This window comes from Lathamus discolor, chromosome 3 (genome assembly GCF_037157495.1).
Source record: "Lathamus discolor isolate bLatDis1 chromosome 3, bLatDis1.hap1, whole genome shotgun sequence".
Lineage (NCBI taxonomy): Eukaryota > Metazoa > Chordata > Aves > Psittaciformes > Psittacidae > Lathamus > Lathamus discolor.
This window is the reverse complement of record NC_088886.1, coordinates 90,797,932-90,863,957: the sequence shown is the minus strand read 5'-3', so window position 1 is coordinate 90,863,957 and position 66,026 is coordinate 90,797,932. Positions and strand designations below refer to the sequence as shown.

Genomic DNA, 66,026 nt, shown 5'->3' with positions numbered 1-66,026 from the left:
ATTGCTTCTCCAGTAAAACAAAGCATTACTTCTACAAAGAAGAAAACATACTGATTCACCAATGCAGAACACAGACACCCTGGATGAACTCCAACCAAGGGCAATATCCTTTGTGATTCTTAGAGGTGCAAATGTACCTGATGTTTCAAGGTTCAAACGTGTGTTTTCAAGGTTTACCTTCTTCCTACCATTCAGGATAAGAAGTCTAATTTTTCAAAGGTCAGAGACATTTAAGTCCCCATTTCTCTTTAAATTAGTGCACAAAAGCAAGTAAAAGACAGGACTTAATAGGGATCACTTAGATGGGGAGTAATGAGGAAGGGGAATTGTCTTAAACTATTTTTAAACATATAAGGAAACTTCTTTTTTTGCCCTTTCTTTTTCCTAATAAATCTTATTATAATGGACAACATTACCTTGCTTTATACATGATGCAATGCTATCTTGCACACTCTTATTAAGACTTTTAGTCCTAATGCTGCTTACAGCAACTTTTTTATATGTAGTTTATGATGGAGACTTTAATCATAAGCCTGTTCACCTGCATGAGGCAGACAGCTGGAAACTGCTGTGCTATCTTCTGAGAGAATTTGTACTAGGATTTCCATCTGTGCTATATATGTGCCTGGAAGGGTACCAATAAAAATTACTGATCATCGCAGAGATCATCCCTAACTGATGGCTCTTTCAGTGTCATTTTTGAACACATTCCAGTTTTCTCTAAGTTCAGAGAGAGATCTGAACCATAGTGCTGAGGGAGAAAAAAAAGGCAGGAGGCAGATTTCAGAGGAACAGCTTTGTCATATATTGAAGTTCTATCTTTACACATGTCCATTTTCCTAGTTTTCACTGAGTCTCTCTCTTAACTCCAAATTAAATCATGAGATATATTCTGAGAGTTACTTCAGTGAAAGAATCCTAGACATCTGGGGCCTATGATAAGTAAAGAAAGCCCTTCGCAATCTTCAGCAAAATAGAACATGGGGGAGATAGTGAGGGCAGTGTTCAGAATTCATTATCACAGTCACGGTGAAGAGAATCTTCTCTTAGGTACTGCAGCAATTATCTTAGGTACTGCAGCAATTATGTGTAGCTAACTGTTCAAACAGGAACCTAAGTTGTATACAGTCCCTTAAAAAAAGACTGAAATCTGAAAGCTTGTCTTATGACTGAGCAAGTCAAATAACATCCAGGTAAAAACAAACGTAGGGCACAGAAAGGGTATCTGAGGTCATTATGATATGACAGAGAACACCAGCAATCTGAAATGTGCTTAAGTCACAGCAACTTTAACCTGATGCTGGAAGAAAAAAGTGAAATGATACTTCTCAAGTCCTTCTATGCCACAGCTTACTCTTTGTGTTTATCCAGCAAACCTGCTTTTCCAGAGATCTCTCCAAGTTGCACCAGATAGCAGCAAGTATCACACATTGCAAAATGCCATAGTAGACGGCAATCTGATTAGAACTGTAGCATTTCTTTTGCAAACAGTCTACTTCAGTTACAGATTATCAGAAGGGATTTAATTTATTGAAGGAGAAAATTAGTAGCTGATAAAACCGAAAGCATGATGGAAATTACAGGAAAACTTCAGGACCTGATTTTAGTAAATGTTTTACCTTTTGCACTTTTAGGCGAGAAGTCTTGTCAAGACCAAATAAACTTTCCAGAGATTATTAAAGGTTTCACGTTGTCCAGTGAAAAACCACAGTGATTTTACTGATTTGTAAAAGTCAGCTCAACATCCCTGAAGTCAGGCCTCAAATTAACATAGTAAGCATGACAAAAACCCCAACCTTGTTGGAATAGTGGAATTATAAACTCATCTATTAAACTTTTCATAACTGCCACCATGGAACATGGAGGTAAAGGAATGGGGTGGTAATGCCTTTTCCCACTTCTGCTAGAAATCTCACTTATCTGCTTCAGGATCTATGTGACCAGCACATCCTGCTTGAATAGTATCGCGTTTAATCTGCAGTACAGGAAACAAAAAAGAGGAATAATAAAATGGGTAGAATTCCCTGCCAAACTTATAACAAACAGCAAGTTCAAACAACTCCTCCTGTCCTCCCTTTCACTACCCAGAGGCATATGAAAGTCAGGTAACTTGCAATTTAATCTCTTTAGCAATATCTGACCCATCAGACTTAAGAGTATTTTTTTGTATTCCCTTACCTAGATAAATTCACTATGCATCATAAATCTAATTTACTAGAATGTTATAGAACCCATTGTAAGGATGGGGGGATTCTATAGAAAGAGATCTCTGTGTCAGCCAGCAAGAAAAGCCTTCTTGAATCTCTTTCACCTGGCAATCAGTGTAACCCTAGTCACTTTGCAAATTGTTAAGGCTCATAAACTATTTTACTGGAAGTGTGAACAAGCAGAAAGGCTTCTGTATTAAAAATATGATTGACAGCAGCAAGTCTTAGCACACCATCTGCAGTGATTGCACTCAAGTATTTATTATGTAAGTTCCACTACGGAATAGTCAATAAGCTTTGTCAGAGGGCTGATGAAAGTTCAGAGGAGAACGCTGTGTGTCAAGCAGCTTGTGACAGTATAAAGAGACTACAGAAATATATGCATCCAAGGGGAGAGCTGTCAGGTACTTAGAAGTTGGAATATAGCATTGAGTCACTCTCGGTTTCATGAATAAGCACTGGATTATTACATGAAAGGAAACTGCAGTTCTAGCGATACTGTGGACTGCAATACAGGTGCATGTGCTGTCAAGGATGACCTTCCTGACAAGCACCTTATCCTCATCTCAATGCTCTGGATTCTCAGTGACACACTTCACGGTCACTTTGACATAATGAATACAGACTTCCTCAGAATATTGTCTTAAAACATTGAATGCCCCGAAGTAGAATGACTAGTCTCAAAAAGAGGCAGAAACTCCTCTTGTTCCTCGCTTCTTCTGTTTCTTAAAGCTCTCTTCTGAACTGTTAAAGACTGCTAACTTTCTAACAGACATCATTCTCTCTTCCTGAGGCATCTAAAGACCAGCAACTATCTCATGAATAGGATCTGGACTGTTCTGTGCTTCAGGTTGTCTCTTGTGCAGACTAATACTGCCCTGCCAGTGTTTGTTCAGCAGTTGCCATTGTCTGATACAATAGGCCTGGGTTACCATTTATCAGACCTGTTCTTCCAGCTAGTCTACATTCTGTGCCCTGGCCACTTCCAGGATAGGGAGGTTCTTTACGAAGATACTTCCTGAGCCTCCCAAAGGGGCATGCTCCCTTTTCAAGAAAACAACAATAATCATGTTCGTAATGAATTTAAAACTGAAACAAATGCTCTGAAAAGTATTTTGGTTAATAGCCCTGATATAATGCTTTTTTTCCTCTTAGGCTTCTTGGTTCCAAGAAAATAAAATACCATCTCTCTACACTTTAGCTGGATTTCATTATCTTTTCCAAAATTTTCATATTTGTAACTTTAGCTGCTTTCTGCAAGTTCAGTGCAAGCTCTGCGGAGTAGCTTTATTGAAAAGGAGTTAAAAAAATTATCACTATGCACAAGTTAAAAGTTCATTAAAATGGAAAGGGTTAGAAATTAATAAAAAACTTCATAATTAACATGAAAATGTTCTGCAAACAAAATGGTGGTTTTGCTTAGAAAATACCTGACCATCTCTTACAACTCTTCTCACAGAATCATAGAATTGCTCCCGGCATATTTTTTTGCTCTCTCATATATACCCAGCTATAGGTTCTCAGATTCTTTGCAGAAGGCAGGTATGCTCAGTAAACCAAGTACCACAAAGCTCCTGATACAAGTACCCTTAACTGAGATGACCATAAAATAATCCCTTGAATTCACTGTGGAGAGAAATGATCTACTGAATAGTACGAATGCCCTCTGCAGGTAGAAGAAGAAACCACTGTAATTCTGGGATTGATTTCAGTTTGTCTATTTATGAAGCAGGTTCTAAATAAACAAGTCTATATTAGTCCTCATTAGCCTCTTCTGACATTATCTGAAGATTGTAAAGGGTACAGTGGTATCTCCTGATACAATTGGTATAAATCTACCACAGACTTTTCACCATAAAAACAGGCTGTGTCTTTACTGCTGAATTATATAGAAACATAGAGAAAGATTGAACTCTGCACCCTTGTTCATCAATGCTGCTTAACTGTTACAACACTCCTAGCATGTTGTGACTGTACTAGCTAGTATTCTTTCCTATACCCTCTGTATGATGCTATCTGTGAGTGTTTCACCAGACCCAATAGCTGCTGCACATCCTTCATGTCATTCTAAATATTTTGAGCTGAAAAAAAATCTCACACACAGGCATGCATGCACACACAAATTATACCTAGAGCCAGAGCAGTACTCTATTATGTCCAGGGGACATCCAGGGCCAGCTGATACATATTTGTATTGTAGATATAACCAGTTCTTTGCCATTTGGCCTCTGATCAGCAGACCAGTTCCCTCTCTCTAAAGCCTCTAAAACCTGCTGCAAGAGCCAGGTTTTGAGGTAATCAATACTGCATTTCCAAGAAGGGTCAGTTTAGTGTGGGGGACACCATATGTTAGGTAGCCCACAAGCATCAGGTGAAAATAGCTTCCTGTTGAAGCTGTTATCAAAACACACGCTAAACCACCAGGCCTATATAGGCCTGCTCTGATCCTACTGCAGTCTGTCCGCTACATGTTGCCAGAGATTTCAGAGCCTCTGTCACAGCAATCCCCTATTCTTCACAGGAAAATAGCAGTCAGCAACTATTGTATGCCTGAACTCTGTGACATTCAGCCCCATGACCTCCATCTCAGCACATCCATGCTGGTTTTCTGATTGGCCAAGTTTACTGTGGATGAGAGCAACAAATATATAAATAACACACACTCAATTTAAGAGAAGAATGATCTCATCCCCTAGCCAGAGATGAATGTGAATAAAACTGTTTGAAGACTATTATGAATTCAGAGCAGGAAACAAGGCCTTTAAACACAGTTGTTACTGGAATAAGGGGACTGATGGACACCATGTGGAGTGTAGTAAATGTCATCTGCAACAAGACTAACAAAGCAGCAAAAGTACTAGAAATCAAAACCAAAAAAGGATGGTCGTGTGACAAAGAAAAGTCTATAGCCATACTTTATTTTAATAGTTGCCATCATCCTTGTTATTCCCAAAGGAGCTCCTGAGAGCTTCCATGAGAACATGCCCAAGACATCTTCCTTCAGGGTAGATTCACTCAAGCAAATGGCCTTGATTTCAAGCTGCACATCAGCTGTAGCTCTAAATTCCTATGCAGTACAGAGTAAGAGCTGCATTCAAAGACTCTAGCTGCATGGACTTGCTTGAATTTGTCCCTAACTCTGCCATGGAAGTTCAGGTAAAGCACAGAGTCTACAAAAACAATATATACCACTACAGTGCTTGTCTTTTCACTAAAAACATGAACAAATTACTTCATTCCTGTATTTCAGAAAGCAATCCTAAAACAACCATCTTAATTAACTTGCCAATACATTTTATCAAAAACAAACTATACACCTGGGGTGGGTTTTGGCAAAGCTCCCAAGCTAGGCTCCTTTTCACACCCTATTGCATAAACTGAAGTGAATATTTATCAAGGTGTCTGCAAGTGAAATATCCAAGAAAGCAAGGACTATAGAGCTGTCAGGTTTCAAAGTACCTGGGCACATCATTCAGAGCATCTAGAATGTCACATGTCAACAGGCTGTCACAGCCACAGACTGAGACTTAACAGGAAGGCAGAGCATGGTAAGTTTTCTGCATTTTTAACATAGGCCAATGCTTACTTTGTGAATTTAAATTAGCATTGAATTTTCTGATTTGCAGGAGGCTTTATGGTTAATACAATGTATAGAATTCTCAAGGCTCTTAAGATTACAAGTGTATCTTTGCAGCTTAATTTCAAGCTGGTATTTTTTTTATTAATACTTATTAGTTAATAACTATCATCTGCAGCTCCCATCACTCCTCCAGATATCATTACAATTATTCTTAAATCTACAAGGCAAATCATCTCAGTCTGATTAGGAGGAAGACTAGAGTTTTAACTTATAACCATTAACATTTGAACTGAAAGTAAGTAATGTAAGATAAATGATGAAATTAAACCCAACAATGATTACTGCTGGAAGAAAACTAGTAAGGATTCAGAAATTGATTTCCAAGAACTGTTGGGTATTCTGTTCCTCCATACTTATTCACATTTCCGTGTAATTAAGAAATGTGTTCCATAACCATTCTATAAAGAACAAAAAAGAAAAATAAATGAATTGACAATGCACCATCACAACCCAGATACGCTGCAATTAATTTTTGAGCACCATCTGCTGGTTTACTTCTAAAACAACAACTACATTTCTCAACTGCTGGTAACACTTGGATACTTACCAGGTCTGTATTGACCTATCACTTATTTTGTTACGTATTTACTAAAAGTTCCCACAAATCACGCATTATCATCATTCTAGTGGCAATAACAGAACTCATGTAATAATGGACAGCTATAGAGAAGATGTGTTGCAAAAGTTAAAATAGCTGCTCTGTTGTTAACATGGGTTGAGATAAGCCTGTCACAGTGATGTTTTTAAGGTTTCTAAAGTACACTGAAAATGAAAGCAACTTGGCCACTGTTTTTGCCTTAACATACCATATGTCACCCCTACCACAACTCTTTTCAGCAAGAAAGAATCTTGCGGATTCTTAGACACTAACAGAAAGAGTTATAGAGAAATCTAGAGAGAACCTCACCTTCAAATATATTATGATTACTTCTTGCTCACCTCTTGCTCCTAGCAATACAGTGCCATCTGGTTTTTCTTTTGTCTTTCTCCTTACTCCTTTTCAGTAAGAGAAAGATCTAACATCTCCTTTAGGACAAGTTGACAAGGTCCTGTGTTAGGAGCCTGGATTTTGATGAGGTTAACTATTAGCAAATTTGGAGTCTTATTCTTTTTTTCTTCTCCCTAAACACTAAATAAATATTTGCTTAGGTTGCATTTATGGAAATGCTTTGTAATAGAAGAAATCTGTACTTGCTTTCTGTTAAAGATAATTTGTTTCCAGTTTGAATTGACTTGTAATGTCCAGTTTTGAAGATAGAGTTTGAATCTTGCCACTTTCTTCCTATGCTTCTGATAAACATACTTAAGTATTTTTAAAATACTTAATAATAAATAAATTAAAAAAAATTAGTTTCAGTATCAAACTGAAGGTATAATCTGCAAGGCCTAGATATAAAATGCTAGTCTGTTGATATGCTGAACAGTTATTTACTCAATTTTAATACTGAATTATTGAATAGTCACTAACAATTTTCAATTGAAATATTAATTTATTTATATTCCACAATTGCTTTGTCTACTGCCCAGAATATTGTAGTCAGTCTGGGTATATTCTGCATAATGGTCAATATTTCACTGTAGACATTTGTCAAGAGTAAAATCATGATTTTTACAATATGCCAACAAATGCTTAACCCTTTTTTCTTTTTTTGTGTTAAGCAAATAGGACAGCTTCTGCATTTTTAGTTAACCATATATGTTCAGGACTGAGACTTTGGATCCCTGTGGAAGCTCACAGCAGTTTAAATCCAAGTAAAATAGCATGCAGACTGCTACTGTTCATGAGTGGAGTCTTTTCAGAATTAAAATATGCTTTGTATTTCAAGGAACACTAACACTTCACACAGGAGAACCCCCCCCCCCCCCCCAAGTCAGTCTGTATCAAAATGGTTCTAAAAAGAGAAAATGCAGTGAATTCTTAATACCCATTAGTAATTTGCAGGAATCCCAAGGGCATCGATAGAGCTTCATTTACAAGAATACTAAGAGTAGAGTTAGTCCAAAAGTGAAGATCCTGGAATAAACACAAATAGAAATGTTTCTGCAATTCCTTTATATTCCGATTAAGACATTATTTTTGCATTTGCAAAACAGCAGTTTAAAGTTTTGCTTTGTGCTCTCTTGTTTTTTCTAAAAGGGGTAGGTCTAGTATGATGAAATTATATAAACCGCTTTTTATTTATCATAGTTCTATAGAGAAGGAAAATTAACAATTTTAACACAACAGTGTATCTAGTTGCCTGGTTGTATCTAGTTTGCTTCACCTTTTCCCACTAACAACTTTTTTCCCTTGGGTCACAGTGATATTCTTTCTAAAGCTGTATTAGTCCCATGATACTCTGTCTAGCACCTAGGGACATTCTGATGCATGGGATCTGTTTTATAATTCAACACTGGCACCATTCCATTTGTAGGAAATAGCTAGAAGCTGTTGCACAAGTTACTAACTGTCAATCACCATAAACAATTATTACTTGTAAGACATTCTCAACAGTTTAAAAATACAGCCCAATGAAATGCAATTTACATTGTTAAAATACTGATGTTACAAATGAGTTCCAAGTGAATTCCCAGCTTATAGCTAACTATAGAACAACAAGCACAATGTTGGGGTTTTGTTTGGCTCTAGTTTTGGAAGCATTAACCATCAGTTGGAATGTCTGCAAATTTTCAACAAAGTTCCTTCCTCAGTTCTAGGAGGCTCCTCTTTTGATGCCCCACTAAAGTTTCAGGATGTTTTTTTCTGTTGCATCCTGCTTTAGGTCCAAGATAAAAGCTGTCTTGGAAGCCCCCTACAAGTTTCACATTCTTCCAAGGAAAAAAATTACAATAGAATGTCCATCTAAGGAAGAACTGCATCCTAATAAAAGAAGGTGGGAACAGACTGCCAGCAATTAATAATACAAAGTAGCATGCAACAGAACTTGGAAGAATCTGTTAGAGCTAATTTTACTCCAAGAAGTGCACAGCTCTTTATTGTTACAGATTGACTTAATGTGTGCAGTAGAGTATTCCTGTCTATTAAGGAAGACTTGCATTTTAAATGTTTATATTGATTTCCTGGTTCAGCTGTTGTTTAGTAACAGCAGATGCTGCCAAAATGAAAGACTAGTTTCTAGTTTCCTTGTGTATTTCTGTATTGCCCTGACTTTTTCAGTCAATAGTTACAGTAGACTTCAGAATAGATGTAGATGACTAAATCAATTCCCAAGAGCTTTAATTTTTTTACAGCAAGTAGAATTGTTAGCATCTTTACCATTGGTGTTAGGTGATACAAGACTGGATATTTGCAGAAAGCAGATAAAAGTATCAGTTCTTAATTTGAGATAACAAGCTTCCTGTGCCATCTCATCCGTGTTTTACATGTGCAAGAAATGAAACAGGGTCTCTCATCTCATAGTTACTCAATTCCATAATGAGTAACTTGAAGTATAATGGCACAGGTCTTCAGAGCACCTGCAGATCCACAGGACCAACAGCTACACCCTACACCATTCCACTCTTGTCTCTCTGCCTTCAAGGTTACAATACTATTCCAGCTCACTCACACTAATGGTCTTTTCCTATTACAGTGCCCTGTGTTTTTTGAACCCTTCCAGGGACAGTGATTCAACCGCTTTCCTGGGCAGCCTGTTGCAATGCCTGACCAGCCTTTCTGTGGAGAAATTTTTCCTAATAGCCAGTCTAAGCCTCCACAGTACAACATGAGGCTGTTACCTCTTCACTTGTTACTTGGGAGAAGAGACCAACCCCCACCTCAGTATAATCTCCTTTCAGGTAGGTGTAAAGAGTGATAAGGTCCTGCTTGCTATGCTATTTCTGACACAGGCCAGGATGCAATTGGCCTTCTTGGCCACCTGGGCACAAGCTGGCTCATGTTAAGTGGCCATCAGTCAGCACCCGCAGGTCCTTCACGAGCAGCTTTCCAGCCACTCTTTCCCAAGTCTGTAGTTGCATGGGGTTGTTGTGGCCCAAATGCAGGACCTGGCACATTGCTTTGTTGAACCTCATACCATTGGCCTCAGCCCATCAATCCAGCCTGTCCAGATCCCTCCACAGAGCCTTCCTATCCTTCAGCAGATCAACGCTCCCAGCCAGCTTTGTGTTGTCTGGAAATTTACTGAGGGTGCACCTAATCCCCTCATCCAGATCATCAATGAAGATATTAAACAACACTGGTCCTAACACCGAGCCCTGAGGGACACCACTAGACGCCAACTAGATGTGACACCATTCACCACCACTCTTTGGGCTTGGCCATCTAGCCAGTTTCCATCCTAGCAAAGAATCGACCTATTCAGGCCACGAGCCACCGGTTTCTCTAGGAGAACGCTGTGGGAGACAGTGTCAAATGCTTCACCTAAGTGCAAATAGACAACATCCACAGCCTTTCCCTCATCAACCAGGCAGGTCACCTTCTTGTAGAAGGAGACTGGGATGGTCAAGCAGGACCTGCCCTTCATGACCCCATACTGACTAGGCCTGTTCCCTGCCTTTTCCCACATGTGCGTTGTGATCCCACTTAGGATCATCTGCTCCCTGACCTTCTGGCACTGAGGTCAGGCTGACAGGCCCGTAGTTTCTGGGCTCCTTCATGCCTTTTTTATAGAGAGGCAAAAATGGGCTATACCATAATCTTTTTGCACACTTTAAAAAATACTGTCTTATTAGAAGACACAATCTTTTTTTTTCATCCCACTGCCCAGTCATTGCATGGGAACAGATTTAATATATGCTTTTAAATATATGAATGGAGTCCAAGAGCAAAATTTGTCTCACACCACAGGCAGACTAGCACTGTTACAAATGTTTGGTGTCAGCATACAGCATGCCACTAATTTAAAATGTTGTAAAACACTGTGTTATGGTATTGCTTTATATCCTACCTCCTTCAAAATTTAATTTTAGGGATTTATCTCTTCTCTGCAAGACTGCTAGCTACATAGTCCTGGGAAGGCAATAATCCTTCTGTGAAAACTCGTGTTATTTTAAGACATCTATTATTCTGTAGTAGGCCAGTGCCAAGAATTTTAATGTAAAGAAAAATAGATGGAAGGGAAAAGACTTTGTGCTTCATACATCAGAAGACTGTGCTGGGCTCAGATTCAAAAGGCAGACAATCCTTCCTGTGAAAAAAATAAAACAGACAAGATGGAAAGAGAAGTAGTAAATGAGCAGAAGTGAATTTATGTAACCTGAACACTGTTTAAATAGGCTTACATTTCATCATCTCTTTTCCAGTTTTTTTGGTGGCATTTTTGCTTGGTTTGGTTTTGGTTTTGAAGTTTTGTTTGGACGGTTTTTTTATTTGTTTTGTTGGGTTTTTTTGGTGGGGGGTTTGATTGTTTGGGTTTTTTTTCTGAGGGAGAGTGTTGTATGTTATTGTCTAGTCAAGTGACTTCTTCAGTTAAACAGTGTAGGAAGATATTTGTATTTGCCTCTTCTCAGCTAACATACCTCTTGCAATAGGACAGGAAAGAGCCTGAAACCTACTTGCTGAAGTTCATTGGAAATATTCTTTTTCTATGATATATAAAAAGTAGGGTGAAAGGAAAAAGCTAGTGCTTAGTATAAGGGAAACGGTTTTAAATACAGCTCTGTAATCATGTAACGTTTTTCCCTCTAACGTCATAGAATCATAGAATAGTTAGGATTGGAAAGGACCTTCAGATGATCAAGTTCCAACCCCCCTGCCACGGGCAGTGTCCTGGGTTCAGCGGTAGCAGTCATTTTTTCTCCGTCTTAGTAGCTGGTGCAGTGCTGTGGTTTTGACTTTCGGCCTGGGAACAGCACTGATATCACCGATGTTTTTAGTTACTGCTCAGCCATGTTTACTCTGACCAAGGACTTTGTGAGTCTCAAGCTCTGCCAGGGAGCAGGGGAAGCTGGGAGGAAGCAGAGACAGGACACCTGACCCAAACTACCCAAAGAGGTATTCCATACCACAGCATGTCATGCCCAGGATGTAAAATTGGGGGCAGTTACCCGGAACGGTTAGATCACTGCTGGGGTTGGGCTGGGTATTATCAGTCAGTGGGTGGTGAGCAGTTGTATTCTCTTCCTTTGTCATTTCCCTTATCATTATTATTAGTATTGGTGGTAGCAGTAGTGGTTTACATTATACCTTAGTTACTGGACTGTTCTTATCTCAACCCGTGGGAGCTACATTCTCTCGATTCTCCTCCCCATCCCTCGGGAGTGGGGAGAGAAAGGGGTGCAGTGAGTGAACAAGCTGTGTGGCTGGGTTTAAACCAGAACAGCAGGGACACCTCAAACTAAACCATGTCACCCAAGGCTCTGTCCAACCTGGCCTTGAACACTGCCAGGGATGGAGCATTCACAACCTCCCTGGGCAACCCATTCCAGTGCCTCACCACCCTTACAGTAAAGAACTTCTTCCTTATATCCAATCTAAACTTCCCCTGTTTAAGTTTTAACCCGTTACCCCTTCTCCTATCACTACAGTCCCTAATGAAGAGTCCCTCCCAGCATCCCTATAGGCCACCTTCAGATACTGGAAGGCTGCTATGAGGTCTCCACACAGCCTTCTCTTCTCCAGGCTGAACAGCCCCAACTTTCTCAGCCTGTCTTCATACGGGAGGTGCTCCAGTCCCCTGATCATCCTCGTGGCCCTCCTCTGGACTTGTTCCAGCAGTTCCATGTCCTTTTTATGTTGAGGACACCAGAACTGCACACAATACTCCAGGTGAGGTCTCACGAGAGCAGAGTAGAGGGGCAGGATCACCTCCTTCGACCTGCTGGTCACGCTCCTTTTGATGCAGCCCAGGATACGGTTGGCTTTCTGGGCTGCGAGCGCACACTGAAGCCGGCCCGTGTTCATTTTCTCATTGACCAGCACCCCCAAGTCCTTCTCTGTGGGGCTGCTCTGAATACCTTCTCTGCTCAACCTGTAGCTGTGCCTGGGATTGCTCCGACCCAGGTGTAGGACCTTGCACTTGTCATGGTTGAACTTCATAAGGTTGGCATCTGCCCACCTCACAAGCGTGTCAAGGTCCCTCTGGATGGCATCTCTTCCCTCCAGCATATCAACCGAACCACACAGTTTGGTGTCATCGGCAAACTTGCTGAGGGCACACTCAATCCCACTATCCACGTCACTGACAAAGATGTTGAACAAGACCAGTCCCAACACCGATCCCTGAAGGACACCACTCGTTACTTGATCTCCAGCCGGACACTGAGCCATTGACCACAACTCTTTGTGTGCGGCCATCCAGCCAGTTCTTTATTCACCGAGTTGTCCACCTATCAAAGTGATGTCTCTCCAATTTGGAGACAAGGTTGTCTGTAAATACACAAGGTCTATCTATCTTAATCATTTACATTTAATCCAAGCAGTTTAGGCTTTAAAAGAAAATATGTCTTTTGCCCTCAAAATTATCTTTCCAAATGAATTGATAGGAAGGGCAGACAAAATTAGACAGCTGTCACTTCATCAAATGTCACATGACCCCAGACATGCCTCCTTTGATGAGTTAATTAGCATTTCAAGAGGGCCAGGCCTGCCCTATATTTGAACATATTGTGTATAATAGGCAGGGTACTGCTTTTTCACAAGAGTTCTCATAAGCACTACAAAAACTAGAATAACTACTGAACATTTTGGCTACATAAATAAGGTATTTGACACTTATGTCCTTTTTGGAAGAGCCACAAAATGCAATGAACCAGGTATGGAGACACCTTCCAAACCTTTTTTCCCCAAAAAATATTTGACCCAAAAATAAACACAAAGGGACGCTCTATTACCCAGTGAATGCTATTCATTCATGATGGGGACAAAATATAACGATAGTGTAACAGTGCAATATGGCCAAGGTATAAGGATTACTGCTTATATTACTACAACACATATGAGGCCTCACCAATCAGAAACCACTGTACTAAAAAGTATATGAACACGTAACACAAAAAGATACTCCCTACCTCTACAAACAAAAGTCATGACAGATGCGCACAACATACCACCACAAAATCTCAGTCAGTCAGTCTTGGTGGGACAGCAGTATCACCACTGTCAGTTTTTCCTACCACTACCAAGACAAAGGACACTGCTGAAGAGTCAAAGGAAAATAGGGGATAACTGGAGCAGTCTGTGTGGAAGTATTTTAGTACAGAGCTTTTAACTTGCTACAGCTGAGCCTGCCAAGTGAACTGCTTGAACATAAGCTTCCCGCTTAAAGCTAATATGCACGATCCCACCTAATGTAGGCTTTACAGAATGACATCTGTAATTTGTTCCTACAGTGTCTAATAGTAATTTTCACTTAGTTTCCAACTGTTTTTTTATCTTCAGCTCATTACTTCAGTACTTGTATGAATTGAGCAAGTCCATGAATTTCAGTGGCAATTTCCAGGGTTTAGTGGCCATTGCCTCCTTTAGGAAACCACATGTGAAAATTTAGACCTTCCTGAAGTTTCCTTGAATGTCCTGCTGCATGCGATTTTGTGATTTTGGAATTCTATACAGCAACAATAGCTTTTCCATACACTGTCTTATGAAGCATCTAGAATCAACATTTAGTTAGGAGGGAACAGCAAAATAAGCAGAAAGAGGAATAACCAAATAATGTAATTTATCTCTATAAAGAGTTTTGAGTCATGTGAACTTTTTACTAAGCCTGTACCTGAATCTCATCTTTAATAACACTGACAGAAACTGGAAAGCTTCTGCTTATTTCCTTCGCCAGCCTGAATTCAAATCCTTTACGTTGTAGCATTTATGCCAATTCTAAGAAAAATCCAAACCACAAATGTTGCAACACAGCTTCTAGGCTGAAACTCAAGAATCGCATTTTAAAATTAAATCTCCATGTTACAGAACTACTATAAAATTATAAAACTCTGTGCTCTATGTTTGGGGTTTTTTGTTTTCTCTTTTCTTCCTGCTATGTGAATGCGTTCAATCTCATGTTTTGCACTCAATACATTTGTTTATTCTGTTACTTCGTCTTTCTCCCTAACTTCGATTCAGTGCTCACGCTAGACAGAGTCCAAATAAATCCTAACACTATATTTGGGTTTTTTTTGCTACCGAGTTGCAAATACTAAATAGTTTATCTAATAAATAGAAAAATATCCTTCCTGTATCAGATCCAGATAACATGTGTGATATGAGATATAAAGATTTTGTGTGTGAAAATATACAGGGTTATGTCCATTTAGCAAACCTGAGCCATTCTGCTCCCCCTCCACAGAGAAACTTGAGGAGGAAAGAAGATTCTCTAGGAAGTCTATGGTAATACATGGGGTTTGCTCATCTGACAAACTCTGAAGAGGATAGAAGTTTCTCTATGAAGTCTATGGTAGTACATGGGGTTTGCTCATCTGACAAACTTTCAGGAGAAAGTATTTTGTGAACATGCAAAAGTCTGTGATTGGTAAAAAGCACACTGCTCAAGAAAGTCAGAAACCGTCTGCTTAGCTTCTGTAAGAATGGTAATTGTACATCTGGTGTCCTGAAATGCCTTCTCAGCTAGAGAGAGGAACTTGGAAGAAATAGTGAGTCACACTACCAGCTTTTGATGTGAAAAACTTGCCAGTAAGTGCTTGTGGAATATTGCTGCTCTCCTTCTGCCTGGATTCCATGAAGTCCTGTCACCACAGAGCATTTAGAGCCAGGGATACCACTACTTCCAGCACTCCTTCCACTTCTGCACAGCACACCTCTGCTTGAAGTACTATGGATCCTGCACATCCTTAGGCCAGTGAGAGCATCCCAAAGGATTTTGCCAAGCTAGAACAAACTCCAGTTTGCACTGTTAACAAGCCAAACCAAGATAAAAATTTGAAAAGATACTAAGATAAAAAAGAAACCTTTATCATACTGAAATACCAGGAGCCAGAGGTTGTGATTTGTTCAGTAGTTACGCAAAGATAAATCCCTCTAGCTTACCAACCAAACCTACTTTATACCTACAAATCTAAAGCATATTCTTCAGTGCAAAAGTCTATTCAGTAGTATAAAACCAGGTAGTAACTAGTTTTCATTAATTCTCAGTAAGCTTCATTAAAACTACCAAATTGTAAATTGCTGCTTTTGCCTTATTTTTTTTAGTCACGAAAGACATTTCTGTTTGAAGCTTAAAGTATACTCACCAGTAATTCTTCAGTGTTGTTGTAATTTTTTTTCTGTAATGTTTCCTTTTACGTTCTCATATCTTTCTTTACTATTGCAACAAGACACCTACTGTCATATTTATATGAGCTTTATTTTTATATCTCTAAATGCTTTCCATATTGCTTTAGTGATAGGTACAACTTTATTTTTGGGATTCTTAACTAATTCCAAAAAACATCGGCTGTCACAGTTTTTATTATGAAACAAAAAGGTGCTTCTTTCTGTATTCAGACCTCCTAGGTTAGCAAAACCTAACTGAAAGTACAGAGTTTGATTTGTTAACAAAATATATTCAAAATCCCTGCACTGATACTGAGGATACCAATATTACTCATTCTCAGCTTCAAGTCACTTGTATTCTATAGGCATACCTATGTATTTGTGAATATATATATGCAAATATATATACACATGAATCCTTAATGTTAAACAGACTTTGGAGAACATAAAAAAAAAAAAAAATCACTGAAATTTAACAAGCCATGAAAAAAATCAATAGCCATATATTGAAAAGAAACAGAGGACTAGAATGATAACGAAGTTCAGAATGTTTTCTTACAGATTTTGTTAAAGCTGCACAGGCCTAGCATATAGCAATGTTTCAATTCAGCTTCAGAAATAATCAATAGGGTTATAAATGTAAGAACCAAGCTGTGTTTCTTATCTTTTTTTCTCTGTCAAACCTGAAATTTTTACAAAGACTGTTTACTTGAATCTTTTAAAATTCACCTGTGTAGATTTATTCATGCAGTATCTTTTAATTAGAAGACCACAAGCTGTAACAATAACAGCTGAATTGCATCAGTTACAGTTCAGTCAGAATACAAAATTGCTCTTGACTCAAGAGCCAGTACAAAGGATGCTTTCAGCACTACAGGACAGTTATGGCAAAATCAAAGACACAATTAATAGGGCTCTTTCAATCGAAGAGCAGAAGTTTAATACACATAGACAGATCCAGGCATGCTTTTTTTTTCAGGACTTCAAAAGAACCCCATACTATAGTGTGCTAATAAATATACATTAAAAGATTTTAAAATTAGTACAAACCAAACTACAGCAATGAAACATCAGATATGTCTACATTCCTAAACATTTCATTTACAGATCTTAATCAGCTGTAAGACTAAGTTAAAAAAAATGCAGCCTTTTTTGACAGGTTTGCAAGTTATTCAAGTAATGTTTACTGAAAGGCACCTCTGAGAATTTCTGTTCAACACCTAAAACTTAAATCTTACCTGGAAAAGGATGGCACCATAAAACCAAGTATGTAATTACAGTTACACAGTTTAAAATTCTTAGTGCATATCAAAACATAAAAGCTCTTTGTTCCACTCTCATTTAAACTCACATGTACAGCTTGCTGTGAGATGTATATGGCCTAGTCTGCAGATTGGTGTTCTACCTATGGTGGAAGTGTACTGTTGTGAGAAGAAATATTACTAGAGAAGCAGTAGAACATTTCTTTTCCATGGCTACATTCCTGGGGATGCAATACAGTCAAAACAAACCCAACTGTCATCACTAGCACACCAACAGCAAGAATCAGGCAGGATATGAGGTTATTTGAATGGTTCCATCGCTCTTTGGACAACTTTAGGTAACACGCTGATGGGATGATAAAAACAAGTGGGGTAGCACTCAGAACTCCCTGTGTGTGGGAAACAACAATAGAAAAAAACTCATAAGCATATATATTTAGATATGAAGAATAAAACTCTAAATTTTTAAATGGTTGTGATTAGACTAATACAACAGTGAAGTCAGAGAATAGAGGCCTTTGCCAGTTTTGCTATATGCAAAACTTTCTTTTCAAAGTAAAAAGTTACTTGCAGGAATATCTGTAAAATGATCTGAAATAATTCAGATTTATTTAAATGCTTTTTCTTTGCTGATACAGAGTAATATTTTCTGCTGCAAGTACTATTAATTATGATTATCAAAAGTTCCTTGGTTTCAGCAGTACAGTAAAAGTCCAAACATACTGGCTCTGCAATACTATAACTGACTCAATATTTTTAAGATCATTCCATGTAGGAAATGTAATACACCTCAGAAAAAAAAAAAAGGGGGGGGGGGGGGGGAACATCACATAGCAGGTCAAAGAATTCTGATCAGTTTCTACATTTATGACCTGATTTGGGTTGACTTCCCTATGAAAGCAAAGCTCCCTTTGAGAGAATTAAAAATTCAACTCCTCTTTAAATACTCTCTTAGATAGGGACAGATAAAAAGCACCTGCTTAAGTACTTTTTATAGTAAAGCCAGTGCAAAATTACATACAAATTACATGCCAAAAGAAAGCATTTTAATGCAGAAATTACAAATGTTTACTTTCTCACAGACTTAACAAATACTATGTTTCAGCTTAATTATGGTGAGGTAGTAATCCAGCCTACTGAATATCTTTGCATCATTGTTTGTACAAACTTTAGTGTTACTGGTAGAACCTGTTAAAAGTGATCAGTACAGATATAAAAAATCTTCTAGAGAAGAGAAGGCTGCGTGGAGACCTCATAGCAGCCTTCCAGTATCTGAAGCGGGCTTACAAGGATGCTGGGGAGGGACTCTTCATCAGGGACTGTAGTGACAGGACAAGGGCTAATGGGTTCAAACTTAAACAGGAGAAGTTTAGGTTAGATATAAGGAAGAAGCTCTTTACTGTAAGGGTGGTGAGGCACTGGAATGGACTGCCCAAGGAAGTTCTGAATGCTCCATCCCTGGCAGTATTCCGTGCCAGGGTGGATGGAGTCTTGGGTGGGATGGTTTAGTGTGAGGTGTCCCTGCCCATGGCAGGGGGGGTGGAACTAGATGATCTTAAGCTCCTTTCCAGCCCTAACTATTCTGTGATTCTATGATTGAATTATTCCATATCTGTTCATGCTATAAAGACTCATTGGCAGTTCTCTGCTGTAAATTTATTCTTAGTATGTTATACCATATAATAAATGTAAACCACACATACATATACATAGATTATATGGGCACACAGAGTTAATTAGGCTTATTATACCAGTATTCAGATATTTGCTCAGAATATGCATGTACATATGCACACATTTAAATACTTTTATTGGTGTGTATATATACACACACAGGTGCACTTTTTGCACTTGTAATGTAACAACAGAGTGGAAAAAAGATGGAAAAGAAATTACCAACAGATGCCATGAGTGAGAAAATTTTAACAGAAACATATATCCTTACCAAACCATTAGGAATAGTGTTTATTTTGAACTAGTTATGATTTGTTAAGTAGGTAATTATTTAAAATCAAGGGTAATTAAGTAACTTATCTAAATATTGAAACCTGTTCCATAATATTAGTACAGACATAACCTGGTAAAATCACAGATACAAAATTACTCATTACTGCTCAGCTAGCAGATAAACTGCTCTATGGATCTAAACAGTATACTTGTACCATAATGTACATACAAGTATGTGTATCACATAGCATAAATAACAACTCCCTCCATTTTGTTCCATCAATAAGCATGCAATATATGGCTTGAAAATATCAATGAATGCATGGACAGGGATGTAAGAAAGCAACTCCAAATACTTCTATAAAAAAGTGAAGGCTGTCCTTAAAAAGTTTTCTCCATATTCTAACTTTTATATCCTGGAATATATTTCCACATCTTTATTTAATAATAGCTGAGTACTGTGCACAGTTCTGGTGTCCCCAGCATAATAAGGACATGGAGCAAGTTGGAGGAGGGCCATGATAAGGGGGCTTGAGCACTTCCCATATGAAGACAGAATACGAAAATTGCATCTGTTCAGACTGGAGAAGAGAAGGCTGCATGGAGACCACAGGGACAAATTCCAGTTTCTACCTCTGTGGTCTCACTACTACTGCTTCTTTCTTTATCCCCTTGGTTTTTGTCTCTTTGGCACAAGGCAATCTTTAGGATCTGATTCAGTGTTTAGTAATTTGCCAACTTCATCAGAAGCAGAGATTACAGGAAAACATGCTAGATTCACTCCTCCAATACAGTTAGGATGAGTATTTTAGTGATTTCTTCTGCAGTTTAGATACATTTGGTAAATCATAGCCATTTGGATATCTCCAGAACTGCCCTGAAAGCACTTTCCAATTATATGAACTTTACCTCTGAACTCGCTTTCTTCTGTAATTATCCAATTTTGAAGCAATGAATAATTCAATTTTTTTCCTACTAACATTTCTACTGACTACTATAGCGAATTACATAAGATTTTCAGTAGAGCTGTGGGTTTTTCATAGTTCTGTTTTATAAAAAAGTGATTTATTAGACAAGAGTATACAAGTTCACTTACATTGAGTTCTAAAACTATTCCAAGGCAATCATACACTAATGATACACCAGTCGCCACAGCAATGATAACTACTGTCACAACAATATGGAAAACTGTGGAGAGGTTCCCATGGAAAAACACATTGGCAATCACCTGAAACAGAACCACAATTTTAAACCTTGGTTTTGCTCTTTACCTGAACAAACAGATTATTCCACATCTTCTAACATTAGGAAACTAAAAGAATGGGTGAGAATACACTGACCAAAGTCTACCTATTTTGCTTCAAGAAAACATCTTCATCCACTTCAAAAAATAACTCATAAAAAGCATTACTAAAATTGCAAAACACACGCATGACTGATTTAGTTACACCTGCAGGATTTAGGGTATACTTACTTTCTTCTCATCTGCCCACTACAGAATAAAAAATTACAATTATTGATTGAATAGATGGATTTCCTAGATGGAGATACTATCACAAACCAAAACTATTAAGCATGATAAATATACTATTTTTGGCTACTCTCATCATAATAATAACAGTGGTATTTATGCCAAACTTGGAACTTTAAGCAGTCCTGCTATTAATAGAATATTGGATAATATTATAATAAATAATGAATGTAATACAGCATTATGTTACCAGAATCCAAACAGTAAAATTTGTACCTCACACTCATTGCATGTAACAGAATAGGATATGATGATATTTATTACAGATCAACCACTGACTTCAGCTACAATATGTATTAATAATGTGAAAATAATATTAATATATATCAACATTGTTAATGGGAGAACGTAGTTAATTCTTACCTCTCTGGTCACAAAACATTCAAGGGGGAAGGTCAGAATCACAGTAACTCCGTAACAAAATCTTCCAAATGTAGCAAGACTGTCATCTCTACAGTAGTTTTCAAATAGATCTCCTGAGGCATAGCAAAGCATCATTAGTTTGAACTTCATGTCATTGGCCTATTTGCAACTTGAAGTGTAAGTCACTGGAGTAATTGAGACTTTCTGATCCCCTTTCCTGATTCATCTCGAAAAACTGTAGTCAAAGTCAGAAATTACATATGGGAGGAACCTTCATCTTATCCTGCTAGTAGCAGTGTTTTTATTTCAAGTAGCATTTATCTTTCAAAAATATTTTAACATATACACACTAGACTTTGTCATCTGTTATCTTCCCCTTAGCACAGATTTTGTATGAGATGCTGGTGTTTGTTTAAATAAATATGTGACAGACTCAGAAAGCTTGTATGCGAAAGACATTTCCTTTAAAAATGTAATTCCTATAACAGCAATTACACAAAGACAACCAGTGAGTTACCTCTAGAGAACTGCTTTTTTTCTGATAGTATCTAATCACAGCTGGTAAGCTGCAGTAAAGAATTTCAAATATTCTGACCCTGAAAGGCCTTATAAACATATGGATTATTACCTAGCAAATCTTCTTAAATCTAACAACAAAAACATTGCTAGAGAATTCGAATCATCATCTTGCTTAGAGTTTACCACAAAAAATCTGGAATAATGATCTCTGCAGCATGACAGGCACTGCAAGACAGTGATCAGATGATCTATCAGGTCTTTTCTACCCGATTACTATACTGTCTAATGATTTATTACTTTTAGGATCAAAACAGCACTGAAGAAGCAATAAGGTGCACTTTAAAGAAAATAGACAAAAGATTTTGACAGGGGAGACAAAGTAAGATGGAACCTGCTTGCAGTAGAGCCATATGCTGAGGGACAGCTGCAGTCAGAGCTTTCTGTACTTGTAATATCTCAGCCAGTTTGCTGTTAAGTCTAGATACAGGTGCATCTAGGACAGTAAGTTATTCAGCATAAACAGCACTAGATGCAGGAAAAAAAGGACAGATCAACCAGTAATCTATATCCTACAATTTCTGTTCTCAACTAGATGCTGCTGCTCCTCAGGAAAGGAAAAGCTGGGAAGCCTTCTATGATTTGGAACAGCACTATTAAATAACAGAAAATCTGCTTGCTTGTGAAATATGTACTTTTCCTGAAGAAGCTAATGCATTGAACAAATTTATGCCTTGTTCTTCTGAAAAGACCTTTTATACTTCAACAAAATTATGTTAAATAATATGATGTAACATTGATTAGATATATTTATACATTTATGTATATTCATATACCCATAGAAGTGGCAATAGGATTAGTTACAGCAAAACAGCTGTTGTAAAGATAGGAAATATCTCTTAAGTCAGAGGTAGAACACTGTATTAGCACAGACAGGAAAAGATACAGAATGTACAGAAATATATGCCAGGCATCCTGTAGAAAAATCAAAGCAATTTTTGTTCTTACTGCTCTCTGCTAGTGGACCATATGGCTAAATTATAGATGCTTAGTCCTCAGAAGTATTTTCATTATGGAAGTATTCAAAGGGGACTTTGACCAGAGAGGCTTACACTTGGGAATGTGACATCTCTTAGCTTGCAGCTCAGATCTTTGTATCCTGTGCTGGTGGTTGGGGAACTACAAGCAATGTCCTAACCATTTCTGTCCAAACACAGTATGATTTTGTCATTTTTACATTCACTAAGATATTAGCAGCAAAAATTGGACAGAAAGGCAGAAGTGTAAGGATTGCAGCAAGCACCAAAATCAAGCAGTTTACCTTCTGTGTATCCTGTAAAAGTCATATATCCACATGCGGCGAACACTACACTGATAATAACAGCAATTGAGACAGACACATGTGTGACTTGAGACCAGTTCTTTAATGTGGGTTCTTCCAGAGACCCATATATTAAAAAACTGTTATGGTTGCAGATGAATGCTGAAACACATGACAGTTGAAACAAATATATGAATTCATGCATATAAAATAAATTCCAAGGTAGGGGAGAGACAGCATAGTTTGAATCCACTCATTATTAAATACAAACATTAAGCCTGCAATGACTGGCAAAGATCAATGGCTTGAACTTCTACTTATTTGATTTGATGAGGTTTATATTCAACCTGCAATGATTCTGATTTCATTACCCTAAAATGCCACGCTGTTTCCCACCCTCAACACCTCTATTCCACCTCTGTTTCCTCTTCTTGCTCTTTGCTTAAGAACTCAACAGCATTTTTGAGATTTTTTTTTTTTTTTTTTTTTTAAACCACAGAGCCATTTTCTACTTTCAGACTTCCTATGACATCCATTTTAGGCCTCAGATTATCACAGTATCAAGAAGAAGTAATATACTGGATCCTGCAGGCAGGAACTGATTTTAGAATGCGGATACTGGAAGCAAGTTGAGGTTCACCTGGGTGTTTCACTGTAGTAACAGGCACTCTCTAGCGAATAGATGAATTGCAGCCTAAGATTTTTTTGTTATTGGTTATCCAAGAGAATACAGAATGATGACTTCCTCCTCAATTTATCAGTTAAACTAACCCTGTTGGCACAGGTGTTTTAGGATGACCTGGACGGTTGAGCTAGATTCACATACTACACCTCTGTCTGTGCTACAGTGGCAATAGTCTCTCGGAAATTATAGGAATAACAGAAATAATGTCTTAAATCATAGCAATTAAATTCATATGGATGTCTCAAATTCAATTTCATTTTTTCCTAAAATTCATTTCTTAGCATGAATACATAGGAAAAAAAAAAAAAAGCAAGCTATTTCTAGGTCCAAAATATTAAAGACTTTGTTAGAGTTGATCTGAATATTGAAAATATATAAAAAAATTACTTACCAAATGACATCACCCCAACAGCTTGTACTGCATTTGATTTTGCAAATATCCATGCATTTTCTGATTTGGGTCTAAAATAGACATTTGTTTTAACAGATTATCCCCTCTTCAAGTACCAGTTATTAAAAACAATTTAAAATACTATGCTGTGATACAGAACTCCTAGTCAGTTCTCCAGAACTCTCTCAAGCAGGCCAGAGAGTTCATCAACAATAAGTTGAAACTAGGGAGATCTGTTCTCACCTCCCTTGTTTTGGCTAAAGTATTTCTGTAACCAGCTTTTACAGCCAAAATATCAGCCTGTTTCAGTTTTGTAAATAAACTCTTGAAGTCATCATATACCAAGCAACACGGAAGGTTAAACCTGTTACTGATTCTGACTAAGGTTATCTCAACCCAAAATCTCTTCTGGCTACTTAAAGGCAATTTCTTCCTTTGAATTTGTACATGTAATCCATGAAGTCTAGAGACACTTTTTTTTTTTTCCTAGTCTACAAATCAAGTAAGGCAGTTTGCCTTTCTTTACACTTGTTCCAAATATTCCTCATAGTAAAGGGATTCTGCTAGTTCCCAAAGGAGTGATAAATCAGGCAAGAACTGTAATATCCCCCACATCTACTCTTACAAGTTATGCTCACAATTCTGGGCATGTGGTAACTGTAATTCTTAGAGGAGGACCACAGAAAACCATCAGCAAACTGTGTTAAAACCTATTTGATGCATGAATTTCCCTCTGCATAGGGAGCAAAAAGGAAGAAAAGGAGGACACAAAACATCATTTTCCAGAACTCCAATTTTCTAAAAATATAAAATGAAATTCACAAGCCAGTTGAACATTGTGTTTGTAGTTAACAATAAAACACAGACAAGAGAAATAGCACAGAGAACTTGCTCTTAAAAAGTTGGTTGCTACTAACTTTTCTCTGTTTTTCTTAGATGGAAAGCTGCTGCCACCTGAGGCTTTAGCTGCTACTTTCCTACTGCCCTAGAAAGCAGTATGGCACTCATGCCAGTTCTGTGAAGGCAACAAAGGCAGCTTTGTCTCCCATCTGGTGGCATACTGGCATATGCTATGCTATGTTTCATTGCTTTCAAATGTTTAAATTCCACTCCCACATTCTAAAAAGAAAAAAAAAATAAATGTTGCTGTTTCCTCTTTCAGAACTTGTATCTTACTATTATTTGAGAGCTCAAACAGTCAATCCTGCCTTTTCCGTATTAAAAAAATACCCAAAACATATGCAATGCACATTCAGTTCAGACTTAAAGCACCTTTTTGGCTCTTAAGCTGTGGTTGCTAAGCCTAACTTTGAAGTGAACAGAACCTGAGCATCAAAATTTAAGCTGTGGTTGCTAAGCCTAACTTTGAAGTGAACAGAACCTGAGCATCAAAATCAAGTTAATTTTTCTGCCCTCAGATGCAGTATGTTGTCTTGACTACCGTAACACACTGCTTCTAGTCTTAAAAAGCTGAATATGGCCCTCTTAAAACATTCTCAGACTCAGCATATAGATGTAATAAATGCTGTGGATGAAATAGAGATATCTGGCATTTGTCTGGTGAAATAGGACTTCCAAATCACTATAGCTGCCGTAGCTCCTTGTAAAGAGTACCCTCCCTCAACTTGATGTCACTGATATCAAATCAATAGTGATGTCTGTGGAGAATTCATATCCATAATTTTGAATGCATTATTTTTCAGGAAAACATTCACATCTGATTTGAAAAAAAGTCAATAATATCTCAAAATAAAAATGGAATATATAAAGCTAACATTACAACTGTTTCATTCGGTAACCACTAGAGGTCAGCTTTGATATCAAACATTCAGAATGAAAATGTCTTTTATATTATCCTTTGATAACAGAATTTGTGAGAGTTTTCTTACCCCTTTTTCTATTAATAATTAACATTTAGATTATGTAAGACCCTATAACTCAATGCACAGAAATAAAGAATGCTTTTGTCTGAAGCACATATGATTTCTGTGAAAATGGTACATCCCGTGAAACAGTATAGCTATATTAAAAGCTCCTAAAAATAGGGATTTTAAAAAAATGAATGTAGAAAGCATGTGAATTTCAGTCAAAACATTTTCAATAAAGTGCCCAAATAATCAAATAACAAAATAAAAACAACAAAAAAACCCATCACAGGAGCTAGTTTTCCCCCTGCACAATGTTAGCTTATGCACTAGCAATATGCAATAGACCAAAATATTGCTTTGCTTTATGCGTAAATGACAAATCAGATTAGGAGCATTATCTGGAGGAAAAAAAAAAAAAAGGAACAAAATCCTTCTTATTTAGCAGCCTAAGAAGATAAATTCTTTCCATTCTAGTTGCAGAATAAGGAAGAACATCAGATCCATGAACACTACCAGCAGGTTGCAATGGCATATAACACATGGTGATACGGATTAGATATGCAACAATACCAGATTCTTTCTTACAGTAAATCATATACTGCTGCATGTGTTTAGGAAAACACTTTCATATCCTGGGAACAGAGGGATCTCACACAGATGTGATAAACTAAGGGAAAGCAACACAATAAGCAATTCCATTTCTCAGTAATTAGAACTAAGAGTCAACAGCTCTAGAGTTCTGACCATATCAACAACAAATCAGCCCCAAGTCAAGTCTGCAGAACATACAGACTTATGCAAAGCTCCTGGAGAGGGGTGCAGCTGACATGGAAGTGTCTATATAAAATAAGACTTCAGACTGGGAAAGACAAAATTGTGTCAGGAAACTACTTGTCAGGGAAGAGCCACACGGTGAGTAATTACATAAAATTACTCATGAGACAAAGGGCACCTAATGGCAATATCAAATATCAAGTGTCAAGGTAAACATGCATACACTCATATAAATACGTGTCCGTGTAGGCAGATGCATACACAGGCTGAAAGTATCTTATTGCAAGAATACTGGGTAACACTACGCCTGTTTGGCTTTTTCAATCCTGCTGCTACTGTTCAAGATTGAATTTTGGTTTGGTTTTCTGTTTGGGTTTTCTTTTTTTGAGAAGGACCTTTGTTCTGACCAGTCTGACCTACATCCTTGCTAAGAATTGTTAGGGGGAAGATTTTAACTGCTGCTCATACGTTAATAAACAAAACCAGCTAACTTACTGTTTCTCGGTGCATAAAAACACAGGCTATGTCTGCATGAACACAAAGATGTTTTCATGCTGGAGAAGTAGTTAGATAAAACACAATAATAAGTTACAGAATAAATACATTTGTGATACTAAATGCACTTGTTGAGAGCTGTACTGCCTATCATGCAGTAGAAGTTGTCACACAGAATAAAAACTGAGAAGTAATATAATTGCGATTCTTGGAATGAAAATAGTAAAAGATTGAGCAACAGACATTCCAAGGGAGATCCAGAGAGGAGAAGGTCTCATCTGAAAGTAATACAACCGCAAGATAGACTGACAATAATAACTGTCCATGGTAAAGAAAGGTGGTAAAGCCTAGCAATGAAGAAAGCCTAGAGGTTTAGAAAATTACTCAGTCTTCAGTATACTTACTGGAAACGATAGCATATAAACATGCTAATGAGTTTTAAAAAGTTTATCTACACAATAACAAGGTAACATGAAAAGAACTAATGAACCAGGCAAAAGTTAAGACTTCCTAACAGGGAAAAACAGGGCATTTCATATCCAGATCATGAGTAAGGGTTGGGCAAAACTGTTTGGCAGTCTAAAACAGCATATCTTCTACTTCTTGTAAAACATTTACACTATAGCATTCCCCAAGATCCATGCCATGCAAAAATCTTTTCTGTCATTTATGTAGAAATGCTGTGAAATACAGTACAGCAGATTGCACCTGAAGCAAAATACCTTTACGGAGAGAAAGAGAAACATAGGTCTCTGATCTAAACCCAGTTTGCAGGTATAAAACACTGACTGGAAAAAACAAACAAACAAAAAATCTAATTTGTAGAGAGGAAGCAAAGTCCTATGTTTGACAGGGGAGCTACATGATGAATGAGCAAAAGACATCCATTGCTTTGGACTGAAGATCAGTGACTAACCTCCAAGTTTAGGTGCAAACCAACAACTATGAAAATAATCCAGGAACACATGGTCTATTAATTTATGTTTAAGTCAATGATTTAGACATTCAGGAAATTAACTGTAAAATTTCAGTTCAGTTCTAAGGTAAAATACCTTCTTAGTTTTTGTTTAAATTTCAAAAGTTGAAAGATACAGAAAAAATTTATACATGCTGAATATAACTTTCATCAATATAATAGAATGAAAATGAGTAATGCTCACATCAGCCTTGAATTTTATGTTAATCAAAGTCATCTTGGTTGTTAAAGAACACAGACAAGGCAAAGCTGTATGTCAGCCCCACTTAGTTACAGCTGCTTTAATGCTCTTTCTTCCTTAATGAACTACTTAGCAGTTCTGTAAATATATGGTAGTTTATTTTTTAATTTCATCACACATTAAAGTTTTTTTACTTACTATTGGATTATTTATATGAAGGAAAGAATCGACTTTTTACTTTCAAGTTATTTTCATGAACACTTGGTGTTTCATCCCTGTGATCAGCTGCCAGCTGAGTAATTCTCACATCTTATTTATGTGTAGCAGATGCTCTTGAAGCTTTTCCTAGAGATCTATGTATTATGCAGACACTGACACCACGACATTCTTTCCAAAAGAACACAAAATTAAAATGATCCATCTTTATAAGCTATGTAAAATATTGCTTTTTACAGCAATGGATGTTAGTTTCAGCTTTGAAGCATGATTTTATACAGTATTAACATACAGCATGTTTACAGTCCAAGATAATTCTAACTCATTGTTTTTGATCACAGTCGAAAAATACCCATCGAGAAGCAGGTGGAAATAAAGAACAGATTATCAAATGTGTTTTTATCCAGCATCTTAACCTACTGAGAATAAACTCTGGGTCCAGAACATGGGATTTTATCTGCAGGTTCATATGTCCTTCAGGCAGACAATAACTATATGGATGATATTAATCAAAACCAAAACTGGGCAGGAAGTGCCTCAGTTTAATATTTGTCATACGAGGAAATAAGTTAAATCAAGCAATCCCTCATCGTAAATATATAGGGCTTTTTTTTGTGAGGACTAATTAGAAAATAACATTCCTAAAATGTTCCTGGACAACCCACTCCATTCCCAAAGCAACACTCAAAAGACTTACAATTGCTCTTTTTCAGTCTACAGTTTCAAGCTCATCAAATCATTAAAATTAACCATAATGTTGTTTTGCTGATGGACTAACACATCGCAGAAGGTTTCCAGGAAATATAATATTCTCTGTTGTCCAAATAATAGATATAATTTTCAACTAGAGCATGGATTGCATTTAAGCAAAAAGACAAATTCTTTTCCTATCTGAGAAACCTAAGGACTGTGTTCCATAATCATGATTTTTAAAAATATCTTTTAAAACTCCAGCTTCTACTGTATTTTAATAAGGTTTCACAGTAAATACATTATTGACTTGTTTCACTTGTTATAATACTATGATGGGATGGCATTAAAATATATTAGTGTTCCTCATCCTCACTGAAAAAACAAAAAAGATGGCATAGCATTATACCATTAACAAATATTACAAGAGGGCTTTAATAATTAAAGTGTATGGCTAATTGCCACGGTAAAATACAAATACGAAAAATAGACATTGATAGAATGTCTGTGAGGCAAAAGATTCTGATTAACAGTTAATCAACTTGCTAGACGCATTTCTGAAAACCAGGCAAAAATGGAAGTCTCTCAAGAATTAAAATGTGAAACTTCAAGAATCACTTAAAAACCAACATTAAGTTATTGTAAGAAAAAATGAACCCATTCCATATTTTTTCAGTGCATCACAACTGTTGAGAAGAAATGTTACCATAGTAACAAGGTCATCGGCAGCCATTACATATAGCATCTTCCTTTTTTGGAAGGGGATTTTAATATTACACTTTCAAATACCCCTTTAACACACAGTATGAAAAGCATGCTTTCTTTTTTTTTGGGGCGGTGGAGGGGAAAAAGAGAGAGGGAGAGTGTCACACAGTTCCAAGTGCATTATTTTATGGATAATAGACATCATCTGCTATAATTTTAGAAACTGCTATTCTAGCAATCTTCCTAGCATTAAACACAAATACCCTGCAAGTAACACACATATCACAGCAGTAAAACAAATTAACAATTATACATAACACTACTGAAATAATAATGGTGGAAGAATCCAATTCTTAGAGAAACATTAAAAATACTATATAAAACTGTTCCAATAAATAAAAAAGCACTTTCAGAGATAGAGTTTGTTGTCTTTATTAGCAATGTCTTCACATTTAAAGGATAAGGTAGACTTCTAGGCCATAAAGGAAAGACTATAGATTCATAACGCTTTCTTGCAATGTATTTAGAAAAATATTGCCACAACACATATTCATGTGTACTAAATTGTTTAGAATATTCTTATGTTCAACGTTGAATGCTACTTTCAGAGTTTCTACACTGCTGAAAATGTTTTGCACGTTTACATTGCTGTTTTCTCAAATGACAGAATAAAGTCTTTATTATATTATCTTTTTTCTTTTCATAATTTTATAATAAAAACTTAATAAAAATAATTTTATTAATAGAAAAAGAAATATTACTAAGATGTTATGTATTTTAAGATTGTAAATAAAGGCCATCTGACAGTAATGGATGAAATTCAGGATTTCTCAAATGACAATCTCATATGCCCATTCATGAGCCACCTGCTATTAGCCATATCTCACAGTTTTCACCTAATATGTAACTTTTTTTAGACTTTTCCAAAGTTTGCTTATGTGCAATGGAGGGGTTAAAAAGAAGATAAAATAAGGTTTAGCAGTTCATTTTCCACTACTGTTAATACAAATTTATTTTTTCAATTATCTCTCTCTCGAAACAGCCATAGTTCAAAACTATGCAGATATAACACAACAGTGAAATAACAAATTTATATATAATCAAAAATTCAGTTTGTGGCAAGTGTAAGAATACTCACACTTGTGGACTGAATGTTACTGTTCTCACCATCACAACAATCAGGATGACAATGGTTAAAATCAGAGAAATAAGAGATACCTGTAAAGGTAAAAATACTACTTTAGTCAGTAAGCTGCTGAAAGGCTTTCAGTATAATGTGCTTATTCTTTTTATTATAATATTTTTAGTTTAAATATTACAGCAAATATTTATAATTAGAAAGCTTTTCCTATATCATAATATTTTAATTTGTTATTCTTTTAAAGTAACTAGCCAGTTACAACTATTTGTCTAATTTTGACTGATATTCCTATTTAAACATTTCTAGTCAACAGTTCTCAGCATTTCAATATCAGGTCCATATCACCCAGTGTTTTGCAAGATTTGAGTTCTACTAGCAGTAAATGGAAAAATTCCAGCGATTTATGGAGACCAAAGTTCTGCTTAAACTGTTCCAAATTTGCCAATATTTCTTGGCAGAGAAATTCTAAATATTTAACATGCTTCAGCTAGATATAATTGATTTCAAATAAGTTATAACTAGTACTTATTTTCTATTTGCATATGAAAAAGTAAACCAAAAATCAACTGTTACTATGATTTACCTTTCCTAGTTTTGCTATGTCTCGATATAAAGATATAGGCAAGGTAAAGATGATGGTGGTAAGAAGGATTATGAAGTGACGGTCGGTAAGCACGTTATCTGGTCCAACTAGAGCAAAAACGAAAATAATTTATTTTTCTAAGAGACTGACATGAGGAACTGTCCAGTTACATTTGAAAGTCTAGAAGTAACAAACTCTGATACTGACCAGGCTTTTATCCCCTTTACTTAAGCTAAGTAACACTGAAATAAAGACTAGGCGTTAGCTAACCTTGAGGAAGCCATTCACAGCAGGTGCACAATCACAAGAATTCTACAAATTCAAAACAAATGCATAACATATGGGATATATTATACCAAACTTTGTGAGTCTGGCATTTCTACATATAGATTAGTATTAATTTCTTTCATCATGCCTGGGTCAGTGTTGGCAGACTGCAAGTAAGAAATTCCACTACTTCTTTCTGCCATTTACTCTTGGGGAATTTTTGGCACTGTGCGTTGACTTCAATTACTGTGCTGTTGAAAAGAAGAACATTCTTTTAAAAAAATACCCTAATGTAAGTTAATTTTTAGATTTCTTTTGAGCACCTCCTTTTTTGCTGTCAGCTGGCTGACACTGCAAAATACAGATTACCATGTGAAGGCAACAAGAATGATATAATATTCCCCGCAATCAGTGGGATTTATTTGTACAACTGCTGGAGGTTTTCTTTAAAGCTAATGACAACTTAAAATAAAACATAACTCAGTTTCAGTCAGGCTACCATGAATCACGGGCTTGAATGAAAGCCTGCTGAATAATTATGGTTGAAAAGTGGTTGGCAATTGACGTGGAAGTCTGTGTTCAGTTCCCCCTAATCTTTGGGAGATTATAATGCTTTCCCACCTCTTTCTAGGCAGGCATTCTACCAGCTGGGTGAAAACATGTGCCAAGCTGGGGATTCCTCTTATTACAGAAGTGGTATTGCATATAAATTATTAGATATTCACTGTCACCATCAACCCAATCAGGTATTCACAGAACAGAGTGTGACAGTTAAAACTGCATCCACACTTTGCAGGCTTCACCTGTTGAAAATTGCAGTCCTGAGGTGGAAATCAGTTAGTTTATACAAACACTAATTTCCACTTCATAGCAGACATGTCCTTTTTAGTTTAATTTCCCAGTGAAGAATGTTTTAACTTAGCTGGATTTGTGCTGAAGTAGATGTCAAACATGCAAATAAATTGCTCCACTGCTTCTACTGTGAAAATTTACAGCAGAAGGGTAACAAGTGCATGAGTTAAATAGTTCAAATTTCCACATTTGCTTTTTGCAGTGAATATCCAATAGAACTGAAACTTACATACATGACCAACTATTATAAACATGCTCTTAAGTATTAAATCCACTATATTATCTGCAAGCCATCCAGAATTATTCAATAGATAAAGTGCAGGTTTAGTATTCAAAATATTGTTATTATTATGGGAAATACCTAAAAAAAGATAGCAAAATGTGATGACCCTGTAAATATACCACTGCGGAAGACTCCTTCTATTTGCTCAGGATTTCACTGAAGCATGTGGTCTCCCAGTGACACTGAGTCCAATGATAACCAAGGACTAGGATTCATAGTTTTTATTTGTGACTTATTAACAACAAAAAAAAGCAAACAAACCCACCCCCCAAAGAAACAAACCCAAAACAACAAAAACCTACTAGCACAAATATGCTTCAAGTTCTTAACTTAAACTATATTTAAGAGTAATTTAAAAGTAATGTAATAGGTAATCCCTAAATATTTGTGCTGTATTCCTATCCAACACATTTTCCCCATCCTGAATTTTTAAAATGCATCTTACCTCCAGGTATTCTCTGAAAAACTTTAGTTAAAGTGTCTCCTGTTATTATGTTGTAACTGATCATAGCTTAAAGAAAATACAATTTTTTTGTTAGTACAAGTCAGATATGAAATATCTGATAAATATTTAATACGTGTATTGTAGATTTCAGGATTATATGCCACTCTCCCTCTTGGATGAGTTCTGGCTAGCACCAACATCTTCTAAGGGTTTTGCTGGTTTTTGTTTTTTGTTTTTTTAAACAGGTGCAACCTAAGCAAGAATCCAGCCTGATCAGCAAGACTAACCTGCCATATAAGCTTACTTCAGAGTAGGGAAAAAAGGCTTTTTCAAACTGTTTCTAACAGCAATTCTTTGTCAGTTTATTTTCAAACTTATTTCTATTTAGTAAAGTGCCTGTTAGTCTACTAATCAGTCCTGCAATGAAAAGCTCATGTAAAAAGTTAGCAAAATCTTTAAACCAGAAGAAAAGAGAAACTAGATAAAGGTATCAGATATGGACTTCCATTCCTTCCTCTCGTTAATAAGAACTGTAGCCTTAACATCCATATTTCATTCTTACCTTATTCTACACTAGCAATGTGTGTATGTGTACATGGGTGTGTACACAAAAAATGTATTTATTTTGAAGACTCATGGGGTTTTCACCATTTACACAGCACACATATAGGTATCTTTGTTGGTGACAGTAGGATTGAGCCCATCCTCAGCAAGTCTGCAGATGACACCAAGCTGTGTGGTGCAGTTAGCTAGCTAGAGGGAAGGGATGCCATCCAGAGGTGGGCCAGTGCAAACCTCATGAAGTTCAACAAGGCCAAGTGCAAGGACCCCCAGTATGAGAAGGACGTGGAGTCCAGAGGAGGGCCAGGAAGATGATCAGGTTGAGACAGCTGTGGTTGTTCAACCTGAAGAAAAGGTTCTGGGGAGACCTGATAGCAGCCTTCCAGTACATAAAGGGGGCCTGCAAGAAAGCTGGAGAGTAATTTCTTTACAAAGGCTTGTAGTGATAGAAGAAGGGGGAACAGCTTTAAACTGAAAGAGGGTAGATTTATATTAAATATTAGAAACAAGCTCTTTCCTATGAGAGGGATAAGGCACTGGAACAGCTTGCCAAGAGAAGTTGTGGCTGCTCCATCCCTGGTGTTCAAGGCCAGGTTGGATGAAGCTTGAGCGACCTGGACTAGTGGAAGGTGTCCCTGCCCATAACAGGGGGTTGGAACTAGATGGTCTTTAAGGATTCTAGGTACCGACCTCAACTAATGCATAAATATTCACTATTGTGAAATTTTAAGTCATTAACACTACTTAAAGAAACAAATAGAAGCACATACATATGCATAACTAGTCCATGGTAAGGACTGTGATCTTTAAAATGCTCTTTCATATTCTCTATGAAGTAGTACTTATACTCTTTAAGTCAACATGTATAACATTATTGCCTGCAGTGGCATTAACTTGATCCCCTGAAAAATCTCAGCTACCTGTAATAAATTCAGACTGATTATTCCCAAAGCAGGAATTTTGATCTGGGACTTTGTGGTCACAAAAGTCTTGGTATCTCAAGCCACCTCCTCTTACAGGCCCATGTCTGAAAACAAGCTTATTTAAGACTTGACTGTATCATAGGTGACAGATTCAGAATATCCCTTTATTTTAAACTTTCGGTCTAATCAATTCCTGCCCACATTATAGCTCTTTGGTATTTTACAATTTCTTCTTCAAAGGGGTCTTGACTGCCCAATTTCCTAGTAGCTCACTGCGCATGAGGCTGTTGAAGAGCAATGACAGCACATATTACTCAAGTGAGATCTGATAAGTGGCTTCTCCAATGAGAGAAATACTACATCTTTGGAAAAATATTAATTCAATATACTCCTAAAGTTATATTTTTCTTTTGTTTCAGGTACATCAACTTTGTGCTCTGTTATTCCTTCTAGAACAGAATCTCTTCTCTGCTATTTCTCATAGCTACTTTTGTTATTAATTTGTGTGTGATCATGAATTTCTCTGCTATTACATTTCAGTTAATTTCTATTATTCTGGTCCTCCAAGTAATTCAATCCTTCCTCAGTCATTCTTCAGAACACACTAAGTAATTATTTTTTTTTTATAGGAAAGGGGCATATGCAGTATATTCTTTTCAGAGTTCTTAATATTTAACCAGTGAAAGAATGAGGTAATGTAAAAAAGTTTGGATTTTATAAAACTTAAACATTTATATTTTTATGTAATCTTACCAATAAATGGATATAAAAATTGGAGAGTTGAAAGAATTAGATAACCTACAAGCCCATATGTTTTTCTGACCAGATCTTGATAGCTGTTGGCACTGGAGAGGTTTCCTCCTTTGATCAGTAATATAATGGAATAATCTGTTAAAATAGAAAATAACTGTTAAAGACAATATGAACCAAAAGGTGGTTCCTGTTCATCTTTCTAATTCCTTAAAAAAAAATAATTTAAAAACGTCTGTAAAAAGGAGAACAGTGGCACTGGGAAGAGAAGGGATGAAAAATCTCAAAGGCTCTCAATCTACCAAACCCAGGAATTACAGACTCATAGTAGAAGTTGTTCCAGCTTTCCCAATTAGGGATAGCAGAAAGTCTCATTTTCATCGGTTCCCAGTGTGGTCAAATGGAATGAGAACTGTCACAAGCACCAAAAAAGGAAAATTCAACTAATAACACAGAGGTCTCGTGAATGAATGGATCATTTGATTATATCCTGAAAGGCAGTAAAATGCAAGGACTACCTGTGTCATAGTGCTAGAACTCTCAGTCACTTTACTCAGCTATTTATCTAAGCTTATGAAAGATAAAGCCTGGTTAGTATTTTGCATCTTCTCCATTGTTTACAATAAAATATTCTAAATGTTTTCATTGGATAAATAAATAAAACACATGCAAAGTGATTTTTCTGGAAACCCATGAAGCAACGTGCCTTGAGACAGAGCTGATATCTCAGGCAGAACTACTCCCACATTGAACCTCAACTTTTTATGAGGAACAGTTCAAAATATTGTAGTTATGTCAAGCTATGCTTTTGAATTTGTTTGAGCACCATGGGATTTTCTAGTCCAGCACAAAATTCATTACCTTAGTACAGATGTCTTGACAGACAGTAGCTAGACCTCGTCTATTCCTCATCTGTCTTTCACTTAGCTTGTAATTTGTGCTGGGATAGGAACAGCTCCTTTCTGTGAACAGTATCGGTGTTTATTATCTTCTGGGAATGACTGAAATTTACGAAGGAGATTTCTACCATGTGCTAATGTAAAAGCCAATCCAGAGATTCACATGAGCATATGCAATTCTTACACAATATATACTCACACTATAATTGGGAGCAGACAAAAAAATAAGTATGGAATTGTTCATTTTCAATTATGCTGCATGGTAAACTGATCTTGCACAAGAAATATTAAGTGTTTATAGCAAGGGATCTTAGACCCACAAAACTTTAAAAAAGATTTACCATATCATATGTATTTGTCTGTCAATCTGGACTACACCCAGCCTACACAGACCCAGTATAAACCCAAAACCGTCCCCCAAAATGAAATACAGTGAGAATTGCTCAGTAACAGCTATTCAGCAATTATTCAGTAAAATCTATGGAAAATAAATGCTAATGGTACATATCTAGCCTGTATTTTAAATGCTGAAGTTGTAACTTGAAAAGTTGAAAAGTTGGAACTATAGTTATAAAAGTTGTAACTATAGTTATAATTTGCTTATGCAAGATATATTGAGCCAAATCTTCAACATAATAAAATTATAAGTTTAATTCACAGGTTCTGGTGCTATGGCTATAGAGCCTTTGAAATACTTACATGTACAAAGGACAAATCAGATTTTCTACAGAAAAGTAACTGAAATTTCTCAGTTATGTTTGTGATATAATTTCATTAATCTATGGAGAAAATTTTCCATTCATAAGGAACACATTCGTTATGTTATATTGCTCTCCAGTCAAACCTCAACCATTTATGCAGAACCTTACATGATATTTTTAAGCAACAGAAATCATCACCTGCTGCTCAGCACACAAGTAACAGAATTTGTAACATTCATGTTGACTTGGTTCATCATTTTAAGACTTGAATCCAGAGTCTTTACAAAAATTTGCCTTTGATGTCAGATTTATATATGTTCATTTACCATATTATTTCAAACCCTGTCCCTTTTTGAAAGTAAATCCATTATTTTTTTTGATGAATGCTAACTAAATAAAATATTCAAAATCATAGTACAACCAAAGGTTTTCACTCTGTGATAGATTTTTAAAAAGTGATATACAACCCCCTCAAGGATCAGTCTCTTAATTAGGGTAAAAACAGTGGACCAGGTGATTATGAGGCACAAATAAGAGCTATTCTTCCAAATGTCACCTTGACCTAGTCTAAGAAACTATGCTTTACGAAAATAAAATGCACACAAAAAGCAGCTTTATATGTTGTATAGTATAATTCTCTACTTTTACTAATCTGCTAAAGGGATTAATGAGGTAAGGAAAAAATCTGTCATTTTAGTTATCATACATTATCATACATATATTTGTTTAAGGTATTATGAAGCTCAAGATAAGCTCAGTGTTGCAAGGCTAACTTTCACTTTACAACAGAAACTGCTTTGAAGGTACCTGTGATATAGGCAACTCCAAATAAAAGCAGTACTCCTAGTGGAAAACCAGCTTCCTTCATTGAATATGGCAATCCTGTAAATAACAAGAGGAGAGATTATAGAAAAACAGTCCCAAATACTTATGTGTGATAACTAAAATAAATATTCAGATTTAAAAAAAAAAAAAAAAAAATCTATCAATAGCCCAAAATGGACCAGCATGCTTAAAAATGATCTTTCTGAAGTTACTAACAAAGTGCTGCTTAGGTGTGAAATTCAGCTAGCACTTGCCCAACCCACCCTCTTATCATTATGACAAAGCAGCTTTAAGGTATTTATCACTGAGAGAGCTGATCTCAGCTGATACCTCTGCATTTTTGCATAGTAAGCAAATAAAAATAGAGAAAAATCTTTAGGAACAGCAGGAGACAGTAAGACAACAGTGTCAGGTCTCCAAACTGGATAGTCATGCATGTATAAAGAATGCTGAACACAGACTAGTGAAGAAAAGTATACTTACCAATTATACCTGATCCTATGATAGAGTTGATAATGTTAAATCCAGCTGATGCTAGATCACCTTTTGCTCCTTTCTTCCTGGGTTTACTAACAAGGGCTGTTTGGTCATCTACCTATTTCAGAAAAACAATGATAACACTATACATGAGAAAAATAGGTGAGAAAAAGGATTTTACAGATAGTCTATCCAAGATTAAAAAAAAAAAAAAGTCAGAGACTCAGATTTGTAGAGGTATTTTGATACCTAAATCCCATTTTTTTCAGTGAGAAATCAAAGAGATGTTAGGCAACTAATTCCTGTATAAGTCTGACCAGAATCTTCTGTAATTAATTCTCCTCTGGAAGAAAAAAATAAATGTGAAAGGACAGAAATGTATACAAACTCAGAGGCACATTGTTAAACAAAGAGCTTTTTAGTCGCTTTCCAAAGGCAGAAATGTGAATCAACTAGTTTTGAAAATATCTGGGCTAATACAACTGGTCAGTAAAAACAGGCCACTGAATCAGGGGAATTAAATGTCAAGAATTACTAGTAAAGTATGCCAACATCTGAAGATACTCTTAACTCAAGGTTTTATTTGGCATTTTAAATATTCCTGTATCATCCAATGGTTTAGTTCATTATGAATAGTTAATAACACTATAAAACTGGCTAGTTCCAGGAAATTTCTAAGGGAAGGTCTGGTACAAACCAAAGCACAATTTATAGCCAACAGCTTCAAAAATGAAAGCTTTTATCTTCAAAAAGCATTTCTTCATAAGCATGCAATGGTCCTCTCCTCAGATCACCACTCTGCTGCCAGAGAACATTTTAGAGTCACTCATTAGAATGTCAGTATTTTAAATTAAGTTGTGTAATTCAAAAGAGGAACAAGCATATAATGAAGAAAATGCTCATCTGTGTTCTGCAAAAGCAAAATGTCATGCACTTACCATGAAAATAAAACCACTATTTCATGGATGCAGGAACCTATTTAACATATATAGCTGGTAGCACAAACTCATATGCTTGTCACTAATACTCCTGGAAAAGAAATTAAATTACTGACAAAGCTAAGTCATCAGTAGATATTAGTATAAGCTAACAAGCATAAGAGTACCTCAAAGAGGGCTACACATATAAGTGAACCCCTTAATCCTTAAAAGTACTAACTAGAAAAGTAACACTGGCTCAGATCAAAAGCTAGTATATCCTTGTACCCTGTTATCTGAGAGCAGTTATAGAAGACACTTAGGGAAGAGTGTAAGACATGAAAAAAATACAGCACACAACTTCCCTGTCCCAGCTTTCATCAGGTTTCATATCTCAGACTTTCTCAAAGCAGATATGTTCACAGTGTATCACACCCCTTAATGGATTACTCCTTGGATTTGCCCCTTTTCTGAAGCCATGTGTACTTTTTGGCACTACAACATCACAGAATCATAGAATGCTTAAACCTGGAAAGGACTGTATGATCATCTAGTTCCAAGCCCCCTGCCACAGGCAGGGATGTGCTTCACACTAGACCATGACACCCAAGGCTCTGTCCAGCCTGGCACTGAACACTGACAGGGATGGAGCATATCATGTGGCAATGAATGCCACATCTAAACTATGCATCACATGAAGAGACAGGCACTCTTCTTTGTCAAAGATTTCCACTTGAGTTCCCCAATTTTTTTTATATTATCACAGACAACCTAACCCCTATTACCTATTTATCTTCTGCATATCACATGTAGTTTTATAGGTAGCATTTTCCCTCAGCATTTTTCATCCAGACTTACAGGTGCTACATTTTAGTTCACCACTGATTCAAGCAGCAAAAGCATCACTCTCATTCTTTCTTAAAATTTTAACGCTCTATGCTACTTATAGCACAATACACGTGAAATTGCACTGGACTAGAACAGCCTAGTTGCACCTCTCCAGTTGTCACAAGAAAATGTGCACTGTACAGCTCAAAGACTCTATCATTGTCACTGGTCCCTTCCCCAGTTGGAAAAGACACATCTGAACAGGCAAGAAAAGACAAGAGGGGGTAACAGAAATTGTGACACAGGTGAAATGGCTTCTGTGTGAAGACTAGCAGTGCGCTTAAAGGTGCACTTGGACTGCAGATGGGGGATGTAATGCCTGTTAGTAGGTAAGCTATTACACATGTAAGGCTATTGAAGAGGTGAACGGGATGTGCTGGTCCTCTCCCAGGGACTAGCTGCAGGCCGGAAGATCATCCTGTTAGCAGCAGGCCCACCCGGAGGGTGCTCAAGTTCTGGTCCTCAAGCAACATGGAATTTTAGCTGTGCTGAGCAGCCACAAATCCCCCACCTCACACGAATAACGCTTCTCAAATTGTACTTTTTTTTTTTTTTTTCATAGGGGCACCTATGAGTCTCTATTCCTCACCCAAATTAGAAGGAAACTGCACAGAGATGAAACCACAGCTGTTGTCAGGTCGGCCGGGCTGAAGCACCAATCCGCCCGGGCAGCTTCACGCAGCTGGTCGCTATGAAGCGGTACATAACCGGACGCGCTGCCCCTCAAACTTTCCCACTCCAGCAATGTCCCGCTCGTAGGGACTGAGAAAAGTAAAGAGAAGTGAGGTGAATGCCGCCGAGCTTCCTGAGCAGCGTGGAGCCTCCCACCTCGCCCATCCCCGTCGACCGATTCAGTCCCGGTACCTGCTGAGCAGCGGCCGGCAGCGGCTCCGGTTCGTCGCGCTCCATCGACGGCTGCCGCGGGGCAGGCTTGTCGCTTCCGAGCTGCTTCCTGAGCCCTGCGGGGCCCGGAGGAGGGAGTGGAGCGGCGCGGTGGGCAGCGGCGCTGGCTCCTCGTCAGGCGGGCTGGACGGGGTGCCACGGCACCTTCATGGGCTGGGGAAAGCCGAGAGCTCACGGAGCGGGCCCGCCCGCCTGGACCGGGGCCAGGGGCTGGAAGGAGTGCCGGCGCCTCGCGCGAGGCGGCGGTGGGGGGCGCGCTGCCTCAGGGCTGTGAGGCGGCCCCTGAGGGGCCTTGGCGTGAGGGGTCAGTCCTGTGGCTGAAACTTGACGGAAAAGTAAGCATCTCCGCCGTGTCTGTGTAAACCCTGAGTTCATAAAGTGCTCATTTATCCTGGATGAACGAAGACACCTCTCTGTGCAGGGAAAACCGGCTAAAATCTCTTAGTTACTCATGGTTGCTTTTCAGTGCTGATGTTATTTATGAGGCAGTCATCGTTTGCCCTTCGGGGAGGGGAAGCCACTGTGAAAGGTGCTAATCCAACAAAACGGGGACAAGGCAGATGAAGCAATTACTGGGTTACAGTGACAGTATAGGAACAGGCCAAACTAGTTAAAAGATGCAAAATTACAGAGCTGAAAGTTTAGTCTGTAGATAGCTGAGTTACCTTGAGCTCAGACCAGGCAGTCTCCAGCAGAAAGGTGCTTTGTACGCATAGAACAAGGCATATAAAGAAAAGTACAGGTTAAATGAAAACATACAGGAAGTAGTAAGCAATAGTAAAAACATTGGAGACTGTAATTAATTTCATGAAGTATTACTGGATGTAAAATTTAGGCCCTCTAAAACAGTAACTTTGGGAACATAATCTGGTTACTGGAGGGCCCCATGAGTACAATGTGGACCTAAAAATTTTCAACAAGATTAAATTATTATGGGGAAAAAAGCCAGACTCTGAGAGATGGAAACTAAATAGCTAAAGAAAATAAAACATGCTAATTTCCTTTATATAGTCTTAAAAATATTCAGTAATACTTTCATAAGGTAAACTGCAGTGGTTAAAGGAGCGCATGTGCTGGGCATCACTAATTTTGTCCTTAAAGATCTAGGATGCATATGATTTAATGCAGAGAGCAAAGTGCACATAAAGAGCATATATGACATTTTTGTCCAATAGCTTAAGCATATTAGCTTCAGCTCCTTGAAAAATATTCTCTAATCAGCTCCATGACAAGCTCCAAGCTGACATATATTCTTGTGTGACCAGTCAGATGACATGACTGGGCAGAGAAAATTTGAGAGGCCTGAGTTCTTGTGATTTACTAGCAACGGTTTTTTGGGTTGTTTTTTCTTTCTTTTTTTTTTTTTTTTTTTTTTTCCTTGGACTGCACAAAGAATTCTGTGTAAAAACATGGAATTAAGCTGTTTTAATGCAGAGTGTAAAAAAGTGTGTAGTAGGTTTTCATGACAGGATTCTACCAGACTCCATGTATAAGTACTGTAGCAAGTTTCCCACAAAGCTTTTCCACCTAACACCCATATGCTCTATATTAGTCCCCCTGACTTCTGTGATTTTGTTTCAATTCCAGTTTGGAGTGTGCATTTATTACCTTAGAAAATAATTAGATTTATTCAAATGGTCTCTCCTGTATGTCCTTGTTATTAATATTTATTATTAATAATTCTTCAGGCTTTTATTTGACTCAAAATAAGTCAAGCTCTGATTATGCAGCTCTTATTATATGAGAGGGCTGGTGCGTGAATGTGCCACCCACTTACTTAAGAGTCCTAGAATTTAACTTGTGTTATTGATACTGGCATGATTCTGAGCAGTGTTTGTAAACTTTAAAGTTTTAATTCAGTACAGTAACATTGAATTAGGGAAAGGAATTGGCAGTTCCTAAAAGATTGTGTAAAGGGTCTTTCTCCTGTGCTACGAGAGTAGTCTTTGATCACTTGGATTGCTCTGTGCTTTGGGATGTGCTTATTGTATGAAAAGCTTACTAGTAGTTTTCATCTTAGCAATGAGACTAGTAGCACATTGTGAATAAAATTATAGGGTGCACTGAAAATTCACAATTCAGTGTTTGCATTATGTTCTTCTGTAGTTTGCAGAAGGATGGTTTGTATGATTATTTACTTCTGTGGCTGCAGTGGAGGGCCAAGCTCTGAAGGATGCCAACACAATTAAAACACAGGGGTAGGGCAATTACTTTAAAAAAAAAGGGGGGGGGGGGGAGGGGAGGGGAAGCGAATTTTCCAGAGAGGACACAAAGGAAGTTGTGTCAGAAAAAGAAACAGAAAGGATTGGAAGTCTTTGTGAAATGCTGAATGAAGGCTAAAATGTGGTTGAATGAAAGCTAAAATGAGTTAGAACAACAGAGCAAAAAGGAATCAAAACTAGTAACTTTGGTATTTATGAGCAGAAATCCTGCAAAAGAATCCTGAGGATCTGCAGAGAGTTAAGGTTGGGTGGGAAGAGCAATCATAATAGAACCAGAACAGAGAATATAGGTTGTAGGGGTTTTTTGTTTGGGTTTTGTTTTTTTTTTTTAAACTTCCACAGCAGAACTCTTCCTATATAGGAGACCAGGGAATATGCTTTAAACTGAATTACCAAATTATCAATCGAGTGAACAGAAAAGATAAATGATTTGGGATGATCAGATATATTAATCATGGAATCATTAAATAATTTGTAGCTGGGGAAAAGAGAGTGCTAAGTTTTTGCTTACTATCCATCATACTAAGTAGTGTTGGAAAATGGCAAATGTGACACAAATATGACTGCCTAAAGGGACTTCAGGAATGAGCTAGGAAACTACATACCAATATTGATATGCCTGACATCTCCAATGGGCAAGGTAGTAGAAACTGTAATAAATAATAGGATGAGATGGCATTAAGCTGTGTTGGCAGAGCTTTGTCGAGATGCGTGCACTGCTATGGGTTTTGCTTTGTGTGTGTTACTGCTTGAGAACTAAATTTCTAAATGCCAATAAAACCACGGTCATCTTTCACAAGCATTACATATATTAAAGCAAACAAGGCATTAAAAAGACAGAAAATTCGATACTGTAAGCTCTTTGTGCACTCCAAGGATGTGGTCTAGATCACATCTGAAAACATATGAGATAAAAGCTGTAAGAAAGATCAGAATCAAAGCTGGCCTGGAAAAAGAAAAGCCATGTGATGCAAACTGCCAAATATGAGAGATTCAATTTCCTTTTATCTCTTTCTTCAAAAGAATTAAATAAAACAAATGAGCAATTTTTTTTTTTTTTGGGGGGGGGGTTGGCGGTGTTAGAGAAAGGTTGTTAGAGTCACATGACACTTTAATGTCAGACTTATCAGACTGATTAGTCTTTCCTGGAAAGGTTTCACTTTCTGATAGTGTCTTTGTCTAGGAAGCAGACATATTAAAAAAGAACTACTGTTTTCAACAGTAAATTTAATTTAGCTGTAAGATATCTGATAGTCTGTAAGTAAGAGTTGTTATGGACCACTTCTAAAAATATTTTAAGAGAAGATTTTATGGAGAAATGAGCTTTTGTGATATGTCTGAGCAAGACAGAATGAAATCTACCTAGCTTCATCTTCATCAGCCCCCCCCAAGATGGGCAGAACTTCAGATGAATGTAACCTCCTGATTTTACACAGTTGTAAGCTGTCTGCTTGTGTTGCTTAGTTAACAAGCTTAATAACAACCAAGCACTTGGGACTCCAGAAGCAGTATATAGAGCATTACAGAAGCTGCTTAAAAGAATTATGTTTTCAGGAAATTGTTTACACTCTAAAAATTCTAATGTGACCTTCTTAAGAACCTGTAATTTTTTGTGAAGTTGGTGGACAAATGCTAGAAGTCATCAGTACAGCTTTTCCTCTCCTGTGATTTGTAGCTACCATAATTTGTTTTGGAGATTTTTGGAATATTTAAGCTTATAGGTGATAAATCTTGTGTAGGCAATGTTTGTAACCTTTTGATGATAGATTTTATTGTGGATCCTGGGTCTTTTGTGACAATGAAAATTTTCTGCTTCATATATAAAATGTCTTGCGTGGTTGTTGTCAAAAGAAGGGTCTGGAAGGAAAAAATGTTGAACTGCAACTGGATATGCCTTACTAGTTGATTTTGATAAATTATATACTATTTATTTAATTTAAATCTGGCACCCAGCTAAATAAGAGAGTAGATGGTTGCTTCATATTCAGATGACTAAGTGAACAGCATGTGAGCACAGCTAACTATGCTTGTACTTAATTAGGGGTTTAGGATTGAAGTTATTATTGCGCTTTTACCTGCTAGACTATCTACATTTGGGGAGTGGGGGAAAGAAGATGTGAAAACAGATGCTAGTTATGTCTGCTTGATATTTTACCTGGGTATGAGTTAGAATATGAATGAGGAGAAAGTTGTGAAAATTGGGATTTGCTTGAAGTGTTGCTGTAGCAGGTCTGGGTATCTCTCTTTGCTGTTTGAACAGGCTTGAAAGGGTAGGAGAAAGGCCAAGTGTGGCCCTTCACCACTTGGAAAAAAATTTTTCATCCTCAGTCTGACTCAGAACAGTTCTGACTTTCTTACAGATCATAACAATAGTAGTGAAATTGTTATGCCATGTGCCTGAAACTTGTTGCCTATTTAAAGATACAATGGTTGTCAAAGTTATTAATGTAGCTGTAAATCTTTCTCATGGATTGTTGCATCTGGCTAATTCCTTCTCCACCTGAGTGTTGGGTACATAGATATATGTAAGGAATATTAGAAGGATTAAAAATATTGTCTGGTTTACAAGAAACTTGGTTTCAGTACCCCTACACTATGGTCCTGAATATGCAGAGGAGGGCATTAAGGGCACAGATTTAACAGTTCAAAGAAGTCTGCAAGCTTTATTTAGTAGGGTTCTTGGGTTGTAGGAAAGTTTTCTCTTTTTACAGTTCTAATATAAAACTTTATACAAAATCTTCAGTTGGGAAAAAAAAAAAATACCCTAAAAGGGCACTGTGAACTGATTGTAAAATGTTCATAAACATAGTTGGGTATTAAGGAGGAAGGCATGAGAGGGAAACAGGGCCTGTCCATATCACTGAGGACTTTATAAATGGGCGTGAAGTTGGGAACTGTTTGGAAGAGTTGGGAACCTTTGGAATTGATGAGTTATATTCTGGTAAGACAAAGTAATAAAGCAAAATGTCAATTTAGATTTTTTCCTCCAATTTTACTTTGCTATTTCACGCTAAAATTGTCAGTTTTATCTGGAGCTGAAAGTAAATGGTAGCAGGCACTGGTTCCCACAAACCAGACAGGTTTTTAGAAGTCTAATGTTCTTGAGAAGACATTTATAAATTATTTTATTTTATTTTATTTTATTTTATTTTATTTTATTTTATTTTATTTTATTTTATTTTATTTTATTTTATTTTATTTTATTTTATTTTATTATTTTTTTAATGCAATGGTTTTGGTCTCTCAAAAGTCAGGTCTACAAAAAAAGCATTAAAAACCCCTATCTAAATATACCTCATTCAGTGGGTAAGTTTTTATGCTTGTGGCTTTTCGGGGAAGTTGACTAGCTGTCAGGAAAAAAGTATTAAAGCAATTCTAATTCATGAAGACATATAAGAACTGATTTAGGTAGCTGTCTGAAGCTGTCACTGTAACAAAACTAGTTTACTCAGTTATGTCACTCTGTGCGCTTTCAGTGTTAACTAAATGGAGACATGCTATTTGGTTACAGCCTTGTCTTATTAAATAGGCTCGTTATCCTGCTTCTCCACTGAAGGCTTCAGCTTTTAGTATCATTTTTTCCTCTTATCCTGGATCTTACAGCTTTATAATAGTGTGTGTTTTTCATACAGTTCATGTTACTTGAAGCCCTTAATGTCAGATTTTTTTTTTTCCTAGATGGTAGATACTGGTATGCTGATCATGTTTAAAGGAATTATAATGTACAGTGTATGTCATAGGTTCCTTACTGAATGTGCAATAGCAGAAGAATTGGTGGTGTCATGAGGAGTTGAAATATGGGAACTTCAGGCTTTTTTGTTTAAATTTCTTTTCTGACTACAGGATTATAGATATAACAAAATACCACTACAGAATTATTTTAGATGAAAGGATATAGACATAATGAAGACAAGTAGGAGATCTGAAGGCAAGAGAGTAAGGTGTAAGTGACTGATGACATGCCAGCCAGCAGCTAGCCTGGAGGCATTCAGTGTTCAGAGAATGAAAGGTAAGGACACAAACACATATGTGGCAGGCATATATATTATTTGTGTATCAAGTGTGGTTTTGTGAAGTGTGCTAAGTTTCTTTCCTACATTCACAGTTTGGATATATGCTGAGTGTAACAGCATTGTGCTTACCGGCTGGTTAGCTTAATTGGTTCAGTTCTCTTTCTGAACTGTAGCAGAAGATGGTGATACTGCAAGTGCTGTTTCTTCTGGAAAACTTTCTGTTCATGATTCACTGATCACATGAAGCCAAGTGCAATCCTAGAGCTTTTACTATAATATTTCTCCAGTGCCTTAACATATCCTATAGTGAAATAAAGCAAGTTGCTTTGATTGCTACATATGTGCTTTTGTTTTCAAAGGATTAAACTTGTGTTATTGTATTAATTTCTGTTACTAGTCCTTGCTTTTTTGATCCTGCTTTTCTGTGCTTTAATCCTCGAATGTCTTCAGAACGAATGCTACTCAATGACATGATTCCCTTGCTTTTTAGGGAATCTCTTGTCTGTGTTTTCTGAAGTGGATGGTGGACTGAATGTATATTTACAGTAGCTTAATGCTGCCTTTAATATGGCAAGCTATGGGCTCATTTGAAAAACTGTCACTTCTAGTTAATGTACTTTAAGTAGAAAAAAAAACCCTTTTTCCTAATATTTTGATATGCATATTCCTTGTATCCCCGGTACACAATAGTAATTCTTTCCTGAAGTTCTTTGCTACTGTTTTTAATTCCTTTTTTCAGAATTAAGGGTTCTTACCCAGGTATATACTGATACAGCTCATTCTTAAGCTATATTGTGATGAACTCACCCAGCAAGGGTGAAGGAGCACAGCTTTTTGTTGGGTGTTGGAGTTAATTCATTACCACAATCCTCTATGCTTCCGCTGCAAATTCCCAACAAAAGACTGTATTGTTGAGGTATAATGTTCAGCCAGTTGTTCATAAACGACGTGCTTGGTCCTGCAGGCACTAGGGGGCAATATTTGACTTCTTTTAGGTGTGTACTGCAAAGTCCTAAAGATCCCCTGGGGCCTATCGAGGTGTAGCTTGATATGTGATACCTTGTAAGCACTGAAATCAGTGTCAGGATTACTTCATTTGCTGCTTACACAGGCCCTACTGGAAAAGTTTTTTCTACAAACACACTGACAGTTGAAAACAAATGGTGAAAAAAACAGCATCTAAACTTAAAATCCATTTTGGGCATTTTGACACGCTAGAAGATTTGTTAGAGGTGGAAAATTAAAATACAGTCAAGTGATATATTCTAATTCTTTTTCTCAGAAGAGTGTCATATAGAAATATGACAAAAGTTAAGTACAGAAAGTGATAATTGTGTCCTTTTGTCTTCTGTTTGTTTGTTCATGACAGTCTTGGTAATGGCATTTTTTATAACTGTTCATTTATGAGTCCTGATCATAGAACCATAGAATGGTTTGGGTTGGAAGGGACCTTAGCGATCATTTAGTTCCAGCTCACTGCCACAAACAGACACATCTTCTATTAGACCAAATTGCTCAAAACCCCATCCAGGCTGACCTTGAATACTTCCAGGGATGGGACAGACACAGCTTCTCTTAATCATTTTCAGACTCATGTACCTCTTTGTTTCTATGCAGAGGGTGGGGACATACAGGGTTGCAGATATGATAAAGGAAGTTGGTATTTGAATCACACCATGTAAGTATTTAACATATTTACAGTGTAAAACATTAGAGGAAATAAATATTATAGTTCATTTATGATCATAGAATCATAGAATAGCTAGGGCTGGAAAGGGCTTTAAGATCAGCTAGTTCCAACTCGCTTGCCATGGGCAGGAACACTTCACATTAGACCATGTTGCCCAAGGCTGTGTTCAGCCTGGCATTGAACACTGCCTGGGATGGAGCCTTCACCACTTCTTTGGGCATCCTGTTCCGGTGCCTCACCACCCTCACAGTAAAGGACTTCTTCCTTATATCTAGCCTGAACTTCCCCTGGTTAAGTTTAAACCCATTACCTCTTGTCCAATCACTACAATCCCTGATGAAGAATCTTTCTCTAGCATCCTTGTAGGCCCCCTTCACATACTGGAAGGCTGCTATGAGTTTTCTACACAGCCCTCTCTTCCTCAGGCTGAACTTTCTCATCCTGTTGTCATACAGGAGGTGTCCCCTGATCATCCTCTTGGCCCTCCTCTGGACTTGTTCCAACAGCTCCATGTCCCTTTTATGTTGAGGACACCCGAACAGCACACAGTATTCCAAGTGGGGTTTCAGGAGAGCTGAGTAGAGGGGCAGGATCACCTCTTTTGACATGCCGGTCACATTTTTGCTCCGTTTCGGGAAACTGTGTGAAATCCCCACAAGTTTTTATTTATTATTTTAAAATTTGAGTCTTGGATAGAATATTAATAATAAAATCTTGGACAAAGTGAAGTCAATGGTGTAACTCCTAAATGCTCTATGGTATTGTATGAATATAGCATAAGAGCTAACCAATTACATACATCTGGAAGGTGTAATGGATTATTTTGTTATGCTTCTTGTGCTTTTGTTTCTGGTATATCTGACAGACTTGTTTGTGAAGTCCTGTACTAGGTTCTACAGTAATACATGTTTGGAGTGGTTAGTGAGTGAAAGACTTATAAGGAGTAGAAGAACAGGTAGTTTTTGTTTGCCAAAAGGACTAGCAAGGGGAAGGAGGAAAGAAAGAAAAACTAGAAATGGCCTGTTGGAAGTGACAATTTGAAAATTATAGGACAAAAATAAGTAGGAGGTGATCAGGTTTGTCAAATGCTGTTTTGCTAATGATTTCCCTGCCATTTAGTTTCTCTTTTGATTGTGTTCCCAGCCTCTCAGATTTTTCTTTCTAGAAGTATTTTCTGATTTGCCACTCCTAATGTTTTATCTTAGTTAAGTGATTAAGTGCTTCCCAATCACCATTCCATTTGTAATCACATTTGATTGCTCATTTTAACCCTAAATTAATACATCTCATTGTGAAAAGCAGCCAAGAAGTTTTTGGCAACAGTTTCTGATTTTATTTTAGAGTGAGGATGAAGAGCTACATGCAAATACGGTTTCCTTATTTTTTCATTATTATAAATGGAGAAGTGAAGAAAGAAGAAAGGTCTCTAAAGGAAAGAAACAAAAAAAGTCTAGCAGATTTCCAGTGTGTTGTCAATATGTCCATTTAAAATTCAGTGGAACAGTAGATCTCTTTTAAAGTATTTACTTGATACGATACAAGGGATTTGATAAACATAGAGAGAGCAATGTTTAATTAAATATACCCCTACTGCTATGTAGAGCTCCATATAATCAAATATGGAGATTTTTCCATTACCAGTAGGATGTTGATGTGCCTTACAAGTTTCTCTTCTGTGTCAAAACATAAATGACAGGTGGTATCAGTGACAACTTAGTTGTCTCCTGCTTCAAAATAGACTTGCTGTCTATTACTTTGTACTAGGGGTGAGTTAAATTTGGTTTTGTATTTTTATTTGGTTACTTAATACTTATTATTTTTAACATTTCCAACTCATTCTTTTGTTAATGTTGACGGAATGAGTCCTGACCCATTATGTGGACTCCTAGCCATTAAGGTAGTATGATGATTAAGATCAAATAAAGAAATTGCATTCAGCATTCCATGTAATTAGCATCATACAACAGCAGTAAGAATATATAGCAATATTTTCCAAAACACTGAAAGAATGGGAATGAGAAATATTGTACTTTCAGAAAAGTATCCCTGATTTCAGTATAATCTTCTCTTATGATGCTGAAAATGCCATACACTTTCTTGTGCATGAGTTCCCTGTTGCTAAAATGAGGATAATGATATTTTCCACTTACAGAACTATTGTGAAGAAAATGCCACTAATATTTTTCATAGATATTAATGTGATAGATATTATAGAAAATAATAGAAACAAAGAACAAACACAGAAACCTATGAACTTTATTTGAATTTTTAAAAAGTGTGTTTTCAGCAAGAAGTTAAGGAATAAATTTCCTTATGGCAGTGAGATGAATTTATTTCACTTTTCATCCGTTTGGAGAGTGACTTATGTAGGAAGAAATCTGAGAGAAGTTAAAAGTTGCTAATGTGGAGCCTGCATGAAGTTGCTAAAAAGGAAAGCTATGTAGGAAGAGCCTATAATTTTCATTCCTATCTTTGTACTTGGATTAATGCCCAGAATAGTGACAAATCTGACGTCACTAGAGAAGGACTAAGGATCATCTCTGCTGGCAATAACAGCTAACTAAAGGAATGGATAACTGCATGCAAATATAATAAAGTATTTGCTAATAAAAACAATCTCTATTTTCAGTACAGATAACTGACAAGGAAGTTTTTTAACACTCAAAGTAGCATTTTCAAGGGGGGAAGAAAAGGAAATGTTGATATGTGCAACTATGAGAATATATGCATATATATATACATATATATCTATGTTCAACAGACAAATTCAGCTGAAGTTATTACAAAATGTAGTTTCCCTCTCAAGGCCAAACCCATACTTTCTCTAGGAGAGTTACTGAAAAGGCACCTTTTTGAAGAGTTTGGTGTAAAAGGTGCATAACGAATACCTCTGATAGAAGTAGGGGTGGCATGTAATACTATAGTTGTATTTATTTAATTTGTCTCCTCTGTCATTCAATCTTCTTAAAAAAAAAAAAAGAAAAAAAAGGCACATACAGTACGCTGGTTTAAGTACTTCCCCACACACTTAGTCCCATGTTGCTATCCCTTCCTCAGCCTAACTTTACCCTCTGCTTCTCAAGAAACACTGCCTTACCTACTTCCCCAGTTCTGCCTGCTTTCAGAAGACCTACAGAAAACCTCCTTGTGCTGAGCTGATAATATCCTTGGAGAAAACAAGCAACAGACTTTTCTGGCTGTCTTTGGAGCCTGAGGGAATAACAGTGGTCCCTGTTGTTCTCACCTCCCTTATTCAAGATTCAAATCATTATTTCTGTCTGGCTTCATAGAATTACAGAATGGTTTGTGTTGGAAGGGACCTTAAAGCTCATCTAGTTCCAGCCCCATTGTCAAAGGCAGAGACACCTTATACTAGACCAGGTTGCTCGAAGCTCTATCCAACCTGGTCTTGAACATTTTCAGGGATTGGGCAGCCACAGCTTCTCTGGGCAATCTGTGCCAGGTTTGGGGGTAAAGTATTTGTGACTGTAAGATGAAGTATTTCTGTCTTTTGGAAGGGTTTAAGAAAGTGAGGCTCTGGCAGAAGAATAACCAAAAGAGGGCCAAATGGAGCAAAATAGTAGTATTTTGTAATGAATAGATGCATAAATAATTTTTTTCAGGGTGTTTTTTTGTTGTTGTTGTGTTTTGGTTTTGTGTGAGGTTTTGTTGTTTGTGTGTTCTTTTTATTTTGATTTTTTTTAATTATTTTTTTAACGTGGTTGTATATATGGAAAAGGGAAGCAGGTCATACCAACTAAGTTTGTGTATGGAGGAAGATTTTGCTGTAGTACTGCATGAACAGAAGCTCCCCTTGTGTACTGAGATGTTAGTTGTATTAATTTTGGGGTTTTTTTGGCTTCCTTGCAGTGCTTTTGAGCATGGTCAGTCTAAAAGGAATGTAGAATTGTAAAGAGTCTGCTGCTAATATTGGCCAAATAACATCCAGAAACAAGATGTGTATTTGAACAATAGACATATTTTCCTCATTGAATGGAGAATTTACTTACAGAGATGTCAGCTTTTTAGTATTCCCGATGCTGTAGTATTCTCTGGCCTTATGTCTTTCCTCGTTTTGTAAAATGGTTACTGTTTTTAGGAAAGGAATAAATTATAGATGATAGAGGGTCTATTTAGATTAGGTCTGTGCTGAGAGACCAGCTGACTTTACTGAATCTGCTTCATGCTTAGTATAACAAAAGGTAGTCTTTCAACACCTCTTTCTTTATTATACAATAGTATGCTAATGCAAACATGTATCTAAAACTAGATGCATTCTTTTTTTAAAATCATTGCATATCCTGCACTTTTTGCCTACTGAATATAAAATTTGAGTCTGACTATTGAAACAATGTTATTTTCTACAAAAAAATTTAGTCTTGGCTCTCTATTTGGGGCACTCCCAAATGGAGGGCACATGGAGTAAAATTGAGTAAAATATAGTAAATACAAAGTTTTAAAATAAAAAGCATAATTTTTGTTCATGGGAGTAATTTTTATTATGTGATCAAATATTTTAGGCAGTGTAACATATCTGTCATGCTTTTACATATAAAGAGGCAGTATTATTTAAAGCAAGACCATATATATATATATGCATATGTATATTTTCATACTAGAACCAAGGCTTAATAGGTACCTGGCTTAGTACTAGCTGGCGGTGATCTACTTTTGGGCTGAAAGACTGCAGTAACTTAAAGTGGTGACATTGCTTGGGAAGTAAAGACATGTTTTAAATATTAACTGATATGAAATATCTTGTTGAAGGCTGTTGTTGACACACATTATTCAACAACAACAGAGTCTGTTTGCAAGCAGAAATAGGAACATGTGATGAGGAAAATAGCTCTCCATGTTATGTCAGTTGCTAAGGATATAAACCTATCAGTGATATCTCATTTTAGGAGTTCAGAGAATGAATAATAGCTCTATGACTAACTATTAATGATATGGACTGAAAAAGAAGCACTGCTGGGTAACAGAAGGTAGAACGATTTTACTATATGCAGTGATGAACGTTACCTTGCACAAGCAGTACAGACTTGAAGTAGGGTGGGTGGAGGTGCAGCTGGGTGGGAGGCAGAAAAGAGGATTGAGAGAATATGATTTATGGGTGCGAAATACAATCCTGTAAATAAAATTTAACATTAGAAATTTAACACTAGAGATGCTGCAGATTGGGCTTTGAGTTTCCAGACACTCCTTGCTTGCAGTTTTGGATTAATGACATTGTTATTTCCACAGCAACCGTCAGTGACATTGCACAAAGGACTGCAGCTAGTTTCCATTAATATAGTTATGGATTACTGCTGTTGTAGTTCTAGCTATTTAAGATTATCTTCTATCAGTTCTTTTCCTCTTTTCCTCACTGCATTTTTTTACAAGCATAACATATGCAAATAAACATCTGATTTGTATAACTGAAAGCTAGTTGAACAGCCTTGCCCAGGCTTTTCAAATGTTGACTTCCTGGCATAGCAGTACATATAGCATATCATTTAAATGCCTTTGAAGATGATTTAAAGATTATTGGTCCTACCTTAAAAACATAAATTCAATTGATTATAAAATTGGAAATGTCTGGATGATCCAGGTAATGTCCAGCAGATTACTGGTACAGTTCACCAGATTTGGTTAAGTGTACTACTGTGGTCGCAGTCATTATAGGCAGGATAGGCACAGAGATGCTTAAAGTGAGGAAACACACATTACTGTGAAGGAGTTGGAATACCTTGATTCCTGTTAATAGCCAAGAGTTCTGATTGCATAATGAGTTATTTCAGGTTATTTCCACTTAAAATGAGAATGCTCTTTTTCATGATAATTCTGTGAATAGTTATTAGTGAACCATAATATGATATTTAAAGCTTGTCTGTCTGACAGCTTTCTCTTGTCTGTTCTATTTGCAAAATAAATATTTAGTAGTCCCGATCTACAGTGCCAGTTCAGAAAAGAAAGCTTGCAGGTGTGTTAAATCCGTTTTTCTTGCTGAATCCTCCAGCAGCAGCAAATTAAGGCCAAGGAGCTCTCTCCCATGCATGCAGCTGCTATGTCACTCCTTTCCCATTATGCATCTTTGTGTTGAAGACCCTGCACACTATTGAGTCATCTTGAGCTATTGCATTACCATACTAGCTCACAAGAGTGCAGCGTAGGGGTGGCTGAAAGGATGTCGCAGCCAAGAATTGAAACATAACTGATAGAGTAAGTCTAATTTTAGGTGCAAAAGTCTCAACAGTTTCTGTGCAAATAATGAGAAACAGGCATAAAGCTATCTCAGTAGGTATTATACATGAGAAGTGTTCTTCTCAGTGTTATTTTATCTAATTTGTATTTTGTGTATGTATTTGTATTACTTCATTTTTTTCTTCTCAAATAGTAAGATATTTCAGTCATGATACCCACAGATGTTTTGCAGCTATCCAGATATTTTAATATATTCTACTGCATTATATTTTTTACTTTAATAATGTGTTTGTTTTGCTGAAGATTAACATAATCTATAAAGCAGATATCTAACATGATTTATTTTGAAAATGCTGTCTTGTGGGCTTTGTTTTAAATAGCTAATTCTGCGAATTGTATTTCCTTAAAAATAACAGCAGCTGTTGTATGTACAGCATTTTTAAGGTGTTTAAGTCATTTAATGAAGTACTGCAACAGATCTAGTACATAGATATAAATACTCTGAGTGGGAAGAGAATAACACCCAACTAGATACTAGCCAAAATGAATGCTACAGCATTGATCAAATCCCTTAACATCTACAAATAGCAAGGAATTGATTTATTATACAGTATGAATCTGGTTATTGGACTGGGCAGCCTTGGCTCTAGAAGTATAGCTTACACACTACTTTTACCCTGCTGATTGCATACATTGGACTCAGCAAAGTGAAATTCTCTATGCCTTGAGCTAGATGAAGGACTTTGTGAATCCTTGACAGCAGTATTCTGCTTAGTATTGTAGAAATTGACATAGCATAATCAGGTTTCTAAGTCTGGTCCTTCCAGAGCTGCTTGACATCACTTAAGGCATGGAGGAATTAAAAAAAAAAAACACCCCGAAATCTATGTTTTTACAAGGCTATTTCTTGGCTGCTACTTCGTTTCTTCCTCTCATCCCCAACCTGACAGAGTAGTGTATGGTGTTGGTGATTGTTTATGGTGGGGGTTTTCTGTGTTTGTTGTTGGTTTGTTTTTTTTTTTTTGGGGGGGGGGGAGGGGTTAATTCTTTATTTTTAAAAATTGAGTTTACCTTTAGATCTGTTTGGTCTAAACAGCACTTGGTAGGAGTCTGGTGACACAGACCTTGATGGTGTTGGGAGTACCTGAATTTACCTGTAGAAAGTCTTGGTACCAGGAATATGATATAAGTAGCTTTAAGTATTCCTCTGGATAATAGTCTTAAAAAATACATCAGTGACTGCATAAACTAAATAAATTAAAAGATGCGATTATGGATAGTAAGACTCTTTGGACTTATGGCAAAGGTCCTGTAGCCTATAGAGTCAGAATTCAGGCATGTTCCCACATGCTTTGCTAGCAGATCTGAGGGGTTTATGACAGAATTTAACAGCAGCTTTGCTTTCAGAAGAAAAGGGTCTTACAAATTTTGGCTTCTTATTGTGTTACTAACATTAAAAAAAAAATCCAGTGTAATGTCCTTATATAATTCAATACCAATAATAGTAAAAAAGAATGGTTTAGCTTTTATATGCTGCCCAGCATTTGAGATGTTTGTTTTCACTTTTAGTCTGCTTCCAGATCTGTACATGTTTGTGGAGACCCAGTTCTGTCAAAAGGGAAATGGTGATAAAATATGCATAGTATTGTTAATAGCACAAAGATAACAGTATAAAACCATCTTTAGAAATTAGTGCCACAGATAGAGGCCACAATAACTTCAACCTGTGTTTAGATAGTCTCTGCTTTAAATCCATGTGCTCTTGGGCTTTGTAGTACTTGCATTTCCTCTCCATTTTGCTGCAGAAATTTCTTTTGAGTGCAGATTGTCAAATAGAAAAACCATACTCAAAAGTCATTTAATTGATAGCACGTGTATTAATATTTATGGAATTTGTTGAACCAAGGAAAAAAAATAAATTGAAGCGAGCAAACCAAAGTTCTTTTGTTACTTGCTGAAGAATAACATTGAAACACAAAGTTCAGTTGAAGTCACTAATTGGTGTGTACCCCAGGGACTGATACTGGGGCCAGTACTGTTCAACCTCTTTGTTAATAACCTGGTGATGGAACAGGGTGTGTCCTCAGCAAACTTGCAGAATGATGAGGATTTGCTGCACAATAATATACACCAAGTGGTTGAGCTGCTATTCGGATGGATCTGGATAGGCTGGAAAATTGAGCAGAGAGGAATCCCATGATGTTCTACAAAGGGCAGTGCCAAGGCCTGCCAGTACCTGTTGGGGCCAAATGGCTGGAAAGCAGCTTTGTGGAGTGGGATTTTGGGGATTTTCTGGTGGACATTAAGTTGAACATGAGCCAGCAATGTGCCTTCATGCAAGGGAAGCCATCATCCTGGGCAGCACTAGTAAGAGCACTGACAGCAGGCTGAGGCAGGTGATCCTTTTCCTCTGTATTTAGCACTGGTGAGGTCATATCTGGAGTACCATGTCTGCTTCTTGGCTTTGCAGTATGAGAAATATGGGGACTTCCATAAATGAGTCCATAAAAGGACCACAACAATCATCGAGGGATTGGAGCACCTGTCATCAGAAGAGAGGCTGAGAGAACTGGGACTTTCTATATGGAGAAGAGAAGGCTCAGTTGGGGGTCTTATGTTACGTACCTTCTGGGAGAGAGTGAAGATGAGGGAGCTAGTCTCTTGTCAGCAGTACCTACTGATAGGACAAGAGGTGATGGGCACAAATTAAAATACTTGAAATACCGTATGAACAAAAGAAAACACTCTTCTACTGTGAGAATGGTCAAAGTTCAGAACGAGCTGCTTAGAGAGGCTGTATAGTCTCCATCTGTGGAGATATTGAAAAGCTGTCTGGACACAGTCCTGCACAGCCTGGTCTGAGTGATTATGCTTGCACAAGTGGTTGAACTAAATGATCTCAAAGAGGTCCCTTTTAACCTAAATGATTCTGCAATTTCTCTTACCTTCAGATAAAATGGTGGGAAAAAAATATCACAATGGCCGAGTACATGCATAAATCACAGGCAGCTCTTAATAAGATTGAAATGTGGAAAGAAGCTGTGGTGGAATCTGTCATTCCAGCAGCGATGCATCTTGTGCTCATGTGTTTCCCCATAAACTTACAGGATTGTGCTTAAACCAGTGGATTCTGGTATCCTTCCTGCCAGGACTTTACTGCTCTGTAGAGGTCCATGAAATAAATTGAGTTTCAGCTTTCATAGATCCAGTCTGTCAGCAGGTGGTGGGAAATGTTCATCTGACACTGCAGTATGATGGTAAAAAGAAAGAATGGCCTAATAAAATGTGTGCACAACACCATTTTCACTTAATATAAGCAGGTGTGATAGAAAAATTAGCAGACAGTCTGACATATTTAATGCTTAGAGAAACTGAAAACTGAGAACTATACTAATTAGAACAGCAAAATGGCCACTGTAACGTGTTTTCTTTGCTGTCAAGCCTATAGATCTTAGGATTTCTTTTTCAGATTTTAAAGGTCCATTTGTATAGGTAAGTAAAAACCTCTAGTAAACATAATTTTGTTGAATGTTTTTATTCATCAGCACCATCCAAGTGAGATAAGATTTTGTGGTGTATGAAAATTTGTATCTAAACCCTAATCTTTATCATATTTATTAAAAATGCTTTTATTCTTTTTGCTAGGCTTTTCTGCCTAGTTGCAAGCATGTATAAAGTGTCAGTTTTCTGCTATAGTGGCTAGAAATTTTCTGCCCTTGTAATCTACTGCCAGTGGTGCAGCTACTGGCAGTAGATAATGTTTTAAGCATTTGCATCAGTGAGCACATTTTACAGGCACTTTGAGCTATCCTACCATGCATTTGGAGGAAATGTGTCTCTTTTGACCACAATTGAATTTACTTGCAGGTCTCCATTTTCTAAAATATAAAAAGATGGGAGGTATGGGGCGTGGGAATAAGGGGAGAAAGCAAGGATGCAGCTATAAATTTTTTTTAGGTAAAAACCATGATATGCTGTGAAAACTAAGAAGTCTACTTCATTTATGCAAGCATGTGAAATCATTGATACTGCAATGGAGCATCCCCCTCTGCAGATATAAAGAGGAGATTCTATGTGTATCAAATTCCCTGTGGTCTGGTTCTGGGATCAAGGTCTTGTTGATTCTAGTATCTAAATTTGCCAACAGTGATTAGCATAATTTTCAGATACTTAGAGGACAGCTGAGTAATAAATTCATACGTGTAATTTTGATCATTATGGAATTTAACTAGATTCAAATCTTCCTCGTATTAGTAAACTGTTCTATAACCATAGTAAGATTTCAGTCATAGAGTTTACCCTTCAATAGTTGTGTCTCGTTTCAGTACGGTTAATTGTGAAATGTGTAGTGAATGAATCTTGCAGTTTCACCAGAAATAGTCTGTGTTCACAAACATGTAGAATTCAAACCTAGAAGCTGGTGGGAAAATCCTCCTCCCTGTCCCATCCCACACCCTTTTTTTTTTTTTTTTTTTTTTAATTTTTTTATTATTCAAACCAGCTCTTTTCTACTGTCCCGTTAGGTGCTGTGTCATAAAGAGTGAAGTTCTGGTGGGTCCAGTGCTGAGCGCCATTCCCACAAACTCCCATTAAAACTGACAAGGAACAAATATACTGAGAAAGGAGTTCATTATGTGCTTCAGCAAAGTAAGTTAGTTGTGGTTTATTTTTAGAGGCTATCACAAATAACATTTACAGAGACCTTTTTAACTGTGTGCAAGCAGTGCATGTTCAAGCCTAAGAAACAGAAAATAGATAATGTTAGCCTAGAGAGGAGGATCTGCCCAAGATGGAATTCTGTGAATTCCTGGCATATGTAAAAGTTTAGGCAGCGATTAGGAGGCTGCAGAACATCTCACTTTCCAACTATCCTTGTTTATAATGATTTATTCCTTGAAAAAAAAAACAAACAACCAAACAACCCTGATGTATTTCTTTGAGCACTGATTTGTTTTTCACTGTAAAATGCCCTAGCTCTTTCTTTGTAGGTCAGGAGAGTGAGCATGCTTCCTATGCATAGGTAGGTAAAATCTTAAAATGGTTGGGTTTATATTTATGTAAATAAAATGAAGGGAAAAGGCATTTATCCTAGAGGAGATCAAGTATATAACCAGTCAGAAAGTGTCAGAAAGAAATTGTTCCCCTTTCTAGTATAGAGTTAATTTAAATACATTGGCTGAATACATACTGTGAACCCATTTACAGTGGAAAGCATCCTTCTTTCAGAATTTAGATATAACAGGAATGAAACATGGGTAACTTTTTTCTCCTTGCAACATTAGAATAACTAACTAGGAAGGTAAGGGCATACTGGGATAATACAAATTGTAAGGACTTCTCAACATTTAATTATGTTAATTTCCTTCCTTGTTAGTTCAATCATTTTGTAGATGGTGTCATATGAAAACATTTCAGATAGATTGTTTAATTAGTTAATTTAACTAAATGTTTTCTTGCTATAAATTACTAAATTTGCTCACCCTCCGGGAAGGGTTATCTGTTTCTTAAAAGGAAGTAGTGTTTTTCGATTCACGTTATCATGAACGTAAAAAGCAGAATAAGGATGTAACAGAATATTTTATTTTTGCAGATGTCCCCTAGAAAATTAGCATTTAATTTTTTTACAAGTACTAAAGTGCATCTTAAATAGTGGCCAAATAACATAAAGCTTTTATAAAATATCAGAAGAACTATAAAGTTGTATTTGATGGTAATATATGTTACAAAAAGTGCATTGTTTGTGTTGAAGTTGGGGAGGAGACATTTAAATTTGAAATCTCTGTACTGTTTGTGTACTTACATGATCCTTACTTGATACTTACAGAGATCAAAGTATAGCTGGTGATGGTTGAGGGCAGAAAAAGGAGAATCTAGAGCTAAAAATCCTGTCAGCTTGTATCTTGATAATATGTTCTAGTAACTTAGAAATAACACAATCACAATGCAAAACTCTAGGTGTTGGGTTTTGGTTTTTGGTGGTTGTTTTGTTGTTTTGTTTTTTTTCCTGAGTATTAAAGCACAATCACAATTTAGTGAGTTTTTAGTAAACAGCAGCTGAACAAATGGCTTTCCACTTTTTTGATTGCCACATAATGTAGCCCAGTGGAGCTGGAAGTTTATGGGTCTTTAGAGCGGTTAGTGATTGCTTTCCCTGCTTCTTAGAGCACCAGTGGTCTGTTTTTACTCTGCTAACCCTGTGTGTCAGCCTGTCCTCCCTCCCTCTATATCCTGTAGGGCTTGTAAGGTTCTACTCCTAGGAAGATTTATTTTTGTAATGCCATATATAAGTAAGTTTTTTGTGTGTTGTACAGTTGAGCAACCTCAAGATTAACTTGGTTAGAATTTATGGATCTGCCAAGCATCATTAAAATTTATAATATATCCTTTATTTAAACCTAGATAGAACTTTTGGATCTGAATCTTATACTCCCAGAGTTACTTAAGTCAGTTTTTTGCTTTTAAAAGGTGCATTCCCTTTGGGAAATTCCGAATTTAAAATGCTTTAGTTTACAGAGCTTAACTGCTTGTCATTTAAGTTAAAAAAGAGGTCTAATTTAATATTTTTTATGGAGCAAGATCTGTTCGTAAGTCTCTTTTTTCAGTGCCTTAAGAAATCTTTGACAAGTCATTTGCTCTCCTTGATGAATAACATCCGTATGTGAAATTAATATGTATCTCATACGACTTGTGATGCCTTTTTCCTCAGGGCATTCTGAATTTTTCTCAAACTGAATTTTACAATGTAGATTTTTAATACGCATGCTTAACTTTTATGGTCTTAAAATGAAACTACTATTAAAGTTGACTGTATGGGGTAGCAGACTGTAGCAGAAAGTGAGTGTTCACCTGCTAAAGTTTCGAGCTCTAATGTAAACTGAATAGGGAGAAAATAAAAGGATCATGTCAACAATCTGTCAGCTAACCCAGTAAACGGAGATGAAATGTCAGCAGCTTATCTGCCAGGAGGGATGAATCACTTGTCTCCCTGTCTGGGGAGAATCAGGATGGAGCAAACTGGCTTGCCAGACCATCTGCCCAGAGGTGCTGCTCTAGAAGGAAAATGGTCTGCTGGCTAATGGGGTCCAGAATGCTAACCTGTAATCTTTTCTCAGGTACCATAAGCAAATGAATTACTTAAGAGAATGAGGGAATTGTAAAAATAAGAAATCTAAACATAATTTACACTGAGGCAGAGTTCTTTCATAACAAGATGTATGTTATTTAAAGAAGTATCTTTTAAGATATAAAGCTGTACTAATGGTGACAAGGATACTGGAATCAGGCAATTTTAATTCCAGTGTATGTAATCTTAGGTGCATGATAATATAGTGAATCAGACAAGTTTGTAAGATTTTTTTCCCCCAACTCTTAATTCTTGTTATTTTCTATTTCTCAAGGCAGTTTTGGGATTAGTATTTTATCTAGTATTCTAGTAATAGTTCTAGTAAATCCTTCACATAAAAGAAGATATAAAAATCGTATTTAAAGAAGGGTGACTTTACAGAGCTGTAGTTAAAACGTTTTTGTATGCAAATATTTTACAAGAATTCAAAGATTCTGTATTAGGCTTTACATCTGTTACTCGATTATGATATTAAAAAGAATAGTGTGCAAAACATACTATCTGTTAACACTTCACATCTAAAAAATGTGAAAGGAGTCTCCTCTGCATGTAAGAATTTGTAGATGATAATCACATTGTTCAGTATTCAGGTGGATAAAATAATTTACTCAGAATAGTTTGTTAGTGTAATATTCAACGAGTTTTGGCACCTTTGTCTTCCGGAACATTTTTCAGGACACTGAGAAGTATCAATTATTGGGGTTATTCAGCTTCCTTGAAAAGTGGGTGCCCCTTGGTTGACAGTTTTTCCGGTGTTTCCCTGTGTTTGCCTGGCTTACGAGCTCTTTGGAATAGAAATTGATTTGGTTTGTGTATCACTTTTCAGCTTGTAATAAGTAACAAATACAATAAATAGCAGTGAATCCATACAGAAATGCATAGTTAAATAATAACAGATGTAGATGCAATGAGAAAAAAATACAAATAAAAGAAAGCAGGAAAAAGTTTGCCTAAGTAAATACTGATGTTTGAAAGTCAGCTTTCATGTGAGGTGTTTGTCTTCTGCAAGTTGAGTGCCTGGATTTTTAATTAATTCCATACAAAAATATACAGGTTGCTTTTTTCATGAGTTCAGAGTTTGAAGGATGTTTTCTGGAATTACGCTTCCTTTACACGGTTTATGATTGCAAAGAATTAACCAAGTCTGCTCAGGTGTTTACTGCTCTTGTATATTTCTGCATGCATTTTAGTGTTGGTCTGTGATTTGTTTTAATCTCAAAGAATGTGACTGTTAATTATCCCCTCTTATTGTGAATTCTTATGTGACTTTTAATTGAATATTAGTTAATGCATATCTGGTTTCTTTTTTCTTTTTTTCCCAGATAAATTAAAGGAAAATAAGAGTTTGTTTCACACTTGTTTAAATTTTAATTGCCTTTTCAAGTAACAAACAAGCTTCAAGCTAAGACTTGCAGATGTTGAAAACTAGGTCATCTTGTTTATGCACAAACTCTGCTTGCTGTACTGCAGAGTGGTGATCTATAAAAACAAATTAAAGGGTGTTCCCAGGATTAGGCAAGTCGATAAGAATGTTAGAGTATCCTTATTGCATCCTGCCATGAACTAACCGTTATTTTTTATTAGTTATTCACCTATTATAATCCTGTTTTTTGCTTACTTGGATTTACTTTAGCTATCAGACTCTGGGTGAGTAATTTTTGAGGAGATTCTTCACTCAAAATCTATCCCATGGAATCTAAGACTGGTATTTCACCAGGATTGATCCAGTGCTTTCTAGAATTTGGTCTCCTTTGCATGGTAACTTTACACAGGACTGGTCACCATGAAGAGAACAGAATTGTGTCAGATTATAGTCATACCGTCTTTTTAACCACAAGATTAATCTGAAATGTGTTGACATAAATCTGTTTCCTTTCTTCACCTCGTGTTAGTCATACCGTCTCCCCTGTAAGCTATTCAGTTTGCTGAAGTGGTGCGTATAAACAGGCTAATAGTTCTTGTCTTCGCTGCAAAACCTTATTATTTAAATATTAGTCAGGACTGTGAGGGTAAGTAAGTATAAAATGCTGACATCACAACAGGTTATATGGACACTACAGGATCACATGTGGTGAACTAGGGTGAACACTCAGAAAGCACAGTGAGAAGTTTTGAAGATTTTGGTCCACCTTATCTATGCTGTGTTTTCACAGCCAGTATTTTCAGTGATGTGATTTTAGTGAGTTAAAATGCAACCTGGATTTCTAATGAAGACCTACTTACAGTTTGGTTTTGTTTTCTTTTTCTGAATCTGTTGCCTCTTTATGGAAGTAACAAGAAAGATATCAGATTTCAGAAAATTTTGAGTTTTCAGTGCTTTTCATGTCAGCTTGGTAAATAATACAAGAAGAGTGCTTCATTTACCCCTGCTATTTTCCAGTCTTGTTCAGAACAAAAATGTGGTTTCATGAGAACTGAGAGAAAATGGTTAATATGTACTAGTTTTAAGTTTTCCTTGCTAATTTCAGACTCTGTAAATGATTAGAGTCCTCATGCAAAAGTCTGCATTAATGCCATGCTAAGAGACTGAGCATTTGTCTCTGTAAGATACCTTTCTTTTGCATTTTTCACCATTTTGTGACTCAGAAATGGTATAGGAATAGATATAACAAAATCTTACTGCAGTGCTTGGTAGGTTGAGTATATTGTCCACAGGAAAGGCTTATTATCTCTTTCTGTTTCCCTGCCTCATCCTGTTCTGCCTGTTATCTTCCTGTCTGCTTCTATTTTAGAAACATATGAATACATGTAAATAGATGATCTTGTACGATTTGTGATTTATTTAGCAAGTCCTTCACTTTCTGATAGTGTGTGGGGTTTACTCAAAACATTAGCACTTTAAACTCACTGATATGATATAGAACAGAAATGGAAGAAGCTTGCTTTGTTATTTAGAGCATTTGCTTCACTTAGAAAATTTATTTAAGATAAAATTTGCAAAAATTGCTATGCTAGGTTGATAATGTTCTGTTTTTCACTGGATAACTGGATTTTTAACGAAACCTGTATGGCAAATGGCTAGCTCCTTTAAAGTAAAATAACTAAAACCTGAAAAGGGTCCAGTTTTCATCTGAAATTTTCATTGTATGAATGTAATATTGTAGTAAGTAAATAGTTATCAATTTTGATGCCACTGCTGTCATTTTCCTTTGTACGCTTGGTTCTTTGAATCCACTACATATGCAAACTGAATCTTACTCTCCCTTCTTTCCCCCACCATGAGTGAAGAAATAATATTTTCTAGTTCTACATTGCTCCTTTACAGATCAAAACATATCACAAGGAAGAGCTTAAGGCTTGAGGCAAAGACCACATTCAGTAGCAACCATGTGACTCAACTGTCCAGGGATTGAAACAGAATTTAACTCTTGCTAGCATTTTATTGAAGTTTTAACCTGTGATGTCTTTTATTCATTTACACACAAATCTCAGTTGCAGCGCTTGAGCAGCTATGCAATGTAATCTGTA

General features: G+C 36.8%; 1 protein-coding gene across 1 annotated transcript; it reads right to left on the bottom strand.

Annotated features, from left to right (window-relative positions):
* Nucleotides 1–17,328: 17,328 nt before the first annotated feature.
* On the bottom strand, nucleotides 17,329–41,667 carry SLC38A11 (solute carrier family 38 member 11). The gene is made up of 12 exons (XM_065672797.1): nucleotides 41,286–41,667; nucleotides 38,623–38,734; nucleotides 38,122–38,196; nucleotides 35,718–35,852; nucleotides 33,481–33,546; nucleotides 31,634–31,740; nucleotides 31,048–31,127; nucleotides 24,005–24,075; nucleotides 22,929–23,090; nucleotides 21,092–21,204; nucleotides 20,294–20,425; nucleotides 17,329–17,639 (listed from the first exon to the last, which is right to left on the bottom strand). Exons 1-12 carry the CDS (start codon nucleotides 41,328–41,330, stop codon nucleotides 17,394–17,396), a joined length of 1,344 nt encoding a protein of 447 aa, XP_065528869.1. The 5' UTR covers nucleotides 41,331–41,667; the 3' UTR covers nucleotides 17,329–17,393.
* Between the last annotated feature and the right edge of the window lie 24,359 nt (nucleotides 41,668–66,026).

Bases quoted from the DNA above. Each gene is read 5' to 3' on its own strand.
- SLC38A11 (XM_065672797.1), bottom strand. From the start codon at position 41,330: ATGGAGCGCGACGAACCGGAGCCGCTGCCGGCCGCTGCTCAGCAG. The intron at 23,091-24,004 runs GTAAGTAATTTT...CATGTGTTTCAG, and splicing joins TGTTGGGGTGATGTCATTTG to CATTCATCTGCAACCATAAC. The intron at 20,426-21,091 runs GTAAGAATTAAC...GTTCTGTTTCAG, and splicing joins AATGTTTTGTGACCAGAGAG to GTGATTGCCAATGTGTTTTT.